The sequence below is a fragment of the Garra rufa genome, chromosome 1 (genome assembly GCF_049309525.1).
Source record: "Garra rufa chromosome 1, GarRuf1.0, whole genome shotgun sequence".
NCBI lineage: Eukaryota > Metazoa > Chordata > Actinopteri > Cypriniformes > Cyprinidae > Garra > Garra rufa.
The window spans coordinates 30033342-30105430 of NC_133361.1; the positions used below are offsets into that span (position 1 = coordinate 30033342).

The following is a 72089-nucleotide window of genomic DNA, read 5'->3' on the forward strand; positions in this document are numbered from 1 at the left end:
TAATGTTACAAAACATTATTAATCAAATTATCCTGAAAAAAAAAACATATTAAGCATTAAGTTTCTTGACCAGCAAATCAGCAGATTAAAATGATTTCTGAAGGATCATGTGACGACAAGAATATATTACAATTTAAAATATGTTCAAATAAAAAAAAAAAAACAGTTACTTTATATTATAATATTATTTCATAATATTACTGTTTTAACTGTAACTTGATCAAATAAATACAGCCTTGGTGAACAAAAAAAAAAACACAATTTCCAAATGCACTGAATAGCAGTGCAAAAAGCAAATAAAGCATTCATTTGGGATGGTCATCAAAATTTCCTAGAAAGTTTTATTTTTTGTGACCCTGGCTCGTCAAACCTTGACAAATGTTCCTTAAATGTTCTTTTGTGAACGTTAAGGTGTGTCAAATTCCGAGATGAATGCCTAACTACACCCAGTCTTGATTTCCCATGAGCAATTTGTAATATGTCATTAAATTCATGGTTCCACACAAACCACTCTTTCATTTTCAGATGAGCTAATCAAATAAAGTCATAAAAAGGAGGAACAGGGCTTCACATTCCAAAGGCCTTTGATCTTTTTGCAATGAATCCATGAGATTACATGCCTGATTATATCCAGGTGTTGAGTCATAACTTCAGAGGTTCAGAGCATAATAGTAATATTCGTCTTTAAGGCCTGCTAATTTTTTCAAAGGAAGGTCCTTTAACACCACACGGCCTGTACTAAGTCATAAGACATTTGTTCCTTCACTGAACTAACTCATAAATCCAGAATTACCTTCTGACTTTCTCACATGCAGTGTTCGCCTGTCTGTCTGTGTCCACCGATGACACATTTCTTGCTCTTAGCCCTCAATAAGCTACAAATGCGATTTGTATTTCCATTAATATCTGTACGGTTTATAAGATTTAAAACCATTCTTGAGCAGGATTATAAAGAGACATACTTCCTGCTGCATGCTTTTTCATGACTGAAAGAAAAGAACAGTGTTTAAATCTCCTGCATTCTTTCTTTTACCCCAGTGCTTTCATCTTTTGTCAGATGGAGAGATACAATCCGAAATGTACCTTGATTCTAATCTCTTCTCTCACTGAGAGAGTTGTGGAAGCTTTTGCATACTCAGGTTTCTCATGTTTTACTGTGCTAAGCTTAGGCTTTTAGTCATTTTTTTAGTATGTTTAATTGAAGGTTGTACGAGAACTTTACGCGTAAACAATATTTATATATTGCACACAAAAGGAAGGGATTTACTTACGCCTGGCAACCGTCTCACAAACCTGGTTAGATTACAGCACCTTGATAACTGGAAAGAATTAAAAACAGATAGCATGTTCGAGCTGTCACGACAGAGCCGTGAAATGTGTGTCAATGACTTTGCAGATGGAAAACTGAGATAATTTCTACAAGGTTATAGTCCACTATGATTGTACTAATCAACATACATACAGCTGTGCACAAATACGGCCTATTCTTGAGTCTAAATCATACAGACATCTGCAGTTTGTTTGCATTTGACCTGTCGGTTTGGATGAAGTTTGTTTACTTACTGCTGCATCTTTACATTAAGGCTGTTTAATTGTCTTTTTTGTTCCTTTTTATCTGTTTATTTTGTCTTAGACTACATGTTCTCATAATGCAGATTCTCGTATTCACTCTCACGATTTTTTTGCATGTTTTTAGTGGTTCTGGAGGCGTTTTGCAGCGTGGCAGCTGTGACTGTTGTGAATTTGCACTCTGTGTTTGATGTCCTGCTGTTTATCCTTGGTCTGTATATATTGAAGCCGGAGGTCATTGCTTATGTTTCATCACTATAGCAAAGAATGATTGCTTGTTTGGATACTTTTTTTTTTATAACTAGTGGATTTCACACATGCTGATCACTCAAAAATACACGGATGACTCGGGCTTTGTTGGAATATTGTGTCTGTAGTACATAGACTTTGAGTAAAATCTGTAAAAAATATGCACAATAGACTTAAAGGAGTAGTTCACTTTTAGAACAAAAATGTACAGATAATGTACTCACCCCCTTGTCATCCAAGATGTTCATGTCTTTCTTCAGTCGTAAGGAAATTATGTTTTTTGAGTAAAACATTTCAGGATTTCTCTTCATATAATGGACTTCTATGGTGCCTTCTATGGTTTTAACTTTCAAAATGCAGCGTCAAAGGACTCTAAACAATCACAGCAGAGGAAAGAAGAGTCTTATCTAGCAAAACGATTGGTTATTTTCTAAAAACAAATTAATTTATATACTTTTTAACCTCAGATGCTCATCTTGTCTAGCTGTGTGTACTCTATTACGGTTCAAGACAGTTAGGGTATGTCGAAAAACTCCCATCTCATTTTCTCCTCCAACTTCAAAATCACCCTACATCGCTGTTTTACCTTTTTTTGTAAAGGGTGTTTGACCTTATTTGCATGCTCACTTTGTAAACACTGGGTCGGTACTTCTGCAGCGATGTAGTGCAATTTTGAAGTTGAAGGAGAAAATTAGATGAGAGTTTTTCGACATACCCTAACTGTCATGAACTGGAATACACAGAGTTCACGCAGAGCTAGGCAAGACGTGCATTTGAGATTAAAAAATATACAAGTTGTAAAAGTTCTTAGAAAATAGCCGATTGTTTCACTAGATAAGACCTATCCTCCTCGGCTGGGATCATTTAGAGCCCTTTGAAGCTTAATTTAAACTGCATTTTGTAAGTTCAAACTCAGGGGCACTATAGAACTCCATTATATGGAAAGAAATCCTGAAATGTTTTCCTCAAAAAACATAATTTCTTAACGTCTGAAGAAAAAAAGACTTGAAAATCTTGGATGACAAGGGGGCGAGTACATTATCTGTACATTTTTGTTCTCAAAGTGAACTATTCATTTAATCCATGGTAGATGCCATATTGAATTTTTATGTGGATGATAAAGAAGGTGCATTGTATAGTCTTGCAGTCTTTACAGTGTGAGTCACACGAAATTTAATAACCTCAAAAAGTTTGTTAGAATTTGTATGTTGTTAAACAACAATGCAATCCAATGAACACACTCTACTTATGCCTCAGAGCTTTGTTTTCAGTCCAAAAAATGAAATATGGCTCTACCCTGACTATTAGGTCTATTTACTGTGTTAATATGAGCGAATTTTCCATATTGATTTTTCGCATACCTGTATTTTGAACAACGCATTGAATTGTGTTTTGCTTTAGGGTTAAAGGAAATGTCTGTGAACTTTTCCTGGCCAGAGGCGTCAGCTTTTTAAAACACCACTGTGCCCTAGTAAAACATTACTGATAAATACTAATATAAAGATTACCATACACCTACCTGTGATAATTTTTTTCTGATAATATTTCAGCAATCAATGTTTTCTATGAGCTGTTTAGAATTAGAACAGTGGGATTCATCAGGACAGTTTACTCGTTTTAAAAAGCTTGCTGCGGTTTCTAATATCGCAATAGAAATTTAATATTTTATAGAGAGAAAATAAAAAGAGCTGGATGAGGTTGATATTTATTATGGATGAAACAAAACTTGAAAGCATCTTCTAGCATTTGTCAACTACAAAGCAGCTCTTTAATGCTTTTAATGCCTCTTTAAAGACGATTCATATCCATTTATAGTCAAAAACAGTATTTAAAAATGATATGATTCTCAATATACAAAATATTTTTTTTTAAATACTAAATATTTTTTAACTGATGAAAGTCTAGAAATGCCCCGGCCCTGGTGGAAATTTACTAGTCGGCTTACATGTTTCAACAGTTTTCCCTGCTGTTTCCCCAAAATTTGTAATTGTTTTACTGGTTATAATGGGAGGTGTATTGGTTTTATTGGACACTGTAATAGACCCTGTGGGGTTTTACTGGTAATTGGTTGGCTTCTATTGCTGGCTTGTTAAAACCACCAAATCCTAATGGAATATGTGCCAAAACACACTACAGAAAACCAATTTTTATGGTTTTAATAGTTAAAAGCTGATGGTTTGTAATGGCATTTGTAGTGGAAACCATTTGTTTTTTTTGTGTTTTCAGCAGGGTTGTTTTCTTCCAGTGTTCATTATGTCTGGTTTTTATATTATTTAGTATGTCTGTTTGGTTTAGATCAATTAAACACTACTATACACTACCAGTCAAAAGTTTTTGAACAGTGAGATTTTTAATGTTTTTAAACTCTTCTGCTGATCAAGCCTGCATTCATTTAATCCAAAATACAGCAAAAGAAGTAATATAATATTGTGAAATATTTTTACTATTTAAAATACCTGCTTTTTATTTGAATATATTTTAAAATGCAATTTATTCCTGTGATTTCAAAGCTGAATTTTCAGCATCATTACTCCAGTCTTCAGTGTCACATGATCCTTCAGAAATCATTCTAATATGCTGATTTGTTGCTCAAGAAACATTTTTTTAAACTATTATTATCAACATTTAAAACAGTTGAGTATATTTTTTTTCAGGATTCTTTGATGAGTAGAAAGATCCAAAGATCAGCTTTTATCTGAAATTAAAAAAAGCTTTTGTAACCGTATACAGTATACCATTCAAACGCTTGGAGTCAGTATCATTTATTAATTGGGGGAAGAAATTAATACTTTAATTTAGCAAGGATGCTTTAAATTGATCAAAAGTGATGATAAAGACAACGATTTCTATTTTAGATTCATCAAAGAAACCTGAAAAAAATCTACTTTTAACATAATAATAAACAGTTATTTTAAATAGTAAACATATTTACAATTTTTACTGCTTTTGCTGTACTTTGGATCAAATAAATGCAGGCTCAGTGAGCAGAGGAGACTATTTTGAAAAGACATTAAAAACCCTACTGTTCAAAAACTTTTGACTGGTAGTGTATGTCAAAACACACAGCGGGAAACTATTTTTAATGGTTTAAATGGTTTAAAGTTGATGGTTTGTAATGCAATGGTATTTATAGTGGAATTTCTGTGATGGGCACGGTTTATATTATTCTTTTATTCAGCAGGGTTGTTTGGTATGTTTGTTTGGTTCGGACCAAGTAAACAATATTATAAGTACAACTAGCAGCAACTGTTGAACTGTGTGACACGGCAGGTCATGTGATGTCAACATGGCGGCGTCCATGAGGGGGCGACCTGCTCATTGTAGAATAAAACAGCTTTTTCCAGAAGACTTCTGTCTTATCTCTGCATCCGCATATCATTTTAATTACATTCCTCGAGGCGCTGTTCACCTCCAAATCGTTTAATTGGCCAAACGCATTTCTGAGAGCACATTTACAGTGCAGTGGAAGTGAATCGAAGGCGCTCTTCACACTCCAGGGTTTCCTCGCCTTCATCTTTTTTTTCTTCTCCAGGCGGCAGTGTGATTTCTGGCCGTGCGCGGCGCTGCACATCTCCTGCTCCTCTCTCACTCACTCGCTCGCTCGCTCTCTCACTCGCACACGGGCACAGGAGTGTGAGAGACAGCCATGGAGAGGTGGAGAAGCGACTGTTTTCTTTGTTATTTTTAAACTCCGGGATCCGCATCGATGACACGATTCACATCTCGCCGCATACAACGCTATTCCCGATGCGCTCGAAAACGGAAAGTAGGTTCTCACAGGTACAGTACGGAACACTTTTTTTTCCTCCTCCTGGCTTGGGTGTAATGGGGGTTTGCGGTAGCGGAGAGAGAGAGAGATGAAATGCACCGTCGCTTTTTCGCTGCTCGCGTTCGAATCCGCCGCGAGGTCGAGCGCTCGGATTATCGGCGCGCAATGCGCGTTCCGGAGTGCGAAAATCAGTGTTGCAAAGTTGCACACTAGTCCCTGGGCTGCGGAAGGGCCTGGCTGTGTGTGTGTGTATGGAGTTTGTTTCTTACTTTCCCCTCCCCCATCCGCTCCTGCTGCTGCTGCTGAGGCCGAGACATGAATGCGATGAATGTGGGGCTCACTTCAAAGCAGATCGTGAGGGCAGCGAAAGGGGTGTTATAATGTCGTCAGCGAAGGAAAAACGCAGCGAACGCGATCCGTTTTTAGATGGCCGTTTTTCTCTTCCCGTGCGTAAGTGGGATGATCGGATATATCGGCGTTTGTAGTGGTTAAAGATGGCTAGCGTGCTGTGACAACGTGTTCTCACACTAGTTGAGTCGGAACAGCAGAACAAGCTGAGTAGAAATGTCGGCTCTTGCACTCAAAGATGGTGAAAGTGTTTTTCACCATCTATTCTCACTTGTTCGGGAAGGTCTCGCTCCGCACGTACTTCCTCTCATCGCGCGATGCGTTCTTTGATGCGGTTGATGTTTGCTCTATTTATGTTTTCAACTTATCACGGCTTGTTGCTAGTTAGGCTGGTGTTTAGCTCGGCTTTGTTTTTTAAATAACAACATTAGCATGTTTATAAATTCGCGTCTTGCGCTGGATTAGCCTGCTAGCTCATCGCCATTGAAGTTCGCGCTGGTAAAGTTATTGACTGGGAAAGCTCAAGGTTTCTTTCCTCCTCAGCTCGCTTATCAAGAACATCAGACGAAATCTAGTTGGCAGGCAGTCACAGGTTTTAAGGTCGGAACTTGAAAGTGTTGGATTTATGGTCGGTGTCATAAAGCGTGTCACAGGTGAGTTCAAGAGTGTTTGTTGCCATGATCGCTGCCCTTTTTTCTGCTATCTTTGCTTTAAGATAGATGCCTGAGGCCACTGGAAGTTTGATGGGGTTGTAGGGCAATGCAGTGGGTAATTAAACCTAGATAGCCCAAAAGGTGTACTATTGGAGCCTTTATTACAGTGTAATTGACTCGTATCTCTTTAATGTTAAAAATGTGCAGTTCTTGTTTGGTTACACTTATGTGACCCTAGACCACAAAACCAGTCATAAGGGTCAATTTTCCAAGCTTTCCAAGTAATTGAAAATCTGCAATCTGAGGGTGCAAAAAATCTAAATATTGAGAAAATCACCTTTAAAGTTGTCCAAATGAAGTTCTTAGCAGTGCATATTACTAATCAAAAATTATGTTTTGATATATTTACGGTCGGAAATTTACAAAATATCTTTATGAAACATGATCTTAATATCCTAAAGATTTTTGGCATAAAATAAAAATTGGTCATTTTTACCCATACAATGTTTTGTTGGCTATTGCTACAATTATACCTATGTTACTTACGACTGGTTTTGTGGTCCAGGGTCACGTTACATGTACATACTATAGTAATAACACTAAATTGTGCATAATTGCAAACAACTAAATCTATAGTATATACATGTTGTTCATTAATATTGGTGTGTTTATATTGTAACACGGACAACTAATGCACAGAAGTTGTTGTTGTTTGGGTACATGCTTATTTAGCTTTTTGTGACAATTTCTGATATAAAAATGGTTGTTTTACTTGATATTTCTGCTACAGTATGTCGTAGTGTTACACAGCTTGTCACATAAGATCCAGTATACTGAGAAAACACTATGGTATGAAATTATTTTGAATTATTGCTGACACCATGTTGTTGTCGTCTTTGTAATGTTATTCTCTTATTATAGGTATTTGTGACCCTGGGCCACAAAAAACAGTCATAATTTTCTGAAATTGAGATTTAGAATAAATAAGATGTATGATGCATCTTCATGGAACATGATGTTCACTTAATATACTAATGATTTTTGGCATAAAAAAGAAAAATCAATAACCCATACAATGTATTTTTGTATCTCTACAAATACACCCATGCGATTTATGACTGGTTTTGTGGTCCAGGGTTACATTTGTGTTTGTTGAAATGAAACGTTACACCCACATGAACTTATCAGCACTATTTTACACAGGGTTTTACATTGATTGAGCGTTTCTGAATGTTTTTCCCATGCCTCTCTCTCTTCTCTTATAGGAGGAATTCTTTCGCAGTGGCATTAATAGAAGTCTGGATATAAACTTTCTGCCTTGTGGGCTGTACTGGGACAGGGTGCAGGGACACTGTGAGCATGAGCGTAAACGAGACGGGCTGTTATCTCCCAGACGTGGGCAGCGGCTTCACTGAGGATGCCCCCAGACCCCCGGTCCCCGGGGAGGAGGGCGATCTGGTGTCCAGCGATGTACGGCAATACAGTCACAGTTTCTACTCATCTAAAAGCGAGAGCCTCAAGAATGAGACCTCCATTGCTACGCCCAGAAGGCCCGACCTGGACCTGGGCTATGAGCCCGAGGGTAGCGCTTCGCCGACGCCACCCTACCTGAAGTGGGCGGAGTCCTTGCACTCGCTTTTAGACGACCAAGATGGCATCCACCTTTTCAGGACTTTCCTCAAGCAGGAGGAATGCGCTGACTTGCTGGACTTCTGGTTCGCCTGCAGCGGCTTCCGCAAGCAGGAGGCCAATGAAGGCAACGAGAAGATGCTGAAACTCGCGAAAGCCATTTACAAAAAGTACATCTTGGATAACAATGGCATCGTGTCCAGGCAGATCAAACCAGCCACCAAGAGCTTCATCAAGGACTGCGTGATGAAGCTCCACATCGATCCCGCCATGTTCGACCAGGCGCAGACTGAAATTCAGACTATGATTGAAGAAAACACCTACCCTTTGTTTTTAAAGTCCGACATCTACTTGGAATACACCAGGACGGGCGGAGAGAGTCCCAAACTGTTTAGCGACCAGAGCTCAGTGACGGGCAATGGCAAAGCCCTGCCGGGCTACCTGCCGACTCTGAACGAAGACGAGGAGTGGCGGTGCGACCAAGAGCAGGAGCAGAACCACGAAAGCGACCCCACTCCCAGCAACAGGCTGACCCAGAAGCTGCTCATGGAAACGGTGCCTCAGCGGGTGGCCAACAGTAAAAGATATCAGGACAACCGTGAGTACAGGTAAATCCCTGCAGCTTTGAAAAGCTTCTCTCCCTTCTTCCATTCCCCTTCCCCCCTCGCGGTGCAAGCGCAGTCAGAAGAAAAAGATAAAAAGGGAATCTGAGTTAAGCACAGCCTTCCACAGGAGATGAGAGGAATGCAGTATAGGCAGAAACCTCTAAGTAGCTGCGACTGAGGTAGCAAGACAGATAGCGGGTCGCAGCGATGTCTTTGCCTACTGCGAGTTGGTGCAAGTGGGTACTCTTTGTGTTCTCCATGCAGGTGTCTCTTGAATGGCAGGCTTTGCAGCAGAATAAAGGTTTCTTCAGGAGAACCACAACATGGATTCTCTTTAGAATGTGCACAAAGGAAGAAACTGCATTGAATATTTCGAGAGAAAGAAAGAATGCGCGCACTCCAAAAAAGTTTGGAGGTATAGATTGAACAGATGCATTCAGGGACGTTTTACCTATCTGATCTAATGCACTTTGAAGCCCACAGCTGTGTATAGATTTGGTGTGTTTCTGAAAGTGTTCAGATCTCTATCCCTCATACCACCCATGGTTTGCGCGCCGAGCGAGCGTATTGGAATGTATGCTTCAGGTATTGTGTTTTGTAATGAATTTTTTGTGCTCAGACATTCCCCCGGCATTCCTCGCCACCGGTTCTGATGGCCTATTGTGCTCTTTTAGCGCACGTATCTCACCACGTCGCACCGACATCGTTTAATCTGGAGGGACGTGGTTTTTAAGCCGTGCTGTGAAATTTACAGCAAATCACTTGATGCATCAGAGCCTCGAGTCCCTCCATATGAGCAAAATGGGATTTAGAGATGTGACTGCTAAATACTTTAATCCTTGTCCTGCTGGAATAGAAAGCGGTGCATGTGGGCCTTTGAACAGCCTCTGCTGAAGATTACAAAGCTTTCCATCCTAGATTTAAAAGCAAATATCGACAGGTGCTTTCACAATGACATTTCAAAGCAATAAGCCACTCCAGGTATGATGTGTTCGTACGTTTCCACTATGGTAAAATCACTTTTTACTTTTACATGCGCTGATATATTCAAGCTACAGCAGCTTTTTGTCTGTCCACATATATGCATTTTCTCATAATTGATTATGAGAAGGGTTAAATGCATGTTGCCACATCTTTTAAGTTTAGTCAAAAATAAAAAGTCTATCACTTAATCACCCTCAACCTATATGACTGACTTTTTTTTGTGGGACATAAAAGAAGAGATTTTGAGAAATGTCTTAGTGTTCTTGTCCATACAGTGGAAGTCAGTGGTAACCAAATTGTTTAATTAAACAAAATCACCTTTTGTGATCTATATAAGAAAGTAAGTGACGTGAGGGTGAGTAAATGATGACTGAATCTTTGTTTTCGCTTAAACATTCCTGGGTTGAAAGAAAAAAAAAAAACTGGGTTGGTGTAATTTTGGTCTGACTAAACTTTTAATGTGTGTGTAAATTAGTGTTTCTCAACCTTTTTGACTTCCCTCTTCGTTCACAACAATATTTAAAGACAACGTAAATAACAATATTCGTAGGTCCTGTGATTTTTCCAGTTGTTTTTAATTTACTGGATGAGAATTAATAAGGAGTAAAACATTAATTTTACTCTCAATTTATATCTGCTAAAAATATTTTAGAGCTTGGCATAACTAGAGAAAATTTTTGTTTGACTTTTTATCTCACAACTCAAATGCTCTCACAATTGTGAGTTTACATCTCTCAGACTTTATTTATTCAAATTCCGTCATATACACTCGCAATTCTGACTTTTTTTCTCAGAACTGTGAGATTAAAAATGCACCACTGCGAGTTATAAAGTCAGAATTGTAAGATATAAACTCGCAATTCTGACCATTTCTCAGAATTGCGAGTTTATATCTCACAATTCTGAGGAAAAAAGTCAAAATTGTGAGAAGTTGAAATAACCTTTTTATTCAGCGGCAAAAACAGGCTTCCATTGAAATGTGTATACATTTCCATAAAAAGGTAAAATTTTAACTTTTACATTGTTTACACATCTAAAAATCATCTTTTTTTTTAAGACCAAGGGACCTTTGGTTCCTCATTGGAGAAAAAAAAAACTTAAAGTGAATTAAATAATCTTGATTTTAGTTCTGGTTTGTTAATGGTGTTTTTTTCTTATTTAAAATATTTGCAAGTTATCTTGAGACAACTTTAGATGTTTTCTGAGGCTCCCTGGTTGGGAAACACTGATGTAAATGCATTTACTTTGAACAGCCATTTACTTTTCTAAAACTAAACATTAAAAGGGCAATAGTTTGACAATCACAGTCAGAATAAACATTTATTCTGTTGACCGTTTGACCAGCTGTGATACAACTTGGCACATTCATTTCAAGTGGTATTTTAACTTTGAATGCAGGTCATCCAATCAGAGTCTGAACGATCATTTCCTTAATGTGAATTTCGGCATTTGTACAACATGTTTTTCCTCTCTCGGTGCGAAAGCTTAAATTCTAAGCAGGCATGGAGGAGCAGGAGGAGGATTTACACAGCCTGATTTAGCCTCTGTAAAATGCTCAAGCATACATTGTGCTCCGTTGCTCTGATGTGCTCAACTGCACTGTGTTCACTGCTGGCACTCCTCCCGCAAAGAGATTGAAAATTGCGGAAATCTACCCCTAGAAGTTGACCCAGTTTTCTCTCAACTGTCTGAGACAAACCTTGACATCTGTTGATGGTGCAGTAACCCTGTTCTGTCCAAAACCTCAGCGCTTTAGATGTTCAGGTGAGGTATAAAGATGAGAAACATCCCCAGGAGTGTTCTGAAAGGAAATGCGCCTCTCTTTGAGATTGTTTTGCAGCATCTTCCTCTTCCCTTCCTCCTTTTGACTCGCATCTTCTCCCGACAGTTTATGTTTAGCGTTGGGAGGGCTTTGCGTGGCGTTTAAATTTTTTGAATGCATTAAAGGGTACTTCTTTTAACGAGCTTTGACATGAGAAAACGAAAGACTCGATGACAGATAGATATTGTTAAACCGCAGAAACACCCTCCACTCTCCACCCAGCTCAATGTATGTTCCGTTGCCTCTGGACCTGATGTGTTTTTAATTAGCGGGCGCAATGCATTTGTGAGGCTGTGTTCAAATGATTTTTTCATTAGGCCTACATGAAGTATTTGGCTGGGATTATAGAAAGACATCACGTTTATTTTTTAAATAGCCTTTTAGGTAAATGCTTTAGGGTTTCGTGCATGTAAATTTTGCTGGAGTCATATGTCTTTGATTTGCTGGCAAAAAAAAGGAAGTGAGGGAATTCAGGAGTTTCTCAGTATGGAAATATACTGCCAGTTCGTTTGGTAATAAAGCCGCAGCGATTGTCTGTAATGTGTATCGTTAAGTCTAGAAATAAATCCTCGGCTTTACCAAGAGTGCTGGACAAAATATTAATCTAATGCTAGGAGAGGAATTTGCTCCAGCAGGAATAAGTATGAAAATGTTTTTTTTTTTTTCTCTCGCTTCTGTTTTTGATCTTTTGCACTAAAGTAGGAGTGCATAGTAGATATGTGCTGAAATTAGAGGTTTATGTTATTGATTGCTATATTAGATATGTGATCCTGGACCACAAAACAGTCATAAGCGTAATTTTTTTGAAAATAGACAGCTAAATTAAGCACATTGATGTATGGTTTGTTGGGATAGGACAATATTTGGCCAAGATACAACTTTTTGAAAATCTGTAATCTGAGGGTGCAAAAAAATCAAAATATTGTGAAAATTTCCTTTAAAGTAGTGCAAAAGAAGATCTTAGCAATGCATATTACTAATCAAAAATTAAGTTTTGATATATTTGCAGTAGGAAATTTACTAAATATTTATTTGTCATAATAAAAATTTATCATTTTGACCCATACATTGTAATTTTGGCTACTGCTACAAATATACGTGTGCTTTTTAAGACACTTTTTAAGTTTTGTGGTCCAGCGTCGCATATATTTGTCTGTATTTAGTTTTTAATTGTAATTGCTCATTTCCGCTATTTTACATTTTGATGTCGTTAAAAAAGTTAATCTTAACAAACATACAAGTATTACATTTAATACTCGAAAGGAAATGCAACACACAGATCTCAAATTTTTATACAGTATATTATAATAGTGTTTTAAATTCACTGGGAGCTTTTAAAACTATTGATTTTAGTATGATGTTTTATTTTTACATTTTAGAAAACATATAGTATTGTAATATCACCCATTTATTGATTACATTCTTCGAACTTCCATTCAAAAGTTTGGGCTCCATAATAAGTTTTTAAACTGAGTGTCTTATGCTCACCAAGGCTTGTATTTATTTGATCATAAATACCGTATTATATTTTAAAATGATTATAATGTAAAAGAACAGTTTTCTGTTTTAACATTGTAAAATGTAATTTATTCCTATGATTGCAAAGCTGAATTATCAGCGTCATTACTTAGTCTTCAGTGTCACATGATTCTTAAAAATCATTTTAATATGCTCATTTAGAACCATTTCTTCTTATCAGTGTTAAAAACAGCGGATTATCAGGATTCTGTGATGAATAGAAAGATCAAAAGAACAGCATTTAGTCTTTTGTAACATTATAAATGTCTTTACTGTCACTTTTAATCAATTTAATGCATCCTTGGTGAATCAAAGTATTAATTTCTTTAAAAAAAAAAAAAACCTTATTGACCCAAATCTTTTGAACTGTAATGTATAAGAAAATGACTAGAGGCTTAGTAGCATTGGCCGTAATTGTAGTATCTTTGTGATTGGAATTAAATAAGTAATCCTTAGTAAATCTAATAGTAATTCTCATTGAATTAAGATTAATATGGCTGTTATAACTAAGAGTTTACTCTGTCTGCATCTAATATCAAGAGGAAATGGCAAAGTGGAATGTGAAGATCTCTTCACAGAGTGTACATGTTTTTATATATGCATTGTGTATGGATTTCTTTATGTTGTTGAGAGGAAATTGCAACTGTTATACGTTGAGTATGATGGTATGATATGATAAGACATGATACGACAGTCGTTCAGTAGCCGGTCAGTGCTTTCTCTTTGATTTGTGTGCTATGTGGCTCTATTAGAGGTAAAGTGTGATCTGAATCTCCTTTTACCTATGCTCCTGAGCTGCCTTTGAGGGTTTAATCTGTAGGAGTCTGGAGTCAGCTGTGATCACATGTAAAACGGAATGACAAAGAGCTCATAATTATTCTGAAAGTGGGGAGGTGCACAAATCTCGGGCGCAGCAATGTAACCTGCATCTAGGTAATGGCTCCTTTCAAATGCGCATCATGCTTTTGTCCCAGCGGAGTTGCTTTGGATGCAAGGATTTTTAAGTGGTAATGGGCTGCAAGAGGAGCCAGTTAAATCCTAACGTGCCTGTGCTTTTTATTCCGTACTCTAGCGCTGGATTTTTTTCTTTTTTTTTTTGCAGGAGATGTCACAGTAATTAAAGTGTTAGCTCAGTTGGATGTTGGCATGTGTATGTTATTGGGGGGAAGAGAAGCAGATCGATTCGTTTTGAATCGCAGTAATGATTCAGAGAGTCCAAATGCCCCCTGCCTGTTTTGGAGCCTTTGTTTTGTGAAGAATCAAATGGAATGGGGAATGCTGGGCATGTGGAGAGAGCTGCTGAAGGCTCGGGATCGTCTCCGAAGGATTCTGGGTATCTCTTATACGGTGAATATTGACATGGCTGCTGCTTGAATCATTAGAAGACCGTGGATGGGTTGAGAGCGAGGGATAATCACTGGAGACTGCGGAGAGCCTGGGTCTCTCTCTCTCGCTCGCTCTCTCTCCCCCCTCCTCTCTCGTGTTCTCTATTTTTCTCGTTTCTGTCTGTTTCTTTCTGTCCCTTTGCTTAGGCTGGTCATAAAGAGATGTTTCTCTCTCGGTTTTTGAGAGGTTCAAGCAGTGCCTGGCTGTTCCCAGGTGCCACACAATAAACAAGCCTTGTATAAACAGTGAGAATGTCATATTTTGAAATCATACTTCAAAACACCTCCTTCTCCTTTTGTAGTCTTGCGAAAATTACACGCGTGCCGTGCGGTAATGAATAACCGTAGAAGTATTTCGATTTGTGTCATACCTGTTCTTCCAGGAAGGAATCTATAGCTCAAGGTTGGCTACCTTTTTACGTTGCTCTTGTTTTCATCATCTCTGTGTCAAGCTTATATTGGCCATCCTGGATTCTGTTACATGCCTCCGTTGGCATGATGTACGTTAGCTGGGTAAATTCAGTCTGAGGGAAGCAGAGAACACTGATATTAATATTAAAATGGTGTAGGGGGAAGTAGACATTCATATTCTTGATGACGTTTTCAAGACCACTGTAAAAAGTGAGTACTGTGCTTTTGAACAGCGAAAAATTATTAGTATAGATATTAAGAAATTAAACTGAAAAAATGGTGTGTAGTGTTTAAGTATTTCTCAATTAAGTAAACATTATTGGAGTAAATATTCAGAAATGGTCAGTAATGAATTATATAAAAATAGTAAAAATAGCCCTATGAAATATTTAGTTTTTTTCCAAAATTCAATAAGATATATTTTTTTCTGAATTGTATTATTAAGGTTATTTGTTTGTAAAGAGCATTCTGTTAATATATTAAGCTAAGAGTAACATTCACAGACACTAGTCTATATAATTATTAGATTAACCTCTGGTTTCCCAGACATGGCTTACGCCTAGTCCTAGACTAAAATGTAAGTCTGAGCTGTTTCAGCTGAAGGAAACGTGCACTGACTGATCTTAAAATATATCTGTGCTAGGGCTGCACGATTAATCGAACGATGTTGTGAGGTGCGTTTAGTCAATGAAGCCGGTACTTTGATTAGTAGTAAATCTCCATCACGTGCGTTCAGCTGCGTTCAGCTGGAGCATTCAGAGGCGTAAATCACTGACAAGCTACGCCAAATCGCGCTCACAATCGAATGCGATTTTGAGCGCGATTTGGCGTAGCTTGTCAGTGATTTACGTCTCTGTGTATTAATTGTCGCTCCAGCTGAACGCACGTGATGGAGATTTACTACTAATCAAAGTACCGGCTTCATTGACTAAACGCACCTCACAACATTGTGCGATTAATCGTGCAGCCCTAATCTGTGCCTTTGTTTTGTCTCAAGACACCAGTAATGTTTTTTTCTAAGGCATGTTTATAAAACTTACTTAAATGTCTTAATTGAACTATGGCCTAATCCTTGTTTAGGCTAAACCCTGTCTATGAAACCGGGCATAGGTGTACTGCCCTACTTTTGATTCATTCATCCAAATTTTGCCTATATTTCATGACATTCTGCATTATACTGTAAATCACATTTTTCATGACTGGATGCTGTGATTCCTTGTTTTGCTGAAATCATATTCCACTTTACATTGATTTATATATATATATATAAAAAATAATTAAAACGCAAGTATTAGTAAATAAACCTGAGGGCAAAAGTTTACATACACCTTGCAGGATCTGTAAAATGTTAATTATGTTACCAAAATAAGAGGGATCATACAAAATGCATGATATTTTTGATTTAGTAATTACCTGAATATGATATTTCACATAAAGGATGTTTACATATAGTCCACAAGAGAAAATAATAGATGAATTTCATAAAAACGACCCCGTTCAAAAGTTTACATACACTTGATTCTTAATACTGTGTTGTTAGCTGAATGATCCACCTCTGTTTTTTTTTTTTATTGTTTGTTTAGTGATAGTTGTTCATGAGTCCCTAGTTTGTCCTGAACTGCCTGCTGTTCTTCAGAAAAATCCTTTAGGTCCCACAAATTCTGTGTTTTTTCAGCATTTTTGTGAATTTGAACCCTTTCAAATAATGACTGTTTAATTATAAAATCCATCTTTTCACACTGAGGACAACTGAGGGACTCATATGCAACTATTACAGAAGGTTCAAATGCTCACTGATTCCTCAGAAGGAAAAACAATGGATTGAATTTAAAGATCAGGGATAATGTAACTTATTTTGTCTTCTGAGGCTTAAGTATCTTCTGTAGCCTCTGAAGGGCAGTACTAAATGATAGGGATGGGCGAAAAATTCTGAGATCTTCCGAATGCATCGTGATTTTCTTTGAAATCGATTCTGAGCTTAGATTTTAACAGCAGATGGTCTCTAATCTAGTTTTTATCCACACACTCAAACGCTCACGGACAAGAGTGCTTAAGAGCACTTGTGCGTTCGGTTGAGTCATGTAACTTCACCTCGGCTCAGAATGCTTTTATGACTCAAGGTTAATGTAAACACAGCCCACTGTGAACACCCTTGTAATTCGCTTCAACCTTTTTGAATAGTATGAATGGTTATTTTAGGTTCAAGTGCGTGTGAGGATTTGGAAACAAGCAGAGCACGGCTGTTTCCAAAGCAAGCAGTGTCAAACTAAGCTCAGAATCGATTTGAGAAAAAAATCGCGATGTGTTTGGAAAATCTCAGAATCAATGCTGAATTATTTGTCGTTTTGCTTTGCAACGATTTATTGTCCCATCCCTACTAAATGGAAAAAATATGAAATTTAGGCAAAATAAGAAAAATGTACAAAATCTTCATTCTGTTCAAAAGTTTACACCCCTGGCTCTTAATGCATCGAGTTCCGTCTGAAGCGTCAGTGAGGGTTTAAACCTTCTGTAATAGTTGCATATAAGTCCCTCAGTGTGAAATGATCTTGATTTATTTTTTTATTTTTTCAAATTAAGTTGACAGTAAATTTACATTTACATCTCGATTTTCAGCAGTTAAACCACTAGTCAAAGAAATGTGTCATTAGGATAACATTGGACACTTCCAAGAGAAAGCAAGCTAGGAGAACAGGCATTAACCCAATTATATTTTAAGAGCACTTAAGCCGTGAAACACTAATTCCTGTTGCAGTTTTCGCATGACACGGTGGTGTCCTCAACTGTGTGGTATGTTTTTGTTCTTTGTCGGCATTAACTAATTGCAGGGTAATTTGGTTTACTGAGAATTTGATTGTCTGCGTTTTGCCTCACCCAGCCGAAAGCTCGCTTTGAAAATGTTTAAGGTTAATTATGTGATGAAACTCTTGATTAGCTTTGTGCTGTCATTAATAGACGGCAGGCCCTTTTTAAAAAGGTTTTTTTTCTCCTTTCAATAAAAAGACGGAGCAGGTAGGGCGTAGTGTTATCTTTATGACTTGTAACATTTTTGTGTGTAATTATAATTGAATGACGTAGGGATGCTCCAATCAGGTTTTTACAGGGATGCATTTTTCCTGTCATCTCAATAGTCATAAGCTAATCCTTATTTATATTTGTTTTTGGTTTTCTCCAGGAGCTCTGTCATAACACGTTATTTATAAGCTCCTAACTCCCAGTCGCTGTTAACTTCAATTAATCAACAGTTTGACAATCCTAGATAACAGCTATGGTATCATGTATAAAAATGAAATAAACATGCACAAAACATTCATTTTTTAAAATGTTTCTGATAGGCCTAAAAAGAACAAGGCAAACACAATATATCATATTAGCAGACATAGTCCTATGAGGAAATAATTACATTGAAATTCATTTGAACTCATTGGCGTAATGAAACTTAATGTGAGAGCTTTTGTATTTATTCATTATTGTTCATGGTTGACAGTTGTTGCTATTTAAGGGGAGACACTGAAGGCAAAAACACAGATTTTTCATGCACCTGTCAAGTTTGAGATTATGAAAAACCAAAATGCCCATAAAGTTTTTTTCAGACTAATGGAAAGAAAACATCCAAAAGACACTAAGTGTTTTTTTTTATAGCGCTTAATCTATTTGTGTCATTAGATTTCAATTACAATACATATTTTTAAAGGCCGTTTTCTCAAAATTAGTTTTTTCCACCTGCGCTGAGTCATAAATCTCCACTTCGGAAGCACACCAAACTTGACATTTTTATTCCCGTTTATATCCTGAAGGTTTTTACAGAGGGATTTGTTCATATATAATTTGCTTGATTTATATACAATTTTATTCCCCCCCAAATATTGTGAAAATATATTGTTTTTTGTTCTGTTTTCATTTTCTGAATTATAGAGTGACGGAAAAATTACATACCTGAAATTCCCTCTATAAAAACAATTGACTATAATATGTCAAAAATATTAAACCAGAATTTTGAAACTGAGTTCATCCAGTGTTTAGATTTGTACTGGAAATGTATGCAAGTTTGTGCATGTTTCATTAAATAATGCCTCATTTTCATATTTAAACCCAACATTTTAGAAAACTTGTAATACAAAAAATGTTTCCAATTAGAAATGTAAATAATCAACTGGGTTAGTTTTACCCTATTCACCTGCAGTGCCTCGCATTAATCCTTCATTCCTTTTATTTTCATATTGAGCCAGTTTTATTTAATTTCTAAATAGTGTTTATTGAATTATTTATAATTGCATTCCCTGAATTTTTATTTTAGCTGTTACTTCTCTGTTATTTGTTACCCCTTCAGTTTTAAAGTGCTGTTGAAGTCTTAAAGCAGACTGGTGTCTGTTGCATTGCTGAAATGTGCTGAAATGTGATCTGGTCAAGTTGACAGACCAACAGTCATAGAAAGGGATTATCCAGTGATTACAATCAGCTGAGCGTCCCTAGTATGGCATTATTACTTAGAAATGAGTGAATATAATGCGCTGTTTCGCTGAAATGGCCTGTATTGTCTTCCTAATCACGTGTCTAACAGGAATCTCCTCTGTCCCATTTCTCATCAACAGACACGCGTCATGGAGGGAGCCCATCAACCCGTACTACGTGAACACTGGGTACGCGCTGGCTCCCGCCACCAGTGCCAACGACAGCGAGCAGCAGAGCATGTCCAGCGATGCAGACACTCTCTCCCTGACCGACAGCAGTGTGTACGTATACATCTATAGACACACAAACACACACGGATCCATCCTCACCGCCGCAAGCTGGCGGAACATTCCATCCGAGAGCTTAGAGCGATTCGATTTCACCACGTCGTCCTGAGTCAATTTGGCAGGATTTTCCTCCTCCAAGAAACTTGCAGCCGGTTCTGCAGAAGCCCAGATATTTCGGCAATCGAAAGGGAAGATGCGCAGACAAAGCTCGATATTACTTGTCGTTGGCGCGTCTTAAGCCGAGGCTGGCAGCCGTAAGCGAAGGCTGGTCTCAGAGCAGTGTCTCGTGCATGCAGAATTAGTGCCATTTTCCCCCAGCTCTGCTCTGGGAACAGAAACAAATCTGCTCTCCTCTGAGGAGGACCATCTGCTCATTATCCACACCAATGAAAGCTTCTAAATGTCATTACTTATGCTAATTATAGAGCTTCAAATTGGGAGGTATGAGGCGCTGCAGGCTGTAATTTGAAGGCATTGACTTGTTTCCCTTCAAATTAACTTTCCCTGAAAACAAAGGAAATGGCCTTCGCGTTGTACTGTACACAAGCAGGTTACGGAAAGGAGCAGGAAATGAAATCTAGAAAACAAACGGGGAATAAATAGTGTTTTGGCCTTAGGTGTAATCAAATTTGTCCACTCATTTCTAGGCTTCCAGAATATTTCGGCCTCGCGCAATTATTTTAAATGGTTGACGCGAGGACGTGGTCGGCTGGAGAGCGCATTGTGATATGAAATAATTTTCCATCCATTTGTGTGGAAGTGGTTGTAAATTTCAAGCTTTTAAAATGTGTATTTTTAAAACCGCTAATGCAGCCAGCGTTCAGTCAAGGTGCGGTCACATTAGCAAAATTTTGAGGGTCCAAAAAGGTTTATTGTCAATAGTGTAGCTGTGTAAAGCACTTTTAAACCAGCTTTGCGAAATTACTAGTAATTTAAATTAATTACTAAATTAATAGTAGCTTGGGGTTAATGTTAAAGCTTTCTGATGATCCGAATGACTTGGAAGCACTCACGCCGAATCATATCTTGCTGTTGAGATCAAAACCATTTCTTCCTCCAGGACTTTTCCAAAAGGATGATTTGTATATCAGACGTAGATGGCGACAAGTCCAATATTTGTCTGATTTGTTTTGGAAAAGGTGGATAAGGGAATATCTTCCACTGTTACAGGAAAGACAAAAATGGAGGAAGCCACATAGAAACTTCAATGTTGGCGACATAGTGGTCATCATGGATCCAACTGCTCCACGTGGTTCCTGGTCATTAGGCGAAATCACTCAGACATATCCTGATAAGAAGGGATTTGTCCGCTCTGTACAACTGAAGACGAAAACAGGATTATTGGATAGACCGGTTTCCAAAATCTGCCTGTTGTTAGAAGAAACAATGGACTGATCCTCAAAGAAGTAGTACACATACACCTTTTTTGGGCTCCTTTGATAATTTAAGAGATTAATTGTAGTTGCACACCAACAATTATGGGGCCCGTGTGTAGGAGCCTATGTGTTGATGTGAATGTATTTTGGGCTGTTACCACTTGGGGCAGTATGTGCACATAGGGTTTTTAAGTCGGTGTTTCATTCACGTAGAGTTAGCAGGCTTGAGAGAGGGAACGCATACAGTTTTTACCACACACACACTCTCATGCACTTCAGGACGCTAAGGTGTTCACCATTATCAATCGCAAGTATGTATTTCCATTATGCTAAATAAAGTGATAAAAAACTTAAACTTGAATCAGAAGCAAGACTGGACATTGGTTGTGTGCGTAAAACGTGCGTTGAGATGCCAAGCCTCCGGCAACAAGCTGCTGATACATGTGTATTTCACCCAAAAATGGAAATTCTGTCGTTAATGACTCCGTTCTAAATCCGTAAGATCTTCATAACACAAATTAAGATATTTTTGGATGAAATCCGAGCGCTTTCTAACCCTGCATAGGCAACAACGCAATTCAAGGCCCAGAAAGGTAGTAAGAACATTGTTAAAATAGTCCATGTGACGTCAGTGGTTCAACCGTAATGTTACGAAGCTACGAGAATATTTTTGTGCGCAAAGAAAACAAAAATAACTTTATTCAACTATTTCTTCTTTTGTGTCAATCTTTGATGCGCATTTAGGAGAGTATCATGACGTGTGTGGTGCTGCTGATGCAGGAGCCAGCGTTCTGACATAAAATGTCCATCTCTCTTAGTTCATCGTCTGTATATTCTGATTCAAATAAGTAAAGCTGGGCTAAAAATTGCAAGTCATCCTCTCTGTCGAAATCTTCTGGCATGTTTAGACTTTTATTTACTTGCATCAGCAGCACCACACGCATGCAAAGACTGAAACGGAAGAGAAGAAATTGTTGAATAAAGTTATTTTTGTTTTCTTTGCACACAAAAAGTGTTCTCGTAGCTTTGTAACAGTGCCGTTAAAACATTTGATGTCACATGGACTATTTTAACAATGTTCTTACTACCTTTTTGCGCCTTGACCGTGGTAGTTGCATTGCTGTTTATGCAGGGTCAGAAAGCTCTCGGATTTCATCAAAAATATCTGAATTTGTTTTTCAAAGAAAAACTAAGGTCTTATGGGTTTGGAACGATGAGTGTGAGTAATTAATGACTTTTGAATGATTTTTCATTTTTGGGTGAACTGTCCCTTTAAAATGGTGGGATTTTGGCTATGAAAATTTGCTGAATAGCGGTCACGTTAGCAAAATTTTGCAGACAATGGACTATTGTCTATTGGCAAAAGTGTAGCAATCCTGGGGATTCCTATTGAAATGACTGGATTTTGCCCACAGTTAATGTGCAGTTAGCAACTAAGATATATGTTGAACCTGTAGCAAAACTGTCGATTTTATCTATTTTTCACTCTCGCATGAAATTGGCTGGATTTCGCCAATGAAAAATCCATGGTATAATGGTGAATTTGACGGTACCTTAAAGAGATCACACAAAAATGAAAATTCTGTCATTAATTACTCACCCTCATGTCATTCCAAATCTGTAAGTCCTTTGTTTATCTTCAGAACACAAATTAAGGTATTCTTGATGAAATATGAGAGCTTTCTGACTTTAGCAATGCCCAGAAAGGTAGCAAGGATATCATTACAATAGTCCATGATGCTATGATACAACTTTTTGTTTTCTTTGTGCATAAAAAGTATTCTCGTATCTTTATAAAAGTACGTTTGAGGTCTTTTCTACCTTTCTGGGTCTTGAACATGTCAGTTGCATTGCTGTCTATGTAGGGTCAGAAAGCTCTCGGATTTCATAAAAAATAGCGTGATTTGTGTTTCGAAGATGGACAAATGTCTTAGGGTTTGAAATGACACGAGGATGAGTAATTAATGACAGAATTCCCAATTTTGGATGAAGATTCACTGAATTGTGCTCATATTAACAAAATTTTGCAGACAAAGGACTATTGTCTCTTGGCAATAGTGCAGCGATCCCATGGATTCCTATTGAAATGACTGGATTTTGTCCATGCAAATTATTCTAACAAGTTAATGTGCAATTAGTGACTAAGATACATATTGAACCTGTAGGAAAATCTATGTAGATTCATTGTCTGCCCTCACATGAAATTGGCTGTATTTCGCTAATAAAAAATTCACAGAACAATGGTGAATGTGACTGTACCTTAACTACAGTTTAGCGGAAATGCTCATTTTCATCTTTCACAGAAAACAAAAAAGAAAACATCTTTCCTTTTTTAATGCGTTTTGGGAGGATTTCGACTAGAGATGGGTTTAGCTAGAGAAGCAGCAACAGGGAGTGTGCTGAGTGCAGAGATGGCATGAGTGATCCGTGTTGCACAAAAAAACACATTAAAGGCACATCAGGGCAAAAACATGTGTCTGAAGTGGGCTAGATTAGAGGCCATTATCAGCTGTTTGCCAGACAGGGATGCAGGGGGGTCCGCAGCAGGACCCGGGGGGATTAAAGACTCCCTGTGCATGTGTCAGTGAAGGACCCCAAACATGCTTTGCTCTGAAGCTGTTGCCGCCACTGCCCCAGGGAATCAGTCAGATGTGGAGAGGACTTTTTTTTTTTTTTTTTTTACAATTTCAGTCCCACAACAAAAAAAACGTGAACGCCTGCTATCACTTTAGTTTTGCAGTCTGAGGTCTGTTCTCCAACAAGGACCGTCTTGTATGCACATATTCATTGTTATGAAGCAACAGCACCATTTTGTTCCCTGTAGAACTGACATTTCTTTATAAGTCACACATGCTAGTGAGGTAACATTTCACATTTAGCAAGCGGAGTTAAAACCCCTGAAGTTTAGTACATGTTTTTAATCACAAGTTTACTTGCTAGAACAAAATACAACATAGGAAGCTTTCTCTAAATGATTATGCAGGAGCCAGCTTTTGCATTTTATGTAGATTAGACAAACATTACTCTGGTAAAGGGATAGTTTGTTAAAAAATGAACAGTTTCATCGTTTACTTACCCTCGTATCTTTTCAAACCTATATGAATCTAGCAGAATGTCTGCTCTGCTCTCATATAATGAAAGTAAATACGAACCACTTTATTTCCAATAACCGATGTTATGTGACCTAAAGCTTAATTTTTTCCTCTCATGATAAGTCAGGGCAATGGCAAGCATTAATGGCAGGGAAAGCCCCTTATGCTTGAGAGCGGCCACATATAAAGTGTTTCTTGGAGGTTATAGTACATTTGAAGAATGATCATGTCTTTTTACATAAACCATGTGACCTGTAAATGCAGAAAAAACGTTTCCATTGCGGTTTTGTGGAATATTTCTTTTTCGAATTGCCTGAAAAACCACCTCATGTGAGCGTAAAACTTTTTTTGTGATATATGAGTTTTTGCGCAATTGACGAGTTTCCATTAGGCGTATCTTAATTCGCAATTTCAATTTGCGCAATTTGACGGGTAATGTAAACTCAGCCACTGACTGTCAAGCCTCATTCACAAGTATGTTCTGAAGCCATATGATAGCTTTAAACAGAATTAAATATTCACAAAAAATTTTGCTTTACAGCCATGGTCTCAATTTACATAACTGTATGGAAAAGAGCGTTAGTATGATTTAATTTAAAGTCTGTTAAAGTAATTATTTAATATTTTGAATTAGCTTGTTTTTATGTTACACTTTGCAATAAGATTTTTTTTAAGTGGTTATCAATCTTAATGTTAATTACAGCGTCTGCTAATACATTATTAAAATCAAAAGCTTTATCTGTTAATATTTAATGGACATTAGCTAATATAAACTAAAAAATCTAATAGTGATTAAATAGTGATTTAATGTTATATTAATTGTATTCATCATGCTTCGACTAAAACTAATTGCGTTGCCATTTTATTATTAATTCATATTAATATCATTATTATTAACATTATTTTTAATATCAGTAGTTGAAATAAATACATTTAAATAACTTTTCAGTTAACAAACAATTCTTAATAGTTTACGATTATTGGGTTTCCATCCAAAGTTGTACTTATGCGCAAAACTGGAATATCGCATAAAACATTTGTGAATAAACACCGTTTCCATCCAACGAGTCAAAGGGAACAAAATCTTCACTTTCTGATAGACTGGCACTAAATATCACTAAGAAAAATAGCAGAAGCCACTGAATAAATAATAATAATTTCCATATGTGACCCTGGACCACAAAACCAGTCTTAAGTCGCTGGGGTATGTTTGTAGCAACAGCCAAAAATACATTGTATGGGTCAAAATTATTGATTTTTCTTTTATGCCAAAAATCATTAGGAAATTAAGTAAAGATCATGTTACATTAAGATTTTTTGTAAAATTCCTACTGTAAACCTATCAAAATGTAATTTTTGATTAGTAATATGCATTGTTAAGAACTTAATTTGGACAACTTTAAAGGTGATTTTCTCAGTATTTAGATTTTTTTGCACCCTCAGATTCCAGATTTTCAAATAGATGTATCTGGGCCAAATATTGTCCTATCCTAACAAACTATACATCAATAGAAAGCTTATTTATTGAGCTTTCATATAATGTATATATCTCAGTTTTGTCAAATTTAACCTTATGACTGGTTTTGTGGTCCAGGGTCACATATGTAATAATTACTTGCGCCTCAGATCGAGCAGACGATACACAAATGCGGTCATTGCTTTCAGAAGTGGAATCTGCTGTCTGGGAATGCAGTCATGCAGTGTAAGACAGCTCTGGGAGGGAATTATAAAGACGTACTTTGACGACAGACTTCGCTCAGGCATTTAGGAATGACCAAAACAACATTTCAAATGCTGTGCAACAAGATTGGTCCTCTGTTTTGTCAAGTTATCCCGCAGTCACATGACTTTTTTTGTTTGGCAAATGCGTTTCCATCTTACATTATTCACATGAACTATTTTTTGCACAAAAAACTGATGCAATACTTCAATATGTGTGTAAAAACAGGGTGATGGAAGCACTGGCTTAGACATTCTGCTGAGTATATCCTTTTGTGTTCCATGGATGAAAAAGTCTTTATGTTTGTTTTTTTCCCAATGTGTGTTGTGTGGAGGATAATGACTTCATATATTGTGTTTTTGTATATTAACGCAGATTGAGAACTAAAATCTTCTGCTTCTCCCTACAGAGATGGAGTCCCACCTTATAGATATCGTAAGCCGCATCGACATGAGATCCACGAAAGTGCCAAAGTTAATGGGCGAGTGCCACTACCTCATATTCCTGTAAGTATGCTTTGGATTTCTAGAACACCTTGTTGACTTTACAACACTTTTTTTTTTTTTTACATGTGTGTATGTGTGTGTCTCTACCTTTCTTTCCATCATTCCTCTCTGCCTTTCTCTTCCCCCCACTCTGCCTTCTTTTTATTTTATTCTCTGTGCCTTGTCTCCGTCCATCATCTTCTGGTCTTTCCCTGTCATTCTTCCTCTCTCTTTTCTTCCCCCTGCCTTGTCTCTCCCATCGCCCCTAAAATGAATGTGCATTCTTAAGATGCACAGCGGTGGCTGGGGAGCTTTGATCATGTGCCGGCGAATAGCTGATGGAGAGTGAGAGAGCGTGAGTGTGCTGTCTAAAGCGTTCCTGATGCTCTCGTCAGCTCTGCCTGCTCTGCCCCAGCAGATGTGAAGCCTCCCCCTCTGATGGCTCTGCTTTCCCACTGCACCGGCTCCAGCATAATTGGAGCCTCTGAGATAGAGCCCAATTTAACAGAGCAAACATACACTTCCCCTCACCGGGGCCTTTCACTCATCCTATAGAGACTGAAAGCTGTGGAGGCAGCGAAGACACTTCAGCTCGTATGCGCATGTGACGTACTGGAGACTCTTTAACGTTTTTTTTTTTTTTGCCGTGCACACCAATGTCTGATTATTGAATGACAAGTTGCAGATCTACAAACTTTCTTAAAGGGATAGTTCACCTGAAAATGTAAGTTCTGTCAAAGTTTACTCCCCCTCATGTCGTTCCAAACCGGTTTCACTTTCTTTATTTCTTTATTTCATGGAACAAAAATGATGTATCAGGCACTGTCATTCTATAAAACAATTAGTGTTGGGTGGCATAAGTCTTCTCAGCTATGATAGTTTTGTGAGAAACTGATTAAAAATTAATTATTCACTGATTTCAATATGCCACACCAAAACATGGCACATGTGATGGCAGATGTCATTTTTTGATTTCTGATCTCTCAAAACATTTAATATTGCAAAAATGTAGGTTTTTCTAATGTGAAAATTTTCTAATATCTGTGAAGGAAGTCTTTTATGCTCGCCAAGGCTGCATTTGCATTACCAGTCAAAAGTTTGTGAACTGTAAGGTTTTTCATGTTTTTTTATTTTTTTAAAGAATTCTCTTCTGCTTACCAAGCCTGCATTTATTTAATCCAAAATATAGCAAAAGCAGTAATATTTTAAAATATTTTGACTATTTAAAATAACTGCTTTCTGTTTGAATATATTTTAAAATGTAATTTATTTCTGTGATCAAAGATACATTTTCAGCAGCATTACTCCAGTTTTCAGTGTCACATAATCCTGCAGAAATCATTGTAATATGCTGATTTGCTGTTCAATACACATTTAGTATTTATTATTATTATTTTAAACAGTTATACATTTTTTCAGGATTATTTGATGAATAGAAAGATCTAGAAATAAGCATTTAACTTGAATTAAAAAGCTTTTGTAACATTATACACTATAAATAAAATGTAGAAATTAATACTTTTATTTAGCAAGGATGCTTTAAATTGATCAAAAGGGATGATAAAGACATTTATAATGTTACAAAAGATTTCTATTTCAGTTAAAAGCGGTTCTAAATTTTAATTAATGGTTAATATTAATCAAAGAAATCTGAAAAAATTCTACTTAGCTGTTTTCAACAATAATAATAATAATGTAAATAATAATAATAATAATAAAAAATATATATATTTTTTTAGCAGCGAATCAGAATATTAGAATGATTTTTGAAGGATCCTGTGATCCCGAAGACTGGAGTAATGATGATGATAATTCAGCTTCGAGATTACAGGAATAAAATACATTTTTTACAATGTATTCAAATAGAAAAGTTATTTTAAATAGCAAAAATATTTCTAAACATTACTGTTTTTGCTGTACTTTGGATCAAATAAATGCAGGCTTGGTGAGCAGAAGAGACTTGACCGGTAGTGATTTGATCAAAAATACAGTAAAAACGGTAATATTGTAAAATATAGCATTTTATTTTCAGCAGGCATCCCGTGACTTCTCTAGAAATCGGTCTAATATGCTGATTTGGTGCTTAAGAAAAATCATTCAAAATGTTATTAAAACAGCTGTGCTGCTTAATGTTTTTGTAGAAAACATTTCATTTATTCAAAGGTTCTTTTATGAATAGAAAGCTTATGAATAGAAACCTCAAACTTTTGAATGCTATTTTATATTCAAACCACACATATTTGAGAGTGAATAATAACACATCTTGGCCTGTTCCTCACACAAAGCCATCATGCAACTTGGTGCTTTTAGTCTTTTTTGGAGCTTGACAGCCCTTGATAACAATTCAGATTTATTGTATGGAAAAGAGCAGATTGTACATCTTGCCTAACATCTGCATTTTTTTTTTAACATAAGAAAGAACATTATATGGGTTTGGAACAACATGAAATATATACTGACTTTTATTTTTTGCTCAGGTTTTCTCTTCTTGTACATTACTTTCACATTATTTTTTATGCTTTTAAACCTTTTGCTCTCTAGCTCGCTTGGATGGTACTTTTTCCCATTTGGTTGCATTCTCGCGTTCTGTCTCTGTTAAGTTTAAAAGGCTCTCTTATATTCTGTAAGCGTGGTCTGCGGCAGGGAGGCAGTGTTAGTAACCAAAACGCCTTGTCAAGACTTGACAGATTCTGCAGTTCCACTGGGCATGTAACCGTGTGGGCTGTGGAGGAGACTGATGAATCTTAAACAAACAGAAGGCCAGAACAAAGAGAGCTGAAACAGACTTTAGATCAGATTTGGCCCTGTAATCAAAATTTTAACGGCTCCTGTAAGGTTTTATTGGACCTTGTCCAGGCACTGCCTGCAACTATATTTCTTCATGTGTCTGTCCTCCTCCCCCGTCTCTCTTTTTCTCCTTCTAGACTTCTAGAATAATGCATTTCCTGAACTTTAGAGTTGTTTAGAGTCCTGCTGATAATGCTACAATAAGGGTCTATATGAAGAGTTTATTTGCAAAAACGGATAAAAATAATGTGTTTTTTTTGTGTTAGTGGTATTATTTATTTTGTGGGTTTTTTTTTTTTTTTTTTTTACTTTATATCAAAATAATACACAATAAAAGCACAATAAAAACGGAGTTATCTGTTTTTGCAAATGAACTCTTCATATGCACCTTACCCCCTTCCACCTAATCTGCCCAGATAAAGTGTTATTATCTGATATTCAGATCTTTGTTTTAAGTTTTTTGATTTGTCTTTGTTTTTTGATTTTTGGAGTATTTCCATATTTTTTTTTTTTTTTTTTTTTTTTTTTTTATACCTGTTCTTTACTATGAGTTTTCAAAAAGTCCTGTTAATGAATCATTGTGCTGTCACTGCCGGTACACTAGAGGGGGACAGTGTGTATGAGTGTAGTTTAGCCAGGAATAAATTACATTTCAACATATTAAAATAGAGGAGAATTATTCTAAATTGTAACAATAAATCACAATACTGTTTTTACTTTATTTTTGATCAAATGTATAGGCCTTGGTGAGCATAAGACATTTTCAGAAACATTCAAAAATCTTACAGACCCCACACTTCTGAACGATAGTGTATTAAAATGAGTTTCTCTTCTCAATAGTAGTGCATTTCATTATGGCCCAGTTGTTTTTGTTTTGCTACATGCAATATTAGTGTATTTTATGAGTGTGCTCACATCTGTAATACATCTTGTGATCTGTAAATGTTATCCAACTAATTTGATAATTTTTAATGCCTGCTACAAAAGAAACATAATTGATTTAAGCCTTTTCAGGCATTCAAATAACAAATAATAACCGCTCAGCCAGTCCCTCTCTCTGAGTCAGCAGCAACTGCACAACGTGAAACAATAGTGCAAAAGCAGATGCAGTTTGATTACATAATTAAATATTCTAATCACGCCAGTTTGAATTTACAATGTCAAAAGGGTTAATGTTTCTTAACTAGTTTCTCCATGACAACCACATTGAATTGTAGGCGTGAATCCCCTGATCTTTGCTCATTCCATTGTGCACAGAATACAGGAGTTACTTGTAAGATTATTATGATTGACATGGTTATAGATATAGTCATATTTTAATTTCTTACAGCTGTAAACTAGAAAACGGATGCCAGTTTAACTTGTTTGGTGGAGGTGTTTTTGACCAAAGTAATATTGTTTTGGTCATCATGCTGATGATTTTAAATTCATTATGCATTGAAATTTTGTCAATGAAAAATATTTATCTGAAGCCTAAAAATAAAACCCTAGAGAGGAGCATTTTGCTAAATATATACTTTATTATTAATTATTCACTTTATTATTACTTGTTTTCTGTTTGAATGCATATTAGAATAAATCTGTCAAGGAAACAAATTTTCAATTACAGCTGCTGTTTAAATGTTTATATTTCAACAAGTAATTAGATTAGAAACATCATTATCATTATCATTATTTTTCTTCGACGCGGAAGTAAGCCTATAGGCGAGACTTCTGGTACATTAGCCGCTATAGGGAAATAACGAGAAGAATAACAGCGTACAGTAAACAATAAAACTGGTCGCACTACAAACCAGTGTGTTCATAATTAAGATAATACATTAAAATAACATGGTAAGACACACCAATTTGCAATATCAAGCAGCAAATCGATCGGTTTTGTATAGCTAAAAATAGCTGGACGTGGATGAGACCAGAAGCCAGACCCATAACTTTTACAAACGTGCCCGCTCTAACGGTAAGAAAAAAGTGGATATTATTAAAAAAAGCTGAAAGAAAACATGCAATTTGCCTTGAGTACTGAGTATGAGTGTAGTTTAGCCAAAAAGAAATTACATTTTAACATATATTTAAAAAGAAAATAATTATTTAAAATTGTGATAATTCACAATATTACTGTTTTTACTCTCTTTTTGATCAAATGTATGAGCCTTGGTGAGTACGTGACAAAAAAATCTTACCGACACCAAACTTTTGAAAAGGTGACTATTATTAAAAAAGCTGATGGAAAAACATTTTTATTTGAGTGTTGATCATTAAAGAAGTTCACTTCCAAATCAAAAATGTACATGTAATGTACTCACTCCCTTGTCATCCAAGATGTTCATGTCTTTCTTTCTTCAGTCGTAAAGAAATAGTTTTTTGAGGAAAACATTTCAGGATTTCTCTCCATATAGTGGACTTCTACGGTGCCCCGAGTTTGAACTTCCAAAATGCAGTTTAACTTTGCAAACACCTGGTTGGTACCTCTGCAGCGGGATGGTTTTAGGATGATTTTGAAATTATTTTTGAAGTTGAGGGAGAAAATAAGATGGGAATTCTTGAACCAGAAACAACCAGTTCAGGCAGAGCAAGACAAGACGAGTGCTGGCGGTTAAAAAGTATATAAATTGTGTATATGTATTTGTAATTACCGATCGTTTCGCTAGATAAGATGCTTCTTCCTCAGGTGGGATCATTTACAAATGCATTTGGGATCGTTTGAAGCCGCATTTAAACTGCATTTTGGAAGTTCAAACTCGGGACACCATAGAAGTCCACTATATGGAGAAAAATCCTGAAATGTATTTTTCTCAAAAAACAATTTCTTTACAACTGAAGAAAGAAAGACTTAAAATAAATGTGATTTAAATAATTGACTAATGAACTTTATTTTTTTAGTTTCTGCTAAATTAAAAAAAAATTTCTCTGTAAAAAAATTGTGCATCACTATTTCAAACTAAAACTGATAACTGAAGTCTGTGTACAGAAGCAGTGCATTCGTGCTCAATGGTGCATTATGGAAAAATATGTCAGTCTAGTCATATATTTATCTGTCTGGACAGTGTTAATGTTCTTTTGCTTTCACTGTTGATTTAAACTGTCATGTCTTATTGTTTTCTTCACATGCCTTTATAATCAGCAGCTGTAGTTGTAGTTTTGTTTCTTAAGTGCATCACATTAATTGTGAATAGTGACCTTGAATACTGACTCGCATTGTCTTCTCATCAGCGCACAAACCGGATGCCAAAGGATATTCACGTTGAGCCGGAGAAGTTTGCAGCGGAGCTCATCAGCAGGCTAGAGGGGGTGCTGAGGGAACGTGAGGCGCAAGAGAAACTGGAGGAGCGGCTCAAGAGGGTTCGACTGGTAAGTGCTCCGAATTCATCACGTCACTGCCGTATTTTGAGTTATAGTAGTTTTTTGTTACCTTTTGTATCAAACACTGATGTCTGTGCCACTTCTGTTCATGAGCGAGACAGTCGGATGTGTTCTAAAGACTTCCTGTCTTATCAAGGGGACTCTGCTCATTTCTCTCGTCTTTTTGTTCAGTGTCAGGTGAATCACCTGCCGAGATTGAGCTACTTGCTAGTCTGCCTCAGTGTAATGACTTTGTTTGAACTCAGTCGGGCCGTGAAGAAATGCTTGCGCGCACCGCAAATGGGGATCTTTTTCCCGACTCAAAGCCAGGTGTTAAGTCTCAAGGCAGATTATTTATGTAGTTTGGCCTCCTGAAAGAGGAACTTCTGTCACAGAACAGTGACTTTGAGTTATTAAGAGCCGAAGGAGCAATGTCATTTGTCTCCTAATTGATATTCTCACTGTTGCCTCAGCTTTCAGCAAACTTGTTTTAAGTTTTCTTCACCTATCAGCTACTATATACAGCACTTGCTTGCTTTGCTCCACCGAGCAGGACGGACTCTGACAGTTAAACATGTTTTTGCTGGCAACTGAACCTTGACAAGTCTGAATAAACCCTGATATCGCCATTCTGGGGTTTTATTCAGTCATTTTCGGACCGAATTCAGTTTTTAGAGGTCGAATAGGCGCAATGAAATTTGGCTGCTTTGCGCATTGCGGTTGGATTTGTTGTGTCTCTTATGTTGTTGTTGTTTTTTTCTGGCATGATCTGTTAAAGATCATCCAGAGCGCTGACCCCCACAGCTGTTCAGTGAAAGTAAAATTATGCATAAGCCAAATCCTCAAAATTCCTTATCTCTTTGGACTTCACTACCTGGAGAGAGAATCAAAGCGTTGCACAGAAATTACCTGCTGTGGTTTCAGCTTTATTGACTTTCTCGATTATGAAAATGAGAAGACAACCAAATGAAAAGGCATATTTGTTGAAGGAGGAATCTTGATGAAAGTAAATGCAAAAATGTGAAAATATATATAAATAGCAATTTCAATTGTGTACGTATACAGTCGAAGTCAAAAGTTTACATTCACCTTGCAGAATCTGCAAAATGTTATTTTACCAAAATAAGAGGGATCATAAAAAAAGCGTGTTATTTTAATTTAGTCCTGACCTGAATAAAATATTTCACATAAAAGACCTTCACATATAAATATAGAAAATCAATAATAGTTGAATTACCCTGTTTAAAAGTTTACATACACTTGATTCTTAATACTGTGTTGTTACCTAAATGATCTAAAGCTGTTGTTTTTTGTTTAGTGAGAGTTGTTCATGAGTCCCTTGTTTGTCCTGAACAGTTAAACTGCCCACTGTTCTTCAGAATCTTTCAGGTCTGACAAATTCTGTGGTTTTCCAGCATTTTTGTGTATTTCAATTCTTTTCAACAATGACTGTATGACTTTAAGATCCATCTTTTCACACTGAGGACAACTGAGGGACTCATATGCAATTACTACAGAAGGTTCAAACGCTCACTGATGCTCCAGAAGGAGAAACAATGTATTAAGAATTTGAAGATCAGGGTATATTTAACACATTTTGTCTTCTGGGAAGCATACAAGTATCTTCTTTAGCTTCTGAAGGGCAATACTAAATGGAAAAAAAAAAAAAAGTACATATCTTCATTCTGTCCAAAAGTTTTAACTCCCTGGCTCTTAATGCATTGTGTTTCTTTCTGAAGCATCTGTGAACGTTTGAACCTTCTGTGATAGTTTCATCCCTCAGTTGTCCTCAATGTGAAAAAGATGGATCTCAAAATCATACTGTCATTGTTGGAAAGGGTTCAAATACACAAAAATGCTAAAAAAACAAAGAAATTGTGGGACCTAAAGGATTTTTCTGAAGAACAGCGGGCAGTTTAACTGTTCAGGACAAAAAAAGGGACCCACAATCAACTATCACTAAACAGAAAAACAAAAAACGCTGCTGTGGATCATTCAAGTAACAACAGCATTAAGAATCAAGTGTATGTAAACTTTTGAATGGGATCATTTTTGGTATATGGTACACATTTTCTCTTGTGGATTATTTGTGAACGTCTTATATGTGAAACATCTTATTCAGGTCAGTACTAAATAAAAAAATAACATGCATTTTGTATGATCCCTCTTATTTTGGTAAAACAATTAACTATCAATCTTAGCAATATTGAAAACAGTTGTGCTGCTTATATATCGCAAATATTTTATGAAGTATGGATACCGTGATACAATTATTTTTAAGGGTGTTAGAAAGATTTCTATTTCAAATAATTGTTCTTTTCAAAGAATATGAATACCCTTTTGGTCAATTTTGATCAATTTAATGCTTTGTTGCTGAATAAAAGTAGTAATTTCTTTAAAAAAAAAAACGTCTGAAATTCAACGGTCAAGTGGAACATGTATGACATGTCAACTGATCATGAGATCCGTTCAGATAAAATCACTTTTTTTTTTTTAGTAACTAGCAACAAAGAGAATACACAAAGGCATAGTTTAGCCTACATCAATGTAATACAAGCAACAATGACACTGCATTACAGCTAACTACATATAATAACTTAAAATTATGACTTAAATTACATTGATTTAAAATAGTTAAGCTTTCACATGAGATGATTCATTTTATAGTGAAAACGATCAAAATTACTTGACATACCAGTATGCATGAATATTTTTGCAATTGCCCCAACCCAGAGTGACGCAACCTGAATCCATAAAATGATGAATATTATTCAGAATAAAGATATGGTGGGAATGCAATTACAGTGTAATTACATTACAGTAATAGACAAAACTATGGTTTTTCATTGTCTACAAATAACAATACAGAATGTGACTGAAATGCAATTTAGTCACCAGACTATGAGTAAAACAGAACATGTCAAAGAATTCAGTGTTTTCTTGCCAGTAAAATCTAAATCAGCGAAGGGCACAACAAATCAGCAAGTCAAATCTTAAATCTTGTTAGGAGAACAGGCATGTCAGATCATTTATAATCTAAAGAGAGGTCTGCTTGTCAAGAAGGGCTTTCAAGATTAAAATGAATATTAAAGTCATGTTTTGGGCAACAAGGGAATTTTCTCATAGCTGTTTGAGGTCATTGTGTGTTTTCAATGTGACCGTAACAAAGGCATATCAATTGAATCTTAGGAAAGCTATAAACTTATGACATCTGCTGGATTAAACATGTTACTGCATGGTGATTCCGCAGCCCATTGTTTTCCACCGTAGACTTCCTCGACCTGTCAAATTTGACATTCAGTCACTGACTATAAAAAGTGTTTGTTCCTTATTAAATAATATGGTTTTAGATGGTTCAAAGTATTTTTTTAAGTATCATGGCATTAATTAATAATCCCTTGTGTCCTGTAGGAAGAGGAAGGTGACGATGCAGACATCTCAACCGCTCCCTCCTTGGCCAATCACAGGATTCCTCCCGCGGTCCACGTTCAGCATTACGGCGGTCGCTACTCTGAAATGAGCTACAACGGGCTGCAGCTACGGGACGCGCACGAGGAAAACCCCGAGAGCATCCTGGACGAGCATGTGCAGCGTGTCATGAAAACCCCCGGCTGTCAGTCTCCGGGTACGGGTCGCCACTCTCCGAAGTCCCGCTCCCCTGACGGGCTTCCCGCGGGCAAGATTCCCGGGATGATGATGCCGCTGTCTGGTGGCCAAGGCAAGCACCAGGCTCGGCTGGGCCCGAAGGGTGAGGCAGCGCACCTGCACCATCACAAACACGTTCACCACACACACTATGCCGCTGGGGGGAAACCCAAAGAACAGGTGGAGGCGGAAGCCATGAGGTTGCACGGGGGATTCGCCTGGAACATGGAGCAACACCACTATGGATCCAAGCCACGCAATTTTGCAGATGGAATGAGTGTCGGCCCCAATGCCATGGACCCCATGGGTTACGGGTATGTGCCTCCATGTCTTTTTTTAGATATGTGCACTACTGTTCAAAAGATTAAGCCATTTATCTTTACCAAGGCTGCATTTATTTGATCTAAAATACAGTAGAAACACTAATATTGATCAATATTACAATTTAAAGTAACATTTTGGTATTTGAATATGTGACCCTGGACCACAAAACCAGTCATAAGGTAAAATTTTACAAAACTGAGATATATACATCATATGAAAGCTCAATAAATAAGCTTTCTATTGATGTATGGTTTGTTAGGATAGGACAATATTTGGCCGAGATACATCTATTAGAAAATCTGGAATCTAAGGGTGCAAAAAAATCAAAATACTGAGAAAATCACCTTTAAAGTTGTCCAAATTAAGTTCTTAACAATGCATATTACTAATCAAAAATTACATTTTGATAGGTTTACAGTAGGAATTTTACAAAATCTTCATGGAACATGAAGTAATACTAATAAAGTACTTAATATCCTAATGATTTTTGACATAAAAGAAAAATCAATAATTTTGACCCATACAATGTATTTTTGGCTATTGCTACAAATATACCCCAGCGACTTAAGACTGGTTTTGTGGTCCAGGGTCACATATAATATAGTCACTAGGGTTGGGTTGATAGACGATGCTATCGTCCATCGCCGATAGACATCACGATGTTGAGCCGGCATCGCGATCCTCCACCCCGCCCCCGCCGCAGCAGCAACCCGCTCGCGAAAGACACACTGAATCACACTATATAACCAGATTAAATGCATGCTTTCAATTTCCGCATCTTTTCTTAGTTTATTATTATTATTATTATTATTATTATTATTATGAGGAAATAATAACAAGGGAAGTTGTTAGCGATCACAATACAAATTACAGTGAACTCCGAACGAATTACATGAACTAGTTCGTTTACATTAATAAATGAGGCATACATAAACAGCAGAAAAAAATTCAAAATAATTTTAATTAAATTAGATTAAATAAACTACACCAAATATGCCTTTTTCATGGTTTTACCATAACGAACCGAGCTTGGAACAAAAAAACAAGAGAATATTTTTTTTTTCCATCGAAATGCAAACGTACAATACAAAGCCTATACATTATAAATAACAGTTTATCATTCAAATGCATTGGGAATATGGAAACACTTGGATTTGTGCCAAATTACAGAGGTGTGTGAGCCCCACGCCTGCTATTTTTAGTTTTGCTTTGTTTTGGTTTCTTAACTTTATATATTTTGTTTCATTCCTGTTCTGTTCTGAATACCGTTACATTTAAATGATTCGTTTTGGAGTCAGGGTAACTAACTTATAGCTATGTTTATAGTGTTTATAATGTTAATACATAATAATATTTCGCTTGATTTGGTATTATTTCTGATATTACACTTTCTCTCTAAACATTCTGCTGCTCATTAAATGTGTTTGGAGAGAGTGGGTTAAGCAGTAAGCAATCAATGAGAGTGAATTTGAACTTAAAGCTGACTGGTCGAAAATATGTTAAGGACCAACAGACATCCTCCAAATACATCTATATAAACCCGCGCTTGCTCTGTCTTGTATGCACGCTGTCACGATCTAATTCACTTGTTAATGCCGGATCTTTAAAAATCCGGCTCAAATTAAGCACTGGTCGAAACGGTAGGCTACAATTAATTAATTCGTTATGAATTAATTATTTAACAACAACCATCCCACACTCCCGCCCTCTCCCCGCCCCCCGCGGACGATGCCATCGTCCATCGCGATGTTTCACGTTAGACATCGTACGATGCCAAATTGGTCGACATCGCCCAACCCTAATAGTCACATGATCCTTCAGAAATCATTCTAATATGTTGCTTGAGAAACATTTCTTATTATTATGGTCAGTGTTTTTAGGATTCATTAATGAATAGAACGTCGAACAGAACAGCATTTATTTTCATTTAAGATCTTTTGGTAACATCATAAAGGTCTATACTTTCACTTTTGATCATTTTAATGTGACCGTGTGGAGTCAAAGTAGTTTTGAAAATAGAAAATTGTACTGACTCCAAACTGGAGACATTTATTGAAGCCGTTTATCTCAACAACTTTAGTGATTTTGATGTTCTCTTGTCTCATTGTAGCAGTAAAGGAAGTACACTGTCAAAGCGTCCGGTCAGAAAAGGAGAGGATGGTCGAAACTTTGAGATGCGAGAGCCCTTGCCCACTGACGATTTGGAGAGGAACCAGAAGATACTGCAGTGGATGATGGAGGGCGAGAAGGAAGCTGGACGCTACAAGAGGAGCCCTTATGGGTAAGAATTAGTGATGCGTGGATGGCAGTTATATCCGCGGCTCGGGTAATAAAAAAATGCATTCTGATTATTTGCGGGTGGATGAGATAAATCAATAATGATGCAAATATTAACTACATTTTCTAAAACTTGAAATATTCCCTAAAAACACCCAGTAAAGACAGTGAAGTGGTCAGGACCGTGGCGGCTTCTTTTGAAATATATTTGACGATTGTGCCTAATGTGCTAGTGCCCGCTCTGTCCACAGATGCTGCCTGTTCATTCGTACGCGAGAGCATGTCAGGCTAGGCGCAAACAGAGTCCTACCCGACGGGTGAACCGCTAAAACTGACGTAACGGTGGAATAATATTTATCTGTCAGGTGCAGTGCGGGTGACATGCACAGGTATTTGCTCTTTGGACTCAATCCGGTACACGCTGACGCTGCTCTCAAACGGTCCCGTGCCTGTGTTCACGCTCTGTCTGAAGACCGTTTAAAAGCCGTTTCACATGGGACGCGTCAAGAGGTGGAATCTCTGCGCGGCTGCCGCTTTCTTTCATAGTGAAAGTGTTTTGCGGTCGAGCTGGTGTTCGCGACGCGGGCTCGGGGTAAACGTAGCTGCAAACAACAAGGTCTCATTTTACTTTACAAAAACAAAATAAATGAAACGTAATGAAAATACTATGTGTTATTTGCTATTTGTCATTTTATGGGACAATGACTAGCGCGGTTTTCGTGTCAGACACAGTTTACTATGACATTTTACACATAATTGTATTTTTACTGCGCAGGCTATACTACACGCATTTTCTGGATTTTTTTTTTCTTTATTAATAGCCTTTCTCCGAATTTTATGGATCATACAGCTCCGAAATGTTGCCATACTGCTGACTTAAATGAGGAGGGAGGGTCCGCAATCTCTGGGTTGGTTGCCATGTTTCCTCACGTTCTTCTTCAACTAGCTCAACTTTTGCAGGCAGGCGTCACATGATTGGAAAGGTAGTCACGGGGTGTGTCGCGATTCTCCCTTATCACACCGCGACACAGGATCGTGGATCTGAGTGTCGCGATTTCGGTTTCATATCGCGTATCGTTACAGCCCTAAGCTTAATCATTTCATCAGGTCTGTTTTCGCTGCACGTTTCAAAGCGAAGTGCGCACTTCGCTCAGGTGATCAGCTTGTGATCCGGTGTTTTCCCTGTCTCAGAATGGCTCAGTTCACAGTAAATGCAGTGAACTTGTTTATTGCATGTGCTGTAAGTTTAGCATGCATTTGAGAATGCAACGTCCACCAGTTATTCTTTATTTTCATGACGGATGATTACAGCATTTCACCCGATTTGCAGTGAGACACATTTTTTTAAGCCTTTTTCACTGAAGCTGGAGTTTTCCATCAAAATAGAAGTTTCCATCATAATACTGCTCTTTGCGTCAAAATAAAAGCGTAAAGGTGCAGTATGAATTGCTGACAACTAGCAGTTTAAATGGAGGCAATATTTACTGCAATCCAAGTAGATAGAAAAATGTACATTTATATTTTAAAATGTACAAAATTTTACTTTCCCCCTAAAGTCTTAATTTTTTCCTTTTTTTTTTTTTAAATATCACAATAATATCGTATCGTGGACTTCATATTGTGATATTATCTTATTGTGTGATTTTAATATTGTTACAACCCTGTCTAACCTTTAGTAATTTAAATTGTTTTGTTGCTAATTTTGGTCTTGCTTATTTCATAGGAGCATCTCTGGCTCCAAGAAGGCTCAAAGTCACGAGGTGTCGAGGCCCAGCTCGGTGGAGCGGCCGGGGGCTGTGCACCCTTGGGTTACCGCTCAGCTCCGCAACAATGTGCAGCCCTCCCATCCCTTCATCCAGGATCCAACCATGCCTCCCAACCCAGCCCCCAACCCCCTCACCCAGCTGGAAGAGGCGCGCAGGCGGCTTGAGGAAGAGAGGAGAAAGTCTGGAACATTGCAGGCTAAGCAGAGGTGAGAAGACATGTTCAACTCAAGATCATAATTTGTATATGATACATGGTGGCTTGATTTGTTATTGCATGACAAAAATCTCATGCGATTTGCCTTTGGGACAGTGACACTCATTGTATGGTCCAAATCTATTTGGAAATGCACTAAAAAGCTCTTTATAGACAGGATTACCTGAATATAACTTTTCTATGCTCATTTCTGAATTTAAAATTATTTTGGGGGAGAATGTTCAAAGTGTCAGGATAAAACATTTCTAATATGGTAATGAAGAAAAATGTATCTTAACAGAATTAAGTACTCGAGAAGACAATTAAGGAAGAAATTAAGGTTTCTGAGGAAAACATTCCAGGATTTTCTCCATATAGTGAACTTCAATGGGGATCAACGGGTTGAAGTCCGAAATCTACGCGATCCCAGCTGAGGAATAAGAGTCTTATCTAAACGATCTGTCATTTTTTTTTTTTTATATAAGAATTATATACTTTTTAACCACAAATGCTCATCCTGCGCTAGCTGTCTGTGTACTCCGATTCAGAAAGGTAGGGTAGGACGAAAAAACTCTTCAAAATCAACCGACATCGTTGTTTTACCTTTTTTTTTTTTTTTTTTTATGAAGGGCGTTTGACTTTCTTTGCATGTTCGTTTGTAAACACTCGGTCGGTACTTCTGCCTACGTCAGGTGTGACCTTTCCAACGTGATTACATAATGCGTGAAGTTGAGCTAGTGCAAGATGAGCATTTGTGGTTAAAAAGTAAAGAAAATGTAATTTTTTAAAATATTTTTTTTTAGAAATGACCAATCGTTTTGCTAGATTAGACCCTTATTCCTTGGCAGGGATATTGTAGAGCCCTTTGAGGCTGCATTGAATCTGCAAATTGGACCTTCAACCCCGTTGAGTCATTAAATTGACTATTTGTTGAAGATCCGTATGAAACCAACATGAACGAAGATTTCAATTTGAAGCACTTTTGCATTACAAACTTCATCTTGGAAGCTATCTTATTGGTCAATAATCCCTCACAATGCAAGGCTGCATCCTTATTCCCCCTTCCTTCTAGTCAACATGTTCACACACACATTGTGGCTGTCTTAGGTGCATGCGTATAATGACGCGACATGAGCCTTCGAACGAAGCCGGTGTGTCTAACTCGGCGTTGTTCCTCAGGTATGTGATGGAAGTGATCCAGAGGGGTCGCACCGCTGTCAGGCCCGCTCTGTTCCCCACGCTCAGTGTGGTGCCCGCCGTCTCTGACACGGAGCTCTCCGAGGCCGAGTATGTCCTCCATGCTTCTCCATAGAGCGTAGCCCTTCCCTTCACCATCCCATGCTATGATACATGCACTCGCGTGTGTTTGTCAAGGCTGTGCCTTCACATAGTTCACTAACGCTTCTGTGTATAGCGCTATTTAGACCTCTCTGCGTAGCTTTTAAAGGAATAGTTCACCCAAAAAAAGGGAAATGTACCGGATTTGGAGAAATTTAGCATTACATCACTTGCTCACCTCTGGAGTGAATGGATGCCGTCAAAATGAGAGTCCAAACAGCTGATAAAAACATTACAGTAATCCACAAATAGTCCACACAACTTCAGTCCATCAATTAACATCTTGTAAAGTTGTTTGTAATAAACAAATCCATCATTATTCATAATTTCTCTGAATAAGGAGAGAGCTAAACAAATATGTTGGTGGATTTTGATATGAGAAGACAACCGAGGATGGACTTTGTCCGCTAGAGCAAGTGTTATGGATTAGGGCTGCACAATTAATTGAATGTGATTTCCATGCGCATTTTGTCAGTAAAGCCGGTTGTGTAATCAGCAGTAAATTTCCATCACCTGCTTTCAGATGGAGCAGCATTTACTACATAGAGCCTTAGTTCACTGACAGGTTACGCAAAAAAAAAAAAAGTTTTGCAGACGATATTATTGCACGATTATGAAATCGAAGGAATAGTTTGTGATAATGACAGCTGTTTGTGTAGCTTCTCAGTGAACTATGGCTCTGTTTAGTAAATGCTGCTCTATCTGAAAGCATGTGAAAATACCACATTTAATATGTTTTTACCCCAAACTCACTTCATAACATCAGTCGAGTGTTTGAAATAAATCCTTCTGTGAGATGATGTGGCTTCTTACACAAAATAAGACACACCACATATTTCATAGTATTCTAAGCAGTGATAAAGGCCATATTATGGATTTTAGACTAATATTTTGGCCAGAAGAAACGGTTCAAGCACCTTAATTGATGGATTTGTTTATTACAAACATGCAGTTTTCTGTATTCTGATGGCACCCATTCACTTGCAGAGGATTCGTTGGTGAGCAAGTGATGTCAAGCTAAATTTCTCCAAATCTGTTCTGATTAAGAAGTAGATGTTCAGCAAATTTGAATTTTTAGGTGAACTGTTCCTTTAAGAATATAAACCAGTTTTAGTACGTAGTTTCTCACCGATTTGGTTGCAGTGAAGTGTCGTTCCGGCGTATTAACCACTGATCAGCTGCAGGAGAATGAGAGGCCGCGGATGTGTGTCTGCTCCTAATGCAGATATGCAGTTTAGTGACATCAAAGCTTTGGTGTGGATGAGATGAAAGCGGCACATCGGTGCCAGTGTTTTTTTTTCTTTTTTCTTTCTGAGGAACATTTGTCAGGCATCTGGAATCCGTTTTACTTGGCAAGAGTAAACCGATCCTCTGACGCCCACCAGCAGTCGTGCCCACTTCAAGCTCAGCAGAGCACGTACAAGAGCCTCTCAACTACGGCTCTGGTCCAGAAATCCTTTTGGGATGTTGTACTTCTCAGTTTGTTGCTAGAAAAGCAAAATGCATAATTTTGTTCCTCCTTATTGTAGAACAAATGTTTGGGTTGTTTTTTAAGTGTCTCTCGGTTCATTTGCAGGCATAAGAATATGAAGAAGCAGCCCTGTGAGAACATCACCGTGGCATATTACTTCTGCGGAGAGCCCATCCCGTACAGGACGTCTGTCAAAGGAAGAATCGTCACGCTGGGACAGTTCAAGGAGCTGCTTACGAAGAAAGGGAGCTACAGGTAAACCTTTCTCACTTGTTGTGTTGTTAACATCAGTAGGTTTTTCAGAACTGTCTGTGGTGTTGAGTTTAGATGTTTTATCCAAAAATTAAGATCCTGTCATCATTTATTCACCTTAATGTTGTTACAAACTATCTTCTGAGCAACACAAAAAGACTTTGCTCATCAGTCATAGGCTACATTTTCACTAGTGCTTTTTCGTTATAAAATGCTTAAGTTTTGTTATGGTTGTGCCTGTAGTTCACACTACTTTGGCGTTTTCGAAAAAAGTTTTCACAAAAAATATTAACTTTTTTTTACAAAGATGTTTCTTGAGCCGCAAATCAGATAACAGACTGATCTCTGAAGGATCATGTGACACTGAAGACTGAAATAACAATGTTGAAAATTCAGCTTTGCCACCACAGGAATACATTACATTTTAATACACACTACCGGTCAAAAGTTTTTGGACAGTAAGATTTTTAATGTTTTTTAAAGAAGTCTCTTTTGCTGACCAAGCCTGCATTTATTTGATCCAAAGTACAGCAAAAACAATAATATTGTGAAATAATTTTTCTATTTAAAAGGACCATTTTCTATTTGATTATATTTTAAAATGTAATTTATTTTTGTGGTTTCAAAGCTGAATTTTTAGCATCATTACTCCAGTCTTCAGTGTCACATGATCCTTCAGAAACCATTCTAATATTCTGATTTGCTGCTCAAAAACATGTAGTATTATCATCATTATTATTATTATTATTATGTTGAAAACAGCTGAGTAGAATTTTATTTTTCAGGTTTCTTTGATGAATACAAAGTTCAGAAGAGCAGCATTTATCTGAAATAACATTATAAATGTCTTTTATCATCACTTTTGATCAATTTAAAGCACCCCTGAAAAAAAAAATTATACTCCAAACTTTTGAATGGTATGGTGTGTAATGTTACAAAAGCTTTTTATTTCAGATAAATGCTGATCTTTGTATCTTTCTATTCTTTGAAGAATCCTGGGGAAAAAAAACATACTCAACTTTAAATATTGATAATAATGATAATATTAATGTTTCTTTCAAATTAGAATATTAGAATGATTTCTGAAGTATTATGCGACACTTAAGATGGGAGCAATAATGCTGGAGATTTAGCTTTGATCACAGTATTAAATTACATTTTTTAAATATATCCAAATTGAAAGCACTTGTTTTAAATGGTAAAAATATTTCACAATATTACTGCTTTTGCTGTATTTTAGATCAAATAAATGCAGGCTTGGTGAGCAGAAGGAATTTCTTTTAAAAAAATCGTACTGTCCAAAACCTTTTGACTAGTAGCGTATGTTAAAAATAAAATTGGATCTATTGAAATGTAATAATATTGCATAATTCTGGTGCTCTTCTTGCGTTTTTAACCCATTGTGGTGAGCATAAGAGACTTAAATAAAATAAATAAAACGATTGTAGATCTTCAAAAGACTTGCACATTAGTCACTTTTATTGTACTTCTATACCTTTTTAAAGCTTGAAAGCTTGTCACCTTTTTCTATAATTACATGGAAAAGTCTTCTAAATTGCTCACATGCTTTGGAACAGCATGAGGCAAGCACATGATGACAGGTTTTTTATTTTTGAGGAACTCTTTCTTTATACCACGGGTGCCCAAACTTGGTCCTGGAGGGCCGGTTTAGCTCCAACACACCAGCTGGGAAGTTTCTAGTGTATCTAGTAAGAGCTTAATTAGCTGGTTCAGGTGTGTCTAATTGGGGTTGGAGCTAAACTTTGCAGGCCACCAGCCCTCTAGGACTAAGTTTGGGCACCCCTGCTTTAAACTTGCACTACCAGTCAAAAATTTGGACACACTTCCCCATCAAAGAGAATGGGGAAGTGTGTCCAAACTTTTGACTGGTAGTGTATATCCAGTGTTAAATAGTGATATATCTGTAATCCTGATCATTTTGCTGAATGGAATTGCTTGTCTGTTAAACCATCTCCTTTCCTCACCACATCCTAGGTATTATTTCAAGAAAGTGAGCGACGAGTTTGACTGTGGGGTGGTGTTTGAGGAGGTACGCGAAGATGACGCCATCCTGCCCATCTTCGAGGAGAAGATCATCGGAAAAGTCGAGAAGATCGACTGAGACCGGGAGGGAGGGAGGCGGGAAGAAGAGGGACTGGAGAAAGGGAGGAAGCGGCGAGCAGGTGCTGAGATTGGTACAGCGAACGTGGACGTGCAGGAGAGCGAGAGGTGCAGAGCAGGGGACGGTTGCTGTGGAAAGTACACTATTTACTCCGAGGCTTCTACCTCCGCACGACGGCTTTTAAAAGTCACATACAGCTGCTCAGTGCTCAAGATCACTGCATTGTGCACGGAGAGCCCTTGGACTCACAGAGACGAAAGCGTGAGGCAGCATTCTCTCACTTTTGCTATATTTCTAACTCTGAAAAATGTAATGTAGCAATGTAAAGTTAGCTTAGAAAAAAGTACTATGAATATGTTTACTAAAGCTGCATATTTTTGATATGACGTATCAGAAGGAACATATCCTTTCTAATTTAACAACTCTTGTAATTTTATATGTACTGGTACCAGATGTGTACAGACTGTCTGTTTAAAAGGAAAAAGAGAAAGTTTTATATCTATTTAAATATTTAAAAAAAAGGACAAAAAAAAAAGAGGAATCGGTTCACCCATATCAAAGCTGCGGCGGCATCGACCCAAGACGGCGGTAGTTTTCAGGCTGTGGTTACGAAGAAATCATAACCCACGCTTTACCAAGTGCTTTTAACTCATAAAACTGATTTATTAGTCACATCGGAGAGGGAGAGGTCAGTCAGCGCCGCACTTTTCACCGCATTATGCATTGATGTCAATGGACAACCGCTTGGAGCGGACGTCCTATACGACGATGCCTTCACATTGCTCCGTGTCTTTCGTTGGTGTCTTGACATGCATACTAATTCCTCCCCTCTTCGCGCACAGCATGATTTAAGCGCAAAGGATGAGTGCGCCGATTATATCTCAAGTGGCACAATTTATAGGTCTATAGTTTATATCCAGAATCTGTAAGGTCGCTTAGTGCTGACGCCTGTTTAGGAGCAGGGGAATGTGAGACTCGTGGAAGTCGTCCTGGGGTCCATCGTCTATCTAGTGCCATTGGACAATATACTGATCATGTTTACACTTACCTTAATGTATTACACAACAAGAAACAAATAGAGAATTGTAGCCTTTTAGCTTAACACGGCTAAATGTGGTGCCTGGCGAGAATGAAAAGTAGTTTTTAGCCTAACGTGGTCTGCCTTGTTGAGATCATGAAACACCAAAGAGAACAATCTACCACAGGAGTCGAGTAAAATCCGTTCGCGTCGCTTCAGCGACAAAAATGAAGCTCCTTCATAGAGTTTTCAGGCTGTGTGTTGTAATGGAGACACTGAGAAGTGTACTCACCGCTAGGAAAGGCCTGGCGAGACCGAGCCGGACATGGTGCTGTAACGTTAGAGTGCTTTCTGTTGATCTGGCATCCCGTTTTTAAATTCCCAGTGTAGTTTTAAGTTGCTGTTGTCATCGATGTTTGTCATGTTCCCCCCCCCCCCCACGTTCAGTTCGAATTGTTTTAAGCTTTCATCAACTTGAACAATATGGGTACTTGATGCAAAATATGGAACATTTCTCATGTTTGTTTTGACTCTTTTTTTAATTACGGTGTAATTGTCAACTGGGATGTAAAGAGTTAACTACTGTGAATAGCCTGGATGTGAGTTCCTCTCACTGAATGATGGATGACCTGTACATAGACATCACAGAGTGCCTTTCTGACCATTCTCATCTCTGATCCACTGTCTGCTCTCCTCACTCCATGTGTCCAGTACCAGGGACTTGCATTATGTTTTTAAGTTTCTTAAGAACTTTTTTTTTTTCGGTTAGTTTCCAATGCGAAGAGCATCAACACACTTTAAGTCTATGTAAATATGTACATTTTTTTTTTTTTAATGTGTCTTCAACTACAACCAGCAACCCAATTTGGATATTTAGTGCCCTGGTTCTGCTTAAGTGTGCCGAGTTGTACAGTTATCATTTTATGGTACTTTGGACAATAAAGACATGTAATAAAACAAATATTGAGTTCTCTTGTTTCTTTTTGTATGAATAGTGTGAATTTACATGTGAAATATCATCTGAAAGCTAAATTAATAAGCTTTCCAGCTGAGATGCAGCTATTTGAAAATCTGGAATCTGAAGGGTGCAAAATATCAAGAAAATAGCCTTTAAATTTGTCCAAATAAAGTTCTTAGCAATGCATATTACTAATCAGAAAGTCTTGATATATTTACAATAGGCAATTTACAAAATATATTTATGGAACATGATCTTTACTTAATGTCCTAGTGAATTTTGTCGTAAAAGAAGCAAGATAATTTTGACCCATACAATGTATTTTTGGCTATTGCTACAAATATACCTGTGCTACTTAAGGGTCACATTTTATAAATTGTGTATTTGTATGTGGGTAGTTATTTTGGTTAATTTATCCATGCATAAAATGAGGCCTTTCTTTTTTTTTTTCTCTTCTTCCAGACTAAACAGATGATGGCGCTCTTGTTTCCTAGCAACAGTTTCATAAGCTTTGCCAAGATCTCATAAAGCCGGTGGCTGAGGCTCCACATAAACATTGAATTATGACAGATCATATAAAAGCAACTATTAAAAACGTCTTGAACCTGCAGTACAGGAGATTTTTGGGTGGAAATCAATTAACGAGCAAGTAAATAAAATCAGTGTTTAAAACGTTGTCCTTGCCTTTTCCAGATTCACAAAGGCAGGCTTTCTAATAATGATTTAGGCCTGTAATTTAAACTGTCGGGTCGGGTTTGCCCGCGTATTTTTTCTTTTTAATAAAGAAGCTGGCTACTGCAGCACATGTGCGGTGAAAAAGTCTCTCAATTCTGGAAGCTTGTAGGCATAAATAATAGTAACTAATGAGAAACATTACTTACACAATCGTTCAAAAAGAAAACCATCCGTAAAATTAGGAAACCTCGTTCGGAGAAGAGTTTACAAACAACTTGCATCAATAATCAAACTGCTTTACAGAGATGGCGACGACTCCGAGACTTGAAAGGATTTGAACTCTTACAGTCTGTTTAAACCCGACACAGAGTTTTTTCTAACTCAACAGGTAACGTTAAGGTAGTCGATAACCTTTGTAACTTTATTTATTTTAAAGTGTTTTCAGGGAGTCGTTTAATTGTTTACCATTTGTAGGAGGTGAGTTTAATGTTGTTATTCGCTCAGAAAAAAATATGCCGCCATATAAAAGAAAATATTAAAAACGTATATATATATATATATAGTCTATAGAAAATATTGTTCATAGCCATGTTCAATTTGAACGAATCTTTAATGTGACTCGGGAAGAACGAGTCGTCTCGGGGAGTGATTCATTCAGTCGCGCATGCGCAATTGCGCAACTATGAACGAACGACTCAAACCCGAAGACTCCAGAGATGAACAGGCAGCATAGGCAAGGCATAGGTAAAGCGCACGGGGCTGTCACGTGATGAACGAACGACTCAAACCTGTACAGATAGAGGTGAGGGAGCTAATCATAGACCGAAGACCCAGGTAAACAATGAATTAACCTTTTCTTTTTCTAATAGTATTATAGTTTTGTCTTGTTTGTAGTGTAATCAACGTTTGTACAAGGAGTACATGTGTTATGGAAGTAACACGTAGCTTTTTAATTATATTTTGGTAAAATGAACGAAATGACTCGAAAAAAGATTCGTTCATTTTGCTGAACGAGACTTAAAGATCCGAGTCGGTAAAATGATCCGAACTTCCCATCACTAATTCACAACTGTACGCTTCTAATAATGATTTATAATTTAAGCTGTACGTCTGATTTTGCTAGAGGGTGCTCGCTTCAGGGTGGCGAACCACACCCTAACCCTACCGCTTACCCTATCCCTAAACCTAACTCCACCCATTTGTTCACACAGAGGTGGAGTTGGAGGCCATTTGGATTTTGCGGGCAATGGTATTTTCCCGAGTATTTGTTTAATTAAAGAAGCCGGCTGCAGCACATGTGCGGTAAAAAAATTGTCTTAATTCTGGCAGCTTGTAGTTGTAGGCATAATGATAACTAATGAGCAACATGACTAACACAACGATTCGTAAAACTAAGAAAGCTCTTTCAGAGAAGAGCTTACAACTTGTATCAATAATCAAACTGCTTTACAGAGATGGCAACGATTCCAAAACTTGAAAGGACTTAAACCCAACCCAGAGATGGATTTTTTTCCCTAACCCAACAGGTAAGTTAGTCGATAAATAACCTTTGTAACGTTATTTTTTTTTTTTAAAACAAGTGTTTTCAGATGGTCAAAACAGCTTTAATTGTTTAGCATTTAGCCTTCGGAGGTGAGTTTAATGTTGTTATTTAAAACCTATACAGAAGATTTTGGGGTTAAAATCAGTTATTGAGCAAGTAAATAAAATAAGTGTTCAAAATATTGTCCTTGCTTTTTCCTAATTCACAACGGCACACTTCTAATAATTTATAATTGAAGCTGTCGGGCCGGATTTAGCTGGCAATGGTATTTTACAGCGTATTTGTTTAATTAAAGAAGCCAGCTATTGCAGCACATAGTAATAAGTGTCTACTGTAAATTCTGGCAGCTTGTAGGCATAACTAATGATAACTAATGAGCAACATTAGGCTACTAACACAATGAATCGTTAAAAAAGAAAACCATCCGTAAAACTAATAAATCTCGTTCAGATAAGAGCTTACAAACAACTTGCTTTACAGAGATGCTGACGACTCCAAGACTTGAAAGGATTTAAACCCAACCCAGAGATGGACTTTTTGTAACCCGACAGGTAAGATAGTCATACATAACCTTTGTAACGTTATTTATTTTAAAACGAGTGTTTTCAGAGTCAAAACTGGTTTAATTGTGTAGCATTTCTTAGGAGGTGACTTTAATATTGTTATTCGCTGAGAAAAATAATGCCATCATATAAGAAACTATTAAAAACCTCTACCGAAGATTTTGGGGTTAAAATCAGTTATTGAGCAAGTAAATAAAATCAGTGTTCAAAATATTGTCCTTGCTTTTTCCTAATTCACAACGGCACCCTTCTAATAATTTATAATTGAAGCTGTCCAATCAGATTTCGCAGGCAATATAGGCTATTTTCCCACTATTTGTTTAATCTTCTTATTTACACTAATGGATTGTCACCTTAAAAATGGTGCTTACAAGCCTTATCTACAGCAAATGCTGTCACTATGTCCTCCATAGTCAAAGACCTTCGTATATTCCATTCAATTGTTTTTTTTTTTTTTATCTAAAGATTTTTTTTTTCCTCCCAACAAAACAATGCAACTGCCCACACTGCAAATACATGGCTTGAGAACAAGTTCATCAGGCTCATGTTTGGCCTGGTTAGACTTCAGTTCTAAACCCTATACAAAATATTTGGTCACTGTGTAGAATATTGACTATTAGTTCATTGTTAGTTAGTTGATAACTATTTTAATGTAGAAAAGCTAAATAAAAATGTCAATGATATTTATTTAAATTGTTTTGTGAGCTCTCCACTGGCAGCAAAACACAGTATCAAAACTTGCCAAGTTTGATGTTCTGCTAGGGCTGGGCAATTTTTTGGCTTAGAATCAAAATCTCGATTAATTGAACATTTTAACCCGATTACGATTAATGAACGATTATTTTATTTATTAATAAAATTATATTTAATTATATTTATATAATATTTATTTTTTTGCCCTCATAGTTCACTGACAAGTTTTGTACAGTAAATATGTTCACATATTACAAGCGAGAGATTTTTGGATGAAGGGTGCATTACTTGATTTTAAAATAATTGAAGGAAACACACTTTCTACGATCTATGATTATTAATTGAACATCAGTGTTGAACAACTGAAATTAAAGCAAGGATTGCTTAAAACGAAAAGTCACATTTTTCTTAAATTAGTGAAAATAAATAACTTGCACTATTGGAAACAAAATAAATAATTTTCAATGTTTTTCATATTAAAAGTAGAAAATAAGCAGTATCTCCTCTAAATAAAATTACCCTTGTATATCCTGTTAATACTTTTTACTGTATAAATACTGTTTAAGCTCTCCATCGACATGTCGGCGGAATAACGGAACGGAGTGCTTGTGTTTTTTAAGGGGAAAGTAATTGAAATAATCTTCCTGGAAAAATTTTAACGATTATAGGTTCTGAATGTCGATTTCGATTATTTTTCGATTAATCGCCCAGCCCTATGTTCTGCCCTCCAAAAGCAAAGTACAGTAACTACACATTTGGTCAAAATTGAATTGAGGCTTAAAATGGACTGTGACAACTGTTTGGTCTCGTGGCAAAGTCTCCTGGTTCAATTTTGTCCCGTTTCAGAGAAACAAGAGTGTTTGACTAGCTGTCAAAAAACTTTAAAGGTATTTTTCTCAGTTTCGGTGTTCGCATAGTTACTGCACTTTGCCTTTGGAGGGCAGTGTTCACCTCATTAACATTGTCACCTATTCTATTGCAGCCTATTATTACCTGCATGAAATACATGCTGCTGCTACAGTAAGTGTAACTCTAGCTAGTAACTATTAGAAATAGTAAAAATTAGACAATCTAGAAAAACGAAAATAAGCTGGAACAACAAAAACATTGGTTTGTCATATAATTATCATTAAGTCATTAATGATCTCCATCACTTAACTTACCGCTGTCATGTTTCCTCTTTTCCTCCTCTTCTTGATTATTTTTTTCGCTTTTGGCTGCCAGATAAATAAGTTCTTCTCATTTTTAAAAAAGCCTAGTAATAAGTGCTGCTGTGCCAGTTTGAAAACCGCGGCTGACGCATCATGAAGAAAAAGCAAGCACATCCAGTATAACGCGAGAGGGAGCCCTCTAGGGGGGATGCGGATATATTGCTTCATGTTACGTGTATGTTTTTAATAAAGGCATTTCAGATTGTTCAAATGGTCAGCTGTCGGGGGCCCCCTCAAAATGCAGGGCCCCAGGCAATTGCCTGTCTCGCCTGCTCTATTGCTACGCCTCTGACCCCGAGACCGCGTCGCAAACACCAGCTCAACCGCAAAACACTTTCACTATGAGAGAAAGCGGCAGCCGCGCAGAGATTCCACCGCTTGACGCGTCCCATGTGAAATGGCTTTTAAACGGTCTTCAGACAGAGCGTGAACACAGGCACAGGACCGTTTGAGAGCAGCGTCAGCGTGTACCGGATTGAGTCCAAAGAGCAAATACCCGTGCCTGTCACCCGCACTGCACCTGACAGATAAATATTATTCCACCGTTACGTCAGTTTTAGCGGTTCACCCGTCGAGTAGGACTCTGTTTCGCACATACATAGAATCTTGCATCGCTAGCAGCTTTAAAGAATTTGACATCTTGACAATTTTATCACTATCATGTTAAATAAAAAAAATAAAAATCAGTCCATATTGGAGATACTCTGATGTAAGCAACAGCATGGATTGCATGGTAAACATGTTATTCTGCTAATTTATACTGTTTTAACCACAGAAAAAATGTGTGGAAGATGCAAAATCATATAGAGAATGACTTGGTAAGCAGGAAAGGGCGAAACATTTTGACAGACCAAAGTTTATAGGTGGTAATGATATGAACAAACAGTTTACAGTTTTTCTCAATTGCTAAAACACTATAACCAGTCTTTTGAACTAAAATTTCAAAACTATAACGCCATTTTTGAAAAAGCACACCCATTTCCCTAAACTATAAACACTATTCCCTGCTTTGACACATGAGTTATATTTGGTGAACTTTTACTTCAAAACTCTACACACAAATCCCTACATTTCTCAGTGCTTACACCATGTGGTCATTTAGAAAGCACAAGCATTCAATATTGTTCACTCAAGTCTGCGAAGTTTGAGCTCAATTAGCACACAATTACCCAAGTGGAAACACTAGGAGTCAAAATTTAGCACACACCAATCAGAACCTTCGTTGGAGATAAAAGGATAAAAGTTTTTCTCAGTCACTTTGGTGCATTTCTCAGATCAGAAATGAAATATACATTTGTCTGCAGTTTCCTACATTATCAGTTGCTATTGTCATGCTGCTCAAAATGTATTATATACTGTAGTTCTCTGTGCAATAGTCTTACCCCTCAAAACATCAAGTCATTAGCTCATCGTATAAATCATTACCTAAATGCAAAATTTTTGATCTAGTTGTCCTAAACTGTCAATCATATATTCTACACATTTCTATTAGACTTTTTGTAAATTTGCCATGAATTATTCAAGTGAATCTTGACTTTCACTAATGAAGATAATATAGATCAACCAATGATGAAGCAGTTCTCTGAAATAGATACATCTCATGAACCTTCCATTGGAAAGCATATAGACAGAGGACAACATAGGAGTTAAAAATTCTGACAGTGGACTTTCTTATTTTTATTTTCACCTTTGTGCCCATATTTCTTTTTTTTTTCTGTTTCACAATGACTCTGTGTGCTTTTATTTTATTTGTTTATTTTTTTGTCAGACCACTAGTACAAGTGTAACTGTGAATCCTGTCCAGTTTTTTCAATCAATATCCCACATACAGTAATGTGTAATTTTGAAGAGGAAGAGTAGGAGGTGAAAGAGGAAGAGGAGGAGGAGAAGGAGGACGATGACGACAACAACATGGAAGAGACAGAGGAAGAGCAAGGGCAAGAAGACAAGCAGTCTCATATATTTTAGTTGATGAGTGCCAGGGTTGGATCAGGCATGCAAGAGGATTTGACCCCTGCTGCCTGGCCAGGGCTAATTTAGCCTGTGATGCTGAAGAGGTTCTTTGGCCTGTCCCAGACCAAAGACAGGATGCTGGGCCGAATAATTATTTTGTTGTTTTTTGCTGTTTTGTACTGTACTCTAAAGTACATTAAATTAAGGAATAAAACACTTGCAAAGGAATAGATTTGTTGTGTTCATCATGTGAAAAGTTTTTTATTTGTATTGTTTTTGTAGGATTGTTTTGAATTTATCTCATCAGTGTGTAAAACTGTGTTGTAGTGTGTTTGTTTTTGAGGATTTGTGTGTCATGTCTGAAAGCAAAGTTTGGTTTTTCAGCAAGATTGAATTGTTTTGAGTGGAGAGCTTCATTTTGACCTCAATATAGGAAGTTTGGGGAAATGAGTTAGGAGTTGTGGATTTGTGTTTAGAGTTTTGCAAATAAGAGGCATAATTTCAAGAAATGTGTTTAAGCAATTGAGAAAAACTGTAAATAAAATATTAGCCTAATATTTCACCTACCTGACCAGAAATGAGAACAAACACAAATGTTGTCAAGATTCTTGCCCTGGCCCACCACAAACGCCTTTTGTTCCTCTGAAAGTTTTTTGCACTCTTCTCCTTAACTTTTGGCAGTCTACAGTACTCCAAAACATGAAAATGATTGACTATTTTCAGCAGCAAAATATGCAAGTTTTGTTAGTTTCAGTGGCATCATTTACATTTAGTGCTGCCAATATGGCCGATTGATTTATTGCCTTAGAATAAAGATCGCCTCTAAATGCACTAAAAACGATGCTGCATTTCACGCCTCAGTCACTAAAGGGCTACACATTCTGTACTGCAGCTTTAATGCCAATCTTGGCTTTTTCAACTTTTACCAAAACAGCCGGCTTTTGTCTTTGTAATTCGATATATGTGAATATAAGCAGTAGGAACAGGGTCTTTGTGGGCATCCAGTATGGCCCTGTAGGGACTTTGTTAGGAGGCTTTCTTTTGTAGACGGCACTTCTGAGACTTAATGGATTTTTAAAGAGGTCCTTGGAAAAATAGCCACAAAAATGCATGGCGTGATGGACTCCTTTTAACTTGAACACGTCATATAGTAGCTATAGCATGAGAAAATGATTTGATTGGTGTCTGCTTCCATTGAAGAAATATAATAAAGGCGCACATTGTCTTGCAAATGATTGAGCCTGTTCCCTTAACGTACGCTCGGCTGCTTTTTTTCTTTGAGAGGCTGATGGTGCTGTTACGTTTCATGTTTTCTTCACTTTCACATGAGAAAGTACCTTGAGGATGCTTGTTGATTAAGGTCAGTCTCTCGTATTGGACTTGCAATTAATTCTGGAACACTGCGCTAGGCTCAGCTTACGAAAACCGAGCTGCTTAATTGAAAAGGAAAGATCATTAGGGTGTTCTGCCGCAGTATCTAACCAAAGTCTAGGAGGACCAAATAAAAACAAAAAGACTTTCATTAGCAGATGGTACATCTTCAGGATATACCTATGCACAGTGTTTTTCTCAACTCTGGCCTCGGTGGTCCCCGTGCCCTCTGCGATCAAAGCTGCCGGGTAAATGTTTGATTTATGGCCCTCACTCATCAAAAACTGATCTGATGCTGTGGTTCACACCTCTGATTAAAGCTGGATCGGATCAGACCACCTGTACCTCTCCGAGTCTCACAGGCCCTGTCTCGGCTTCATCAGTAATGATGACTCCTGCCCGCCGTGCCAGGTATAATGTGTTTTTGGGCCAGCTGCTCTGATGAGAAGCTTTCCGGCTCCCCACGGTTGTGTCAGAAACTGATTTTGTCGTGCTGAACGAGTTGTTCTCAGTGTGCCCATTTTGTGATTACCTTGTCCACCACAAATCAGTTTTCGGCAAACAATGCACTCAAAGTAGGAAGTGGGACTGTGCAATAGAGCTTAAAACATGTCTTTATATTATTAGCCTTCTGACAATCTTCAGTATGACTGATGTATCTGAAGATACACTATACAGTTCAAAAGTTTAGGGTTAGTAACTTTTTTGAAGACATTAACATTTTTATTCAGCAAGGACACATTAGCTTGCGATATGACAGTATCCATCTCATTTTACCCATAAGAGCGGGTGCATCCATTTGTAAATTTTCTGCATCTGTCTTCCAGTCTCATTCACATCCAGCTATTTTTAGCTGAACAAAACAGGTCATTTTGCTGCTTGAAATTGCAAATTGATATTATTTTAATGTGTTATCTAAATTATGAACACATTGGTTTGTAGTGCAAACAGTTTTACAGTTTACTGCACGTTGTTTTTCTTCTCATTATTTCCCTATAGTGGCTAATGAACTGGAAGTCTTACGCATAGGCTTATTTCTGCACTGAAGAATAATGTGGATAGACAGGGATGCACATAAGTGAGGCTCAGATGCACTTAATTGACAAAAAAAAAAAAGACCCCTCATTTGCATGCTGACTAACTAACTGTAATTCTGTGTAAGATTTCCATTCAAACCGAAAACATAAAGTTAAGCTGTGCATTGCTGGTTTCAGAGCAAACCCAAAACTGTGAAATTTCCTTGAAATTGCAAATTGAAAATAGGCCCATGAAAATAGGAAAACAGAAAGATGCCAATTTCACAAACTCACATCGCAAAAAAGTATTTACACTCGCATGAGGTGGTTTTCTACAATGGGAACAGGTTTTTTTTTTTTTTTTTTTTTCTTCACATTTACAGGTCACTTGGCGTGTGTAAAAGTCATTCTTTAACCCTTAAATGCATGAATGTTTTGCCAATCATTATTACATATTTGGGTCTTTAGTGACCCGGACCTATATATTCAGCATGGATGGAACTTCTGCAATGGCAAAAAACTCTCTTGATATTTTAAGAACAATTACAAAAGAATAAAATAAAATATATTTTGTTACCTTTTGAAACTTAAGAGGGTTTAATTTAAGCAGATGATTGTACGATCACCATCATCCTCAGAGTGCACTTCCGCAGAAATGTCTGGCTTCAGCATCTGGCTCATATACGCAAAACTATCATTTTCAATGACTTCAAAGTTAATATTTTGATCACTGGCAACTTATTCACCACATCCACCATCACCGGGTCGCTAAAGATCAGAGGTATGCATTTAAGGGTTAATGTACTACAACCTCCAAGAAACACCTCATGTGTGGCCGCTCTCATCTATAGGGGCATTCCTTGCCATTAATGCTTGAATAACCCCTTATTTACACTGCACATGTCTAATAAACTGCAAACTTGGTGAGCATAAGAAACTTCTTTCAGAAACATAAAGTCTTACTGACCCTAAACTATTGATTAATGAAAATCAGTTTTACAAACTCTAATGCAACTTTTTACAGTTAAAATGTGTATTAAAATCATTGCAAAATTCATGATGTTGCATAGCACTATAGCACTAGAAAATCATCATAAATATTTAATATCACCCAGGTCTATGCAGAAATATAGACAAACAGATACACAAAAGGGCCATATAATACTCTCTCACACACAAAAAAGTGTTGAGTGGACAGAAAAAACAATTGGGACAGGTATGATATTTTTCACTTTTTCTTTTATTTTTTTTTATAACAGATATTTCATCTATAAAATATTTATCAAACGGTGTACAAAATGAGAACATAAAAGTCTAAAAGTAGCAAAGCAAAAGTACCCGTGTTCTTATAATAAATAGAAAATCCCAAAATCTCTCTTGGTGTAATCCTGAGGAATAAAGCTGGCTCTCAAAGTACATTGCTGAGTCTGGATTGGGCTAACATCAGTGGATCCTGCAGTCTCCATGGTTACAGCAGCTCTGAAATGCACCTAGGTTTCTAATAGCTCCAATGATGAAAGTGAAGAATTGAATATTTAGGACGACACCCTAGAAAAAAACTTTCAGATGGACACATACTTGTAGTTCCCTCTTACAGACAGAATATGTGACAATTATGCTAAATATACACTGCAAAGGTGGCACAGAAGCACTTCTGAAGTGGCATTTAGATAACACTAATACTGCACAAAAATGGCATAAATGCATTTACATGGCAATTATACAGGTACTAGTGGGTTAGAGCAGGCGTAATTTAGTCTGAGCAAGCACAGAGCAGTCTTTACTCAAGACACCTTTAGTCTGCGTGGTTTAGCAACACTAATGTTTACAAGATATGTGATGTCTGAGGTAAAAAGTTAATTTTATTTGTTTAATGACCTTACTTCCCACACATATAGCCAATACCAAATGTCAAAATGACATTATTGATCTTAAAAAAAAACATTGATTTTCGCAATCTGAGGAGTCAAGAAAAGTAGAAAGCATGTTTACGTTAAAACAAGTGAATCCAATGTCTTTATGTTGCAGCACTTAAAACTAACCTTGAAATAAGCTTTTCAAAGGAAGAGTGGATTATTTGCTGTGCACTAACAATTGGAAGTGGGCCAGTTTTTTGCTTCATAAGCAAAGAAACTTTTGAAGTAAGATTAATGTTGTGTTATTGCACTGTGGAGACAGTTTTTATGCACTGCTTATGTGAAGAGTTTTTAATCTTTATTTTATAAAATGTAGGCATAATTATTCTTACTGTTGACTTGCTGAATGGTTAAAAGTGAGCAACTAAATATAGTCGGTTAAGTTTTATAATGAGCTGCCTTTTAAAGATCACAAGACAGCGTTTGCCCAAAGGATCCATAGACTTTGTACAAAATAATTCATGTCAGTTTTCATAGAATAAGTCTGTGGTGGAGATTTTATATTTCAACATATATATGCTGTCAACTTTTGCCACTTTTGTGCTGAATAGTCTGTTGTTATCATCGCATCAAACTTATTTTTGTTCAATATACTTAGATTTGGGAAGGTTATTGGATCACTAAAAGCTCAAAGTCCGAAAGCTTTCATCAGCACTCAATTTTGAATCTATCAAAAATGATTCCACTTTTGCATTGTTAACCTTCCACAGAAAAGGTTCAGTCTTGAGCAGCAGGATGGCTATTTTCTTGTTTTTTCACCCACATTGTCAATTACTCTGTACAGTATCTGCACTCAGCACAGACACTTTGCAGTCTATTTTCCGCAGCTGTGGCACAGTGACTGATTGCTTTAAAAGTCGCGTTAAGATAATTCAGCGCGAGTATGAAAGCATCAGAGCTGTTCAGAGAAATGTTCAAACACCATAGGGTGCCTCTACTCTTTTGCTTTGAACGTGATGCCTTTAAATGCTGTACAAAAAAATGTGAATAAATTCAGCGTGCAGTGACGTAGACAGCTTGTCATTCATGTGAAGTACTGAATGCAGGGAACGTTGAAAATGTTCACTCTAAATTGAAGAAAAATGGTGGCTCTGGTCATTCTTTTGTCCAAATCTTAACCATTTTCTTAAAAGGAAAATCACTTGGGTTTCAGAGATACAGTACATTACTCTGCTGCAGGAATCAAAGATGTGTGCAAGCAATTCGTCTCCTTTGACAATTCTAAATGTAAGAAAATATCCAACAAGTTCTTATTAGTTCCGCCCTATAAATTCATTTAAATCTCGATTTTATGATTTTATCAAAATTAAATTTTAAATTGTTAGATTGAACTGCACCATAATGATCTCAGAGAGTTAAGAAAAGTAATTTATGTCCTCATGCCATTTTACTCTGAAGAACGCATGCACACGTTGGGTTTCCATGTTTGATTCTGCATAGGCGTAATGATTTTTATACTGTACAAACTGTTTTCTATTCCCTTAAACAAACCATACCCCTACCCTTCACACAAAACTTAATGCACAAAAAAACTACATTCAGTATGATTTGAAAGCTTGTTTTCTCATGGGGACTAAAAAAAAAACTATGTCCCCACAAGGTCAAAATGTACAAGTATTGTTATCGATTTGGTCTCCATAGTGTAGGGAATGTAGACATAGGTCATTTGAAAATTCTCTTGTTGTATGTTATTCAAAATATAATCTTTATAGGTTTGGAACAGTTGTTGTGTTTTTTTTTTTGTTTTTTTTTTTTGTTTTTTTTTTTGTTGTTGTTCCTGGATGTTTAAAATTAATCTGTGTGAATAATTCAGTAACTCACTCAGAAATTCAACCACTTGTTTGATCGCTAGATGAATGTGTTTTGAATGAATCTGTTGAGTAAAAGATTCAGTGATTAATTAAGACAGTCACTTGTTTCATCCCTGAATTAATCAGTGTTTTTGAATGAAATATTACATCATGATGGCGCAGCGGATGGCAGCCTCTGTGCGTAGCTCTCCAGTTGTTTTTGTGTTTTTGTTCGTTTTTCCAGTTTTTTGTTTTGCAAACACAATCAGTTTTACCCGGGATGAACTGCTGAACATTCGGCAGAACACACCACAAAACTTTCAACCGGTTTTCGATTATTCGGACGTTTTATTTAATGTTGTAGTTGGCGGAGCGGCGGCGCTGATCAAGCGATACTGGACGCGCAGACGGGGAAAAAGAGCCGGCGCGCTCGTGAAGCTCAGACAGCGCGGTCTCCGCACATCGTTGCCAAGCATACATCTGGCAAATCTCCGCTCTCTTCCCAACAAAACGGACGAACTCTTCCTGCTCTCCCGGTCTAACAAGGATTTCTCAAACTCTGCCGCTCTGTGTTTCACGGAAACCTGGCTGAATGACGCGATACCAGACAGCGCGATCCAGTTGCCGGGCTACCAGCTGTTTAGAGGCGAACGCAATGCAGAATCAAAGGGGAAATCGCGTGGCGGCGGGACGTGCTTTTACATCAACGAAAGGTGGTGTACAGATGTAACAGTTTGAAAGAAGATGTGCTGTTCTGATCTAGAAGCGCTCTTCATTAACTGTAAGCCGTTCTACTCGCCGCGAGAGTTTTGCTCGTTCATTCTCGTGAGCGTCTACATTCCTCCGCAAGCGCACGTGAGCCTGGCTTTGCAGAAACTCGCTGATCAGATCACCGCGACGGAAAAACAACACCCGGACTCTGTTTTAATCATTCTTGGGGATTTTAACAAAGCAAATCTCTCCTGTGAACTGCCAAAATACAGTCAACATATTACATGTCCAACCAGAGACAGTAATATATTGGACCACTGTTACACCACAATAAGGAATACATATCACTCTGTCCCACGGGCAGCTTTGGGACTCTCTGATCACTGCCTGGTTCATCTTATACCAACCTACAGGCAAAAACTTAAATCTGCTAAACCTGTAGCAAAGTCTGTGAAGAGATGGACCAACGAAACAGAGCAGGTTTTACAGGCATGTTTTGATTGTACTGATTGGAGTGTTTTCGAAGCTGCTGCTACCGATCTGGACGAGCTTACAGAGACTGTTACTTCATATATCAGTTTCTGTGAGGATTTATGCATTCCTACCAGGACTCGTTTAACTTTTAACAATGACAAACCATGGTTCACTGCAAAACTCAGACAGCTTCGTCATGCCAAAGAGGATGCTTACAGGAAAGGGGACAGTGTCTTGTATAAGCAGGCCAAATACACACTGGAAAAGGAGATCAAAGTGGCAAAGAAGAATTATTCCGAAAATAAGGAATCAATTCTCTTCCAGTGACTCTTCATCGGTGTGGGACAGCCTGAAAGCCATCACTAACTACAAGACACCATCCCCCTACGTGGTAGAGAATCAGCAACTGGCAGACGATCTGAACGAGTTCTATTGCAGGTTTGAAAAAACTCCATTCACACCTCCAACAACAGCCCTAACAACACCGCTCTCCCCCACTCCGACAATCCACTTCAGTGAAAGATGTTCGCCAGGTCTTCAGACAGAACAAAAGAAGCAAGGCACCAGGCCCTGATGGTGTGACACCAGCCTGTCTGAAAACCTGTGCTGACCAGCTGGCCCCCATTTTCTCACTAATCTTCAATTGGTCTCTGGAGATGTGTGAAGTACTGAACTGCCTCAAACGTTCGACAATCATTCCCATTCCAAAGAAACCCAAAATAACAGGACTCAACGACTACAGACCTGTGGCGCTAACATCTGTCGTCATGAAGTCGTTTGAAAAACTGGTTTTGGCTCATCTGAAGGACATCACCGGACCCTTACTGGACCCCCTGCAGTTTGCTTATCGAGCAAACAGGTCTGTAGATGATGCAGTGAACATGAGTTTACACTTCATCCTGCAGCATCTGGATAAATCAGGGACTTATGTGAGGATACGGTTTGTAGACTTCAGTTCAGCCTTTAACACCATCATCCCAAACCTCCTCCTTCCCAAACTATCTCAGCTCTCCGTGCCCACCGCTCTCTGTCAGTGGATCAACAGCTTCCTGACAGACAGACAGGCAGCAGCTAGTGAGGCTGGGAAGATTCTCATCCAGCACCCGGACTATCAGCACTGGCGCCCCTCAGGGTTGTGTTCTCTCCCCACTGCTCTTCTCCCTGTATACTAATGACTGTACCTCTAAAGACCCCTCTGTCAAGCTCCTGAAGTTCGCAGACGACACCACACTCATCGGCCTCATTCAGGACGGTGACGAGTCTGCTTACAGACAGGAGGTTAAAGAGCTAGCTGTCTGGTGCAGTCATAACAACCTGGAGCTCAACACGCTCAAGACTGTGGAGATGATCATTGACTTCAGGAGAAACCCCCTTGCTCTCCCCCCACTCACCATCATGAACAGCACCGTAAACACAGTGGAGTCATTCAGGTTCCTTGGCAATACCATCTCCCAGGACCTGAAGTGGGATGTTCACATAGACTCCATTGTGAAAAACGCCCAGCAGAGACTGTACTTTCTCCGCCAGCTGAGGAAACTCAACCTGCCACAGGAACTGCTGAAACAGTTTTACTCTGCCATCATTGAATCCGTCCTCTGCACTTCAATTACTGTCTGGTTCAGCTCAGCTACCAATTCTGATCTCAGAAGACTACGTCGCATAGTCCGGACTGCTGAGCGAATCATTGGTACAACCCTTCCTACCCTTCAAGATCTCTACTTATCCAGAGTACGCAAAAGGGCTGGCAAAATCACTCTGGACCCCTCACATCCAGCACACTTGCTCTTTGAACTGTTACCATCTGGTCGGCGCTACAGCGCACTGAGCACCAAGACGACCAGACACCGGAACAGTTTTTTTCCCCAGGCAATCCATCTCATGAACACTTGTCAGTAAACGTGGAACATGCAGCACTATTAGACACTTTATTAATCTACTCAGTGTTTATTAATACCTACTTACATCCAAATTTGCACCTAATATACCTGTACCTAGTAATGGCATACTCTGTATATTGTGTTTTTGCTATGTTGCACTTTGCACTGTCTTGTGTACTTGTATATTGTTCTTTTTTATAATCTATGTCTTGTCACTGTCACTCTATTGCACTGTGGAGCTGCTGTCACTAAAACAAATTTCTAGTATGTGTAAACATACCTGGCAATAAAGCTCATTCTGATTCTGATTTACTCAACAGATTCAATGACTCACTCATTAAAACAGTCACTTGTTTTTTTTAATGGTTCTGTTGAGTGAATCTTTTAAAGAGCAGGTCATATGGTCATAATATTGTGTTGAAGCCACCTAGGTTTAAATGCTTCTAAGGTCACTGTAACACTGTAATTTTCTCAGAATATACATTTTAATATTAGAATCATTTTGCGATGATTTTGAAACAGTTCTGCAGTCAAAGCAGTTCTGAGCTTAAGGTCTGTAAACCCCTCACTTCCATAAGCCTACTCTGCTCTGATTGGTTAATTGGCCAAGTCTGTTATGATTGGTCTTTCCTTATACAATGCAAGTGAATCCTGCCCACAGCTAAAGTGTAAACACTTCCCAAAACAATAATGGTGGATACGTTAGCTGAGTGCTAAAGTGACTAAATTATGAAACAATACAGTTTGTAAATCAAAATATGTCTACGTTCTTTATTATTAAACAAAGTAATTGGAAAAACGGCAGTCTACAATAATCAACACATTCTTTGGAAATAGTGGGTTTACAGTAAATAATCAGAACTATTTCAGTAAGACAGTTATATCTTTGTTCACACATATTAGCACAAAAACCTTGATATTTTGAGCACTCAATTGAAATTGTAAACATAACATAATCATACTTGCAGGTTGTGATTCGGAGATGTTGGTCCGAATAAAAAGGTACAGACTCCCCTTTCATGGACGATCATTTAGTGAATTTTACATTGAACTCGCCAAGATTAGAGAAGCAGTCCTAGGTAAAATGACGAGCACACAACAGAAGTTTCGAATTGTATTGCTGTGGTATCATGGGCAAAAATAATTTTAGCCACTTACTCTTCACATTGTCATCTTTCGGCAATAAAAACAAAACAAACATGTTTTCACAGCATCTTCTTGACATGATGTAAACACACTAACTAGCCGAAGGCAACCTCCCGCTCTCTATTGAAACCAACACGGAAGTGACTTAACCTGCAATTCATCGACTGGCCACTAGAGAATGGCTCCAAAAGGGAGTCAATCCCATTGACTCCCCATGTTAAAATGCCTGACTTTACAGCAGAAAAAAATGTTTACAGCCTGGTACAAAAAGTGGTTTGGGCCTATATAGCTAATTTTGCCCTAATCTATGGTTAAGACAGCTCAGAGTCGACTCTCTTTTAAGAGACGATATCTTTTATTTATCATGCAATTTTTTGATTAACAACTTTGCAGACTGCTTATATTGAAGGATAACTACATTACAAACTGCAAAAAAAAAAAAGATATTTTTTGAAAACCCATATGACCTGCTCTTTAATAATTACTGAATGTTCATCCCTGTGTCCCAATGTTTATATCCATCCTAAATAGTATGTGAGATTAGAATAAGTGTGTCCCAAATAGAGTGCGGATCGGGCCGCATTTTTCTGTCCGAGCCCGGCCCGAGTCCGACAGAGCAGTAACCGAACCCGACCCGAGCCCGACAAGCATTAAGATATTTATGTCCGAGCCCGATCCCAGCCCGACACAGTTAAAATCTCTTTTTACTCATACTAATGACACGTGCACTTTTTTGTGTGGAAAGCCCGCTTTTATTAAGCCACTGTAAAAAAAGCGTTCGGAAATGTCAACAGATGAGAGCATCAGTGCACACTGGGCAAAAAGCGCCGTTATAACACGGGCGCACTATCGCGCTGAGGTGACCGAGCCCGACCCGAACCCGAGCATCCTTTCTAAATATCTGTCCGAACCCGGCCCGACCCGTCGGGTTCCGTCGGGTTCCGTCGGGTCCCGTCGGGCTCGGCTCGGGTATCCATCCTCTAGTCCCAAAGCATTATATTTTAAAGAGTATGCCAAAAGTGCCCGGATGGTCTACTATTTCTAGTATGTTTTTGAAGTGCGGATCTGTGCACACTCTATTGGCTAAAATTGCAAACAACCCACTGCGATTTGGCGAAGGATTCGGTTCAGAACTACAAACATGATTTAAACAAATGTTAAACCCTATAAACATGTTGGCGCTGATAGCCTTGTGGGCAGTGCACTGACATATGGTGCAGTTGCGTCTGGGTGTCCCGAGATAAAATCCCTCCTTGTGGACCTTTCCCAATCCCACCCTCTTTCTCTTTCCCACTCACTCCCTGTCATATCTCCACTGTCCTGTCAAAGAAAAATGGAAAAACATGGCGAATGTGCGCAACCTACAGTTAAGCAGAGAGGTTGTCCATGTTATATTTTGTCTGCAACAGCAATGTGAACTATTATAAACATCCGTTCATTATTATGAAAAAATATGAGTTCTCCACATAAAGATTCAGGGGTGGTAGATCAACATGTTACTACTTTTCTCTCCAATACAGTAGGAAGTTAAGTTAAATGAAATGTGGAGAATGTTAACTGTGACAAAATGTTTGACAGGCCAGTATACCATGCCGCACAATGTGGCATCGTATCCGTATGTTATTTTCAGAGTTGTGTTGTGGTAAAAATACCAATATGTAGCACCAGTAGTTTACTGAGTGCAGCCATTGCACGTCACTGAAATAATGGCGCCCGCCATAGTCCAAAATATATATGAAACGATGTGGATTTTTTTAAATAATAATGTTTTTAATGGGTTTTCTGTTACATATTTTAGTAAGAGACATCATTTATGTTATATTAAGCCATACAAGTCTTAATACCCAGGGTTGTACATAAGCACCACCGTGAAATTGGAACAAGCTGAAATATCTTATTTCACATGCAATACCTAAAGGTAATCATACAAAACGGGTGAAAAAAACATTCTAAGCCTCCACACTTTTGTCATGATGTTGTGAATTAATTTAAATGACTAAAATCCACTACTAAATGTCACAAAGCATGTTTTGTTTTTCTCTTAAGAGGGGTCGTGGGAGCCACTTATCTGGTGAGGGGTGAGTTAATAGCTATTAGGGGTGGGAGAAAAAATCGATGCATCGCGATTCTCTCTTCAACGATTCTGAATCGATTCCTAATATTTCAGAATCGATTCTGAGCTTTTTTTTTTCTGCATATGGCACGTGTGCGCGCTAGAGACGCGGCTGGCTACAGCGCACAGAATCTGCACTGTCAGACACGTGCGCATTGCTTGACAGTGTGCTTCCATCCGTCGTGTTTTACTTTAGATATGCGTTCATTTCTGCCGTCTGGAATGCAAGAAACTGTTGCACTGACAGACTCACGTGCGCTTTGTGTTTGTTCGTCCTAAAGCTCGATTGCGGACGCGGTTAAATGCACTTGCATTTTGGAATAGTTTCAAACGAAACTGTACATACAGTCAGTTTTGTTTTCAGAGCAGGATAAAACATCTGATATATTGAAATAGATCTGTGCATCATTGGCGTTCCGTCCATATACAGTAAGCTGCTAATGCTCTGCATATCCAGGCTGTCAGAGAGAATGTGTTCACGTGTTAAATATTATAAACATGCTTATAAATGAATCCCTTATTTGAATCTTCTGGGCAAGCAGATTCTCCGCATCTTTCTTGACTCCTCAGAATGAATGCGCATTCTGTTTTGCTGTCATGCGCGTGATTACATTCGTGGGGTAAGCAGTCCGCGAAGCGCTCGCCCAAGCGGAAAAACGCGCTGTTGCTGCCAGATCCTGATTGCCAAAAATGTATTGTATTTTTGCATATTATATATAATATGTATATTTTCATAATTTCTCAACAATTCAAAAGTTTAAAAGTCCACAGAAAAAAATAGCCTATATAAAATGTATATCTATTTTTAAAAATAATAATAAACAGGAAAAAGAGGAAATATTAAAATATGATTTCGTCTCTGATTTTATTGGTGTCTAAATAATGTAAAGATATTATTATTTTTGGTATTACTGGTGGTTTTAGCACTCAGCATACCTGTTAAATAAAAGTGTCACCTCTCGCCACTGCTGTGCATTAGTTTGAATGCAGCCTGTTAAAGCTCCCTTTCTATGATCTCATCAGTAATAATAAAATGGCAGTAATGCTGAGGAAAAAAGAAAAACTATTGTCTGTAAACTTTCGGATACCTGAAGAAAACTTATTTTAAATAAGTAATTGTTTTAAATAGTACCTTATATAAGTAGCTTACATAATTTAAAAAATAAAGTTGGCCCAAATTAAATTTGATATAAAACAAATATGAAAATGTAGCCATGTGCAGTACTATTGAAAACTGAGAATGTGACCATCGTGATATTTAGTTGTTAATGAAAACAGTAATTAAATTAAATTGAATCTTGAAACCAGTGAAGATTGACACACCTACTTTTACAGAGATTCCAACTATAAACAAAAAGCATAGAAACTGCAATTTTACATGTTTTTAAAATTGTAAAGTTGTATTTGCACAGCAGAAGAATTAATTGGGGAAAAAATGTAGATCAAGAATCGTTTTGGAATCGGATCGTGACTCCCAGAATCGGAATCGTATCGGATCGTGAAGTGCCTGAAGATTCCCACCACTAATAGCTATAGGACTTGCTTTTTAGAGCTGTATGTAAAGTATTGTTTTGAAACCTTGCACTACCTTGTCACTCTGATCTTTGAGGTTTAATTTTATATATCAGTCCCCTACACTGTTGTGCTTATTCAAAATCAAGGTTATTTATGTGCTGGCGGTAGCAGGTGAATCAACTCATGAAATGTGTGAGCACTCTTTTCGCTTCTCCACATTCTATATGAACTGAACTACAACATGGACTGATAACAACAATCAGACATGCAGCAGTAACATTATCGCAATATGACTGGTAAAGAAAGATAAATTAGTTTACATTCATGCACGCACATTTACATTTATTCATTTAGCAGACGCTTTTATCCAAAGCGACTTACAAATTGGGAATACAACAAGTGATTCATCCAAAGGGGGCGGACCGACATAGGAAGGGCTCGAAAATACCATATAATCAGGCGTTGTTAGATGAGTATGGGCTAGAAGGGGAGGTCGAAGAAGAGAGGATTTTTATTTTTTATTTTTTTTAATTGAGTCAAATACTGTTGAAAAAGATGGGTTTTCAGCAGTCGCTTGAAAGTTGTTAAGGAGTCAGCATTCCGGATAGGGGTGGGAAGATTATTCCACCAGGCAGGAACGTTGAACGAGAATGTTGTGGAAAGTGATTTTGTACCTCTTTGTGGTGGTACAATAAGGCGTCTTTCACTAGAGGATCTCAGTCTTCTGGAAGGAGTGTAGATTCGTAGTAGTGAATGCAGGTAGGCAGGTGATGATCCGGTGGCTGTCCTGTATGCCAGCATCAGTGTCTTGAATTTGATGCGGGCCGTAACCGGTAGCCAGTGCAGAGATATGAAGAGTGGTGTGACATGGGCCTTTTTGGGTTCATTGAAGACCAGCCTTGCTGCTGCATTCTGAATCATTTGTAGAGGCCTGATTGTACATGCTGGAAAACCAGCTAAAAGAGCATTGCAGTAGTCCAGCCTGGAGATGACCAGGGCCTGGACAAGGAGTTGTGCAGCGTGCTCTGTTAGGAAGGGCCTAATCTTTCTGATGTTGTGTAGTGCAAACCTGCAAGATCGAGCAGTTTTGGCTATGTGGTCTTTGAAAGTCAATTGGTCATCAAAGATTACTCCCAGATTTCTGGCTGAAGTCGATGGGGTAATGGTTGATGAACCTAACTGGATGGAGAAGTCACGATGTAAGGATGGATTGGCAGGAAAGACATTGACCACTCACTGAAAATAGCAGATAGCAGAGACTGAAACTGAAAGAAAACTGGAACCGCTCTGGCGTAACTGCTGTCAACGCAAATTTTGTTATACATTTTCTTAGAAAATATCTAATACATTTTCTTAAAAAGGACTTACCAGGACTTGTCAGCCTTGCAAGATGCTAAGGCCTAAGTGGACTACTGGAAAGGCCACTTTTTTCAGCCCGTCAGACGCAAGGCTGACTGAAGACAGAAAACAAGGGTGGTCATTCATGATGACTGGTAATCAAATTAAAACAGACAAAAGATTATCTTAGACTTTGTACCTTAAACCAGTCATGGAGAAGCATCTCATCCAGACTGAGTCTCTTCTTTGGCTTGGGCTGCAGGCAATCACAAATCATCTGGCAGCATTCTGGGCAAAAAGACGAGAAAGACATTTGATTCTAAACTTATACTTTACACCTGCTCTCTGAAGCTACTGGTCCTTTTTGTATGATTTGGAGTTTTTTGTTGTTTGATCTCACCTTTTGACAAGCCAGGTCTGGTCCAGAGGTTCACACTGATCATGTGCCGGTCGTAGAGTGTAGGACATTCCCCACACAGCATTTCATACAGCATGAACCCTAGTGTCCACACTGTCGTCGGTTTAGCGTGGTATTTGCCCTTCATGTTGAACTCGGGTGGACAGTACACTCTTGTGCCTGCAGGAAAAATGTCTGTTTAATACACAATCACAGCATGCTGAGTAAATATAGGACATGTTTCCGGGAATTAAAGTGGCTATGTGCAACTTTTTCCCCAAAATAAATGTAACAATAGCCTTTTTATTTGACCATTTATGACTCAAACATCTCCTGATGAGCATACTGACACCTTGTCAGCTCACAGTGGGTGCACCTATAAACCTGTATCCTATTTTTCCTATTTTCTGTTGGGTCGGATTTTTAGCGCGCTGTCTGCGGATGTGACGTCAAGCACGTTCATGTTAAACGTTTCAGATCACTCTGACACCACCGCTAGTCAGCAATTAGCCTATTAATGCAAACAAACTTAGTTTCTCAAACAATATATGTATTTGACTGTTCTTACCTCTGTAAACATAATGTTGACTTCTTTGCAGCGGATGACTTGTGAAGTTTGCACGTATGAGCACGCGCTGCGAGAGCGAGCAGAAAGGAAGAGCAGTTCCGTTTTTTGGCCACAGGTGTCAGTCGTGAGTTTAAAATTCAGAAAATTGCATATAGCCCCTTTAATTAACAGAGCAGTTCATAACACATACCTTGGAAGACTTTGAAGGCAGATTTCTTCATGAGTGCTCCGCACCCAAAGTCAATTAATTTGACCTCCATGGTGTCTTGGTTCACCAGCACGTTCTCCAGTTTTATATCACGATGGAAGACGCCACGCTCACAGCAAGATTTAGCAGCATCAATGGCTTGCCGCATAATATTTTGTGCCGTCCCCTCATCAAGAGTTCCTCCTTGCAGAAACACAAAACTAAACAAGTCCATGCAAGGCATGGGCCGCTCTAAAACCATCACGTAGTGGTCTATGTCATCCACCCAGTCAAGCAGCTTAATGATCTGGGGAACAGTGGGACCCTTATTGACCTTGAGCATCAGGCCAATCTCAATGGGGAGACGTTTGGGATGACCAGGCTAAAAGAAAAGAAAATGTGATGCTTAGAGGGAGGTGGTTTCCCAAATAATGACTTAGTTCACAAATCAAAACAGTTTACCAACTGAAAACTCATTTGTGTCTGTGATTTAACATTAATATAAGATGTTATGAATTAAAAACCGTGACTAAGAGGCAGAGTGCAGTCTACTCACCACTTTCATAGATGGCATGCCTGGTACCTTCACTGAATATTTCACAGCCACCTAATCAACAAAACAAAGCAATAACAATTAGCACATGCAGATATTTGATATTACTCCAGTCATGTATTCTGAACAGATATGCAAAGATTTTAAGAAAAAAAAATCGATACCTTAAGTCCATCGCTGCAGTGAGTCCCTTCATAAACGCTGCCACGTCCTCCTTCACCCAGCTTGCGGCCGATTTTATACTGCTTGCGAGTGTGGCCTATTAACAGACAAACAATTGTGGTTAGTATAAAAATGCAATTTTATATTATAATGTGTATATATAATGATTTATAATAACATTTTCTAATTCTCAGATTTCTAATTCTTACCCTTGTCCAGGATGTTCTGCACAAGCTATTCCTCATCAGAGGGGAGAACTTAAGGAGCCGGAGCTATAATATGAATCAAATAGAAAAATATTATGAATAAAATATTGCATACTTGTATTAGAACGGTTCTTCATTTAGGAGAAATTTTACTTGACATCCTATATAGTGTTTTCCTGTAATTGTAGAATTATTAATTTATCATGCATCATCATTCATGTTAATGTGATTGTACCATCGCTATGTTTTCCCGACTCTTTCCCGTAT

The 72089-nt window shown here is 37.8% G+C and overlaps 2 protein-coding genes across 5 annotated transcripts in view; one reads left to right on the forward strand and one right to left on the reverse strand.

Annotated features, from left to right (window-relative positions):
- The first annotated feature begins 5278 nt into the window (after positions 1-5278).
- On the forward strand, positions 5279-47847 carry axin1 (axin 1). Of its 4 annotated transcripts, none has more exons than XM_073838722.1 (10): positions 5279-5598; positions 7854-8825; positions 19535-19675; positions 26279-26375; positions 32352-32489; positions 35892-36439; positions 38563-38730; positions 40450-40698; positions 43600-43749; positions 45742-47847. In XM_073838722.1, the coding sequence occupies exons 2-10, from the start codon at positions 7948-7950 to the stop codon at positions 45866-45868; spliced, it is 2496 nt and encodes an 831-aa protein (XP_073694823.1). In that variant the 5' UTR covers positions 5279-5598; positions 7854-7947; the 3' UTR covers positions 45869-47847. The 4 variants fall into 4 exon arrangements, with proteins under 4 accessions (XP_073694823.1, XP_073694813.1, XP_073694804.1 ...); XM_073838712.1 differs by having other exon boundaries at positions 5283-5584; positions 38560-38730; XM_073838703.1 differs by having other exon boundaries at positions 5284-5598; positions 38560-38730.
- Positions 47848-69841: 21994 nt separating this feature from the next.
- The window catches only part of LOC141300633 (serine/threonine-protein kinase pim-2-like), a 2415-nt gene continuing 167 nt past the window's right edge, over positions 69842-72089 (reverse strand). Inside the window, exons 1-7 of the mRNA XM_073830963.1 lie at positions 72058-72089; positions 71619-71713; positions 71458-71508; positions 70905-71283; positions 70150-70326; positions 69949-70037; positions 69842-69865 (exon numbers count right to left, since the gene is read on the reverse strand). The exon at positions 72058-72089 is cut by the window's right edge and continues 167 nt beyond it. Of these exons, the coding sequence (XP_073687064.1) occupies positions 69842-69865; positions 69949-70037; positions 70150-70326; positions 70905-71283; positions 71458-71508; positions 71619-71713; positions 72058-72089 (847 nt within the window). The remainder of the gene's footprint in view (positions 69866-69948; positions 70038-70149; positions 70327-70904; positions 71284-71457; positions 71509-71618; positions 71714-72057) is intronic.

Bases quoted from the DNA above. Each gene is read 5' to 3' on its own strand.
- axin1 (XM_073838730.1), top strand. From the start codon at position 7,948: ATGAGCGTAAACGAGACGGGCTGTTATCTCCCAGACGTGGGCAGCGGC. The intron at 26,376-32,351 runs GTAAGTATGCTT...TCTTCTCATCAG, and splicing joins TGCCACTACCTCATATTCCT to CGCACAAACCGGATGCCAAA. The intron at 38,731-40,449 runs GTAAGAATTAGT...CTTATTTCATAG, and splicing joins TACAAGAGGAGCCCTTATGG to GAGCATCTCTGGCTCCAAGA.